General features: G+C 43.6%; 2 protein-coding genes, 1 non-coding gene and 2 pseudogenes across 6 annotated transcripts; 3 read left to right on the top strand and 2 right to left on the bottom strand.

Annotated features, from left to right (window-relative positions):
* Positions 1–11,463: 11,463 nt before the first annotated feature.
* On the bottom strand, positions 11,464–29,259 carry MGME1 (mitochondrial genome maintenance exonuclease 1). 3 transcript variants are annotated; one of them, XM_030310145.2, is made up of 5 exons: positions 29,177–29,259; positions 27,957–28,531; positions 23,499–23,715; positions 12,584–12,716; positions 11,464–12,192 (listed from the first exon to the last, which is right to left on the bottom strand). In XM_030310145.2, exons 2-5 carry the CDS (start codon positions 28,468–28,470, stop codon positions 12,031–12,033), a joined length of 1,026 nt encoding a protein of 341 aa, XP_030166005.1. In that variant the 5' UTR covers positions 28,471–28,531; positions 29,177–29,259; the 3' UTR covers positions 11,464–12,030. The 3 variants fall into 3 exon arrangements, with proteins under 3 accessions (XP_030166005.1, XP_030166006.1, XP_030166007.1); XM_030310146.2 differs by having other exon boundaries at positions 27,957–28,534; positions 29,177–29,257; XM_030310147.1 differs by lacking the exon at positions 29,177–29,259 and adding an exon at positions 28,869–28,966.
* LOC115509803 lies at positions 15,349–22,049 on the bottom strand (annotated as a pseudogene).
* On the top strand, positions 25,718–25,815 carry LOC115511392 (annotated as a pseudogene).
* Positions 29,260–29,281: 22 nt separating the features above from the next.
* On the top strand, positions 29,282–55,220 carry SNX5 (sorting nexin 5). Of its 2 annotated transcripts, XM_030310144.1 has the most exons (14): positions 29,523–29,601; positions 29,844–29,923; positions 41,459–41,563; positions 42,704–42,814; positions 43,601–43,722; positions 44,893–45,016; positions 46,123–46,218; positions 47,413–47,518; positions 47,606–47,681; positions 48,644–48,683; positions 48,773–48,859; positions 50,235–50,394; positions 53,385–53,470; positions 55,025–55,220. In XM_030310144.1, exons 2-14 carry the CDS (start codon positions 29,876–29,878, stop codon positions 55,073–55,075), a joined length of 1,212 nt encoding a protein of 403 aa, XP_030166004.1. In that variant the 5' UTR covers positions 29,523–29,601; positions 29,844–29,875; the 3' UTR covers positions 55,076–55,220. The 2 variants fall into 2 exon arrangements, 1 of the variants encoding a protein (XP_030166004.1); XR_004343385.1 differs by lacking the exon at positions 29,844–29,923 and having other exon boundaries at positions 29,282–29,601; positions 50,235–53,470.
* Positions 35,534–35,770, top strand: LOC115511375. The gene has a single exon (XR_003968036.1). It is a non-coding gene; the product is annotated as a small nucleolar RNA SNORD17 (small nucleolar RNA).
* Positions 55,221–67,443: the final 12,223 nt, after the last annotated feature.

Below are 67,443 nucleotides of genomic sequence, written 5' to 3'. Positions count from 1 at the left end.
CTTCTAGATAAGCATAGTGGGATTATAAAAGTTGTTTTGTTGCCAAATTAATTCAATAGTTCAGTATTTACTGGGCACACCCTCCCCACTGGACCTGTGAGCTAGACACGCCTGATTTATCATTCATACAACAAACATTAGGGGGGCCTGCAGACAGAACAGCCCCAAATCCCGGCCTGTTTCGAGTTTACAGTCTAGAGGGAAAAGATAAATTAGTAAATAGCACGTATGGACTCGGTGCTGAGTGCGTGGAGAAATCATCAGAGGAGGCGCAGGGAGACAGCGAGGGGTGGAGGGTGCAGTTTAAATAGGGTTACCCTGGGAGGTTGGAGTGAGAAGAGGGAGTCTTGACCCGCAGTTGGGACCCGGCAGCGTTACCAGGTGAGCACCGTGTACCTCGGCACATCCCGGGCCTCCCGTCACACTAGAGATAACTCCCAAATCCTTTTCTATGGCCTGCATCGCTGAGGCGGTCTGACGCCTGGCTGCCCCTTGACCTCATGGCTCACTGCTCAGCTCCTGCCGCAGCGGACTGTGCTCTCCTCTCACACCCCAAGCACACTCCTGTCTCAGGGCCTTTGCATGCCCTCGGATCGCGCCATATCACTCCTCCACTTGATGCCGGTCTCTGCTCAGATGTCACACAATCAGTGAGGCCTTCTGGGTGGCTGGCCCCCAGTGAGCCCTGCCTCCCAGGGCCCACTGCCCTGTGCAGTCCCTTGCATGCACACACTGAGTATATGCTGGCCCCGTGACCCACTTGAACCAACAGAATGTCAGGAGTGAGGCTGTGCCAACTCTGGGCCTGAGCCATAAGATGGCCTGGCAGCTTCTCGTTTTGAATTTGGGGAGCCCTGGGCTGCCATGGAAGAAGTCTGGCCACTCTGCTGGAGAGGCCATGTGCAAGGGCCATCTGGACAGGCCACCTGGACAGGGAAAGGGGCCACCTGTCCCGACATTCCAGCAGAGCCCAGCCTCCTTGCTGTCCCGGCCAAGACGCCAGACACATGAGTGAGGCGTCTTGGATATTTCTGCTCAGTGAGGCCTCAGCCGACTGCAGCCCCAGCGAAAACCTGTGGGGAACAGCAGAACCCCCAGCCGGGCCCAGTCAGTCCACAGAATCTCAGGAGATCATAAAATGATGGTTGTTAAAACAACAGTCATCTTGAGGTGCTTTGTCACCCAGCTGTAGATCCTGGGACACTCCCTGACCACTCAAGCTGTAGCACCCTTCTGTTTCCTCTCTTCTGCTTTTGCTTCACCGCATTTCAAGTTTCTGGACACTGATACATACATGCGTTTGTTTATCGCCATCTCTCCCACCGGACTGTAATCTCCATAAGGTGGGGGAATCGTCTTTGTTCTGCTCACTGCTTCCTTCCCGGAGCTCAGGACAGTGCCCAGCTCGTAACAGGCACTCAAGTGTATGAGTAACTCTTGAATGAATGAATAACAATGAATGAACGTGTTGAATGGATATAATAAATAGCCACTCTTCTACGATCAAAATAGCCTTGGTTTTAGAAGGACCCTTTTCTTCTGAGAAGAAAACAGCCAATCCCCAGCTCATAAAGGCACACACTGTTCCATGCGGTACCTCCTGCCACTGACCTTGGGCCTGAAACCTACACGTCTTCTACATGGAATGCTGATTGGAAAAGTAAGCCGAACGTTTACAAATAAACAGCAACTTTAAGCAGATCCAGTTCTGTGTTTGGGGAGCGCCCTGTGTCCCCGAAGAGGGAGCAGGAAGCAGTAGCTGACACTAAGCCAGGCTTAGGAAGGGGCAAAGAGCACCCGGGTGCCAGGAGGAAGAACGTAGGGCCCTTCCCCCGCTCCTCCTGATTCCCAGGGCCCACCTGCACCCCCTTCTCCGTGACAACTCCCCAGGAGTGCCTTCCAGGTGAAGGGGCAGATCTGTGTGTTCCCCATGGTCCGCACAGTTGCTATTTCGGTTCCCCCCTCTCTTCCACCGGCCTGACATTTTCCCAACTGATTCCAAGCCCAGTGCACCATTTTAGCTGACGTGGGTGAGCGTTTCGTGGGGACAGCAGATGGATGGGATGACAAATAGCAGGATGGTGGGGACAGCTGAGAAGTGCTTTTTCCTGTGCCAGAGCTGTTGGCTGTGCACGTGCTCCAACGTAGTCTAGACACTGCGGAAGCAGCAGCATGTGCTAAGGGACAGCGGGCAAGCTGGCTTCCATTTCTTTCTTTGCTGCTAAGCATCCTTAGCTACATCCAATCAACCAACTCACCAACTGTCCCAGAAGCAGACCCCGAGACAGTAGTTATTTGGCCCCAGGGAATGTGACAGGGTGGCGAGGAGGTGAGATAGGGGAGAGAAGAAAGGCAACACGGGGTGTGTCAGTGAGCAAGTGACCTCGACGGGGCTGTCCCACCTGTGGTGTGAGGAGGCGGGGCTGTTCATCCACCAACTCCTGTGTTTCTCCTGTTGGCTGAGGGTGGCTGCAGGGGACTTCCTCCATGGAACCTCAGCCTGCCCTGCCGCTGGACAGAACCTTCAGGCAGCTCTCAGCTTCCTAGGAGACATCTGGCTTAGTTCAGGCTGCTCTAACAACGCACCATAGACTGGGTGGCTTATAAACTACGGAAATTCATTCCTCACAGTTCTGGGGGCTGGAAGTCCAAGATCAGCGTGTCGGCATGGCCAGGTTCTAGTGAACGCCCGCGTCCTGGTTGCAGACTGCCATCGATCTCATATTCTCACATGGTGGGAAGACGGCAAGCTGGCTCTCTGGCTTCTTCCTAGAAGGGCACTAATAATTCCACTCATAGGTCTCCACCCTCGTGACCTAATCACCTCCCGGAGACCCGGCCTCCAGATACCATCACACTGGGATTAAGGCTTCCACGTGTGAATTTGGAGTGACACAAACATTCAGTCCACCGCACCGTCATGTGGAACAGTTAAGTGCCGAGGGTGTACGGGTGGGGCGAGACAGGGTTCGCTCCGCCAACCAGCCCTGTCTGTCGTCTGCCCCAGTCGGGTGCTGTGCTAGCACTGGGGCAGAGGACTTTTTTTTTTAAGTTTTTATTTATGGATTTTGAGAGAGAGAGAGAGAGAGAGAGAGAGAGAATCCCAAGCAGACTCTGCACTGTCTGCGCGGAGCCCCATGCGAGGCTGAAACTCACAAACCATGTGATCATGACCTGAGCCCCGCAGTCAAGAGTTGGATGCTTAGCCAACTGAGCCACCCAGGCGTGGAGCAGAGGGCATATTAAACCAGATCCTTGCTCGTAGACTAGTAGGGGAGATGGTTAGAAAGTAGACGAGGTGAACAGGGGCGCAGAGGCCTGCGTCAAATGCCGCGGGACGCAGATCACCACTGAGGGTACCGGGAACCTTTGCAGAGCAGGGAAGATGAGTGGGGGCTTGAGAGCAGATATGAATGCAGGGTTACATACGTGTAGAACTGCACTCACATGGCGGCTGCCTTCTGTGATGCTGGACACATGGGATTCCTCACTAGCAAACTCTTCCTGGGCGTTCAGCACAGAAAGCTACACGGCGCAGGAGCGGGCGGAGGCCTCTCAGTCCCACATGTTCAGTAACACCTGAGGTGCCAGGCTAGGAGGGAGAGCTGGTTGATGGCCCTGGTGACAAATCAGAGGGTCCTGGAGCTGGAAGGTGGTTGGAGAGGCCACTGGCCCTGTCTCCCCAACTCATGTCCTACAACTGGCTGGGATTTGAAGACCGCGTGGGAGGGGAGCGTGCCAACATCTTGTAAGCTGTCCCAGTGGCTAGTGAGCGACCTCTCCCTTCCTCTATGGCCCGCCTCTTTGTGCACTTCTTTATGCCTAGCCTCGGGGAATATTCTCATAATCTGCCCCATTTATATACTACTTTATAGACTGAGATGCACTGTGATTTACAGGCCCTTGATTAGTTCTTACAGCAACTCAGTGAGGCAGGTATGATGATCCTAACTACGTTCTTCAGTTGAGGAACCCAGGGTCCCCCAAACGTCCCTTTTCTCTCCCTCCTCTTCCTACCCTTCAGAGGTCTCCTGGGCCTTCATGAGGGTGGGAAGCGATTCTCTCCTCCTGTCTCTGGTCTGGCCTCGTGTTTCCTAAATGACTTCAGACCGTTTCTGTACTGCACATTTTATGTGCTACTGTGGAGAGAACACTGGTGAAAGTGTTAGCACGCGGTCAAAGTCTTCTATCCTGCTGGTTATATGGAGAAGAAAACGTCAGGTTTTCTTTGGCAACTTTTTCTTGAAGACCCTCTTCTAACAAAGAGGTAGCGGGCCTCGGATCTGGCCTAAATAAGAACCTCAGTGATCCTCAAACATGGCCAAAATCCTGGCACAAGAGTGAAGTTTAGGAAATACTAGTCCCTAGTAGAGATTATTAAACTTGATCATTATTCGTTATCATAATAAAACAGTTACTATTGAATATCTGTTATATGCCAACAACTTTACATTTGTTATTTTTAAAAATTATTTTTGAGACAGCGGGAGAGAGAGCAGTGCGTGTGCCAGCGTGGGTAAGTGGGGGAGGGGCAGAGACAGAGAATCCCAAGCAGGCTCCGCAGCAGAGCCAGAGGCAGGGCTGGATCTCACGACCATGAGATCATGACCTGAGCTGAAATCAAGTCAAACACTTAGCCCACCGAGCCACCCAGGCACCCCTACATTTGTTATTTCTAATCCTTATAAAAACTTTATGAAGTCGTTGTCTTGCCTATTTACAGATGAGAAAACCAAGGCCCAAAGACTTTGGGTAACTTGCCTGAGTCACACCATCAGCACGGTAGATTGTAAACATGCCCCCAGTTCTTCCCTTCCCTGGATCCACACCCCTTTGCAGTGTGACTTTCTGGCTTTTCTCGTCAAGAAGTGATGAGTGGAGGGGCGCCTGGGTGGCGCAGCCGGTTAAGCGTCCGACATCAGCCAGGTCACGATCTCATGGTCCGTGAGTTCCAGCCCCGCGTCAGGCTCTGGGCTGATGGCTCAGAGCCTGGAGCCTGTTTCCGATTCTGTGTCTCCCTCTCTCTCTGCCCGTCCCCCATTCATGCTCTGTCTCTCTCTGTCCCAAAAATAAATAAACGTTGAAAAAAAAATTTAAACAAAAAAAAAAAAAAAAAGAAGTGATGAGTGGAATTAACGGCCCCCTGCCTCCTGAGAACTGGGGCTTCAGTGAATGTGACCCAGACAGGCTTGAAAAGCACAGTGCACTGGGGCTTGTTCTTTTGCAGCTCCTGGGAACCCCTTCCAGCACTGCCTTCTGAGCGAGCCCAGGCTAGCCCACTGGAGGATGGGAGGTGCAGGGCCAGGCATCTCCGTGGCCCCGGCTGATGTTGAGCTACCCTAGATCGACCTCAGCTCGGTCCCCAGACCAGAAGTGCCAAGCTTGTCCTCGGACTCAGGAGAAATAAGTTTGAAGCCACTAATTTCGGGGTGATTTGTAACTGCAAAGTGAGCTAATGATGCTGTCGGCAAGGGGAAGAGCTAGGATTTCACCTGGTTTGTTCTCTTTCGTCTTTCCCATTCTAGCAAATGACACCCACCTGCTCAAGCCCTGAACCCAGGAGCTACCCTTCATTTATACTTTGTCCTCATCCTGCTCATCCAAATGGCCAGGCAAGGCTCCCAAAGTATATCTCGGATCTGGCTCTTGCCCGGCATTTCCTGCCACCTCTCTTGCCCAAGCCACCATCAGCTCTCTCTCATCCAGACCAGGGGACAGCCAACATTTTCTGTAAAAGCCCAGATAAAAAATACCTCACACTTTGCAGGTCCTACAGCCTTTGTTGCAAATACTTAACTCTGCAGCCACAAACAATATAAAAACAAGTGGGTGTCGCTGTGTTCCAATAACACTTTATTTTTAGACAATGAATTTAGAATTTTTATAATTTTCTTGTGTCACTAAATAGTCTGCTTGTGACTTTTTTCAAACATTTCAACAATTTTTTTTTTTTACATTTTATTTATTTTTGAGAGAGAGACAGACTGACCACAAGTGGAGGAGAGGCAGAGGGAGAGGGAGACACAGAATTCGAAGCAGGCTCCAGGCTCTGAGCTGTCAGCACAGAGCCCAACGGGGCTCGAACTCAAAACCCGTGAGATCGTGACCCGAGCGGAAGTCAGACACTTAACTGACTGAGCTACCCAGGCACCAGTCAAACATTTCAAATGTGAAAACAGTCCTCAGCTCACAGACTGTACAGAAACAGGCAGCAGGCCGGATTCAGTGTCTGCCTGATGCTGAGGCCCCTGCTTTCGACACCACGGCATCTTCTTTTTTGCGGAGTTGGGAAGACTTGAGGGAGGATTGGGTTTAGACCCGAACACTTAGAAAATTAAGATCTGGCTGAACAAAGGGAGGAAGGGAAGTTATTTGAGGCAAAGGCATTCGCAAAATAACAGCTTAGAAATGGGCGTGAGCTGGGAGCACCTGGGTGGCTCAGTTGGTTAAGCGTCCGACTTCGGCTCAGGTCATGATCTGAGTTTGAGTTTGAGCCCTGCGTTGGACTCTGTGCTGACAGCTCAGAGCCTGGAGCCTGCTTCGGATTCTGTCTCTCTCTGCCCCGCCTCTGCTTGCACTCTCTTTCTCTCTGTCTCTCAAAAATGAACAAACGTTAAAAAAAAAAAAATTTTTTTTTTTTAAGGAAATGGGCACGAGCCTGCTGCTAAGGGACAGTCTAGATCAGCCTGAGTGGCTGTTTCTAATCACAGCTGACCTATGCTGCTTGTTGAGACTTTTTCTTTTAATATCCCATTAATTTAGTAACAGTACTTGATTAAATGCCTAAGGTTATATAACCTTTCAGTAACATTGCTTTATTTATACCTTTATCTTTCATGGAACATTTTTGTACAGATCTTTAAAAATGTACCTATGCCTTTGATGATTAACCACTAACATTGTCACACGCTCTTAAATCTTTGTAGGCTATGATTTTAAAAGTCTTCACAGCAGAAGGTCCAAGTGCCTGATTTGGAAGGGCGATAATTGGGACCCTGGTCACCCCTCTGTGGTGGTTTGAGGGAAGGAGGCTGATGCAGGCGCTTACTTGACCACTTGCCCAGGGGGGAGGTTAGGATCGCTCAAGGAAAGCCCGCCCTGCTGGGAGCCACAGTCTCCTGCCAGTTTGTAAATAGCCTCGTTCCTAATTTATCTCACTCCTCTTTTCTGAGCCAGTGACCCAGATTCATTGGGCTGTGAGGCCGCGCGCACGGGGTTGCACAGACAGGTCTCCATGTTGCTGTGCCAGAGAAGATGAGGAGAAAAATCACGAGCTGCTTAAAAGTGGGGAAAGATAACAGAAGAACCCTCACACAGTTGCCTCAATTCCAACTAGACCTGTGGTAGTGATGCAAATGCCTAAATTAACCCCAAGATACAGGTAGGTTCACCGGTACTTGGCTTGTGCCACATAACTGCAGTCTGCTTTTCCCACCACTAGATGGCAACCCCGCTTTAAAGCAAATTTTATTCAAACAATAACGCTGTTCCAAATAAAAAGTAACTATTCTCACCCCATCATGTTGGCACAAAAAAGTCCTAAAACTCTCGGGTTAGTGAATGTGTGGGACAGCAGGGAATTTCAGAAAGCACCGGTGGAAGAGTGAGTTGATAGCACTATTTTGGAGCAATCTGGCAGTAATGTTCATGCTGCGCACATTATGTGACCCAGCCACGACATGCGGAGATTTGATCAATTGATTATGACGATGACGGCTAACGTTTACTTTGTCCCCACTATGTGCCAGGCCCTGCCCTAAGTGCTTACCTCATTTGCTCCTTACAACCCTCCCGTCCCCGCCCACCCCCCCCCCCAAACTTACCAAGGAGGAATCCAGGCACACAAAGGTCAAGCCCCTTGATCGAGGTTACAGAGCTATTAAGCGGCAGAGCCCCAACCTTCGCCCTGCTTCCACTACACTGCACGTGCCTCGTGTGCACCCGGAAACACACACCACACACATATAGGAGGGAATCCACTGCAGCAGTGTCTGTTAGCCTAAACAGTGCGTTAGCGAGACAATAAAGAACGAGGGAATGCTGCAGAGCCGTTAAAGCCATGCACTAGACCTAGAAGCGGTCAACCGGGTACGCATCTCAAAATCAAATGCTGAGATAAAGTAAGCAAAAATCAAAACGAGGAAGCAAAACTGTGTATTATTCATTGAGACCAACAAGGGGAGTAAAACTATAAAAGGACACACTGGAAAGGTGTATACCAAATTTACGATGGTGTTTCAGGGGCAAGGTTAAATGGGATTTGGGGAACAAAAAGACAAGGGCTTTTAAAGTCATCTGTAATGCTCTGTTATTTTCTCTCTAACCTACCTGTCTCTTGAGCAAAGAGGCAAAAGCTCAAAGCCTAGCCTGATCCAGAATATCATTTTTTATGACTGGATCTTTACAAATGCAATCCTCAAGCCTGATAACTGCTGTTGTCAAGCCACCACACAAACCTTTTCCTCCATCAGGGACATCTCCCCAGAGAGCTTTTCTCAAGCTCCCTTCTAGAGTAGAAATCATTTAAGAGGTTCCGAAGGGGAGACTTCCAGCGGCAGCAGCATATGGTTTTTGCTTAAGGTGCAGGACTCTGAGGCTGGAAAGAGGGGAGGGAAGAGGGAGACAGGGAGAGTCAGTTCTAACTTGTACTTAGTGATTAAGACAGCGGTTCTCTTTAGGGCACCAGCTCCAAACAACTTAAGTGTTTATTTAAAAAAATTTTTTTTCTTTAAGTTTATTTTGAGAGTGTGTGTGCATGCAAGCGGGGGAGGGGCAGCGAGGGAGAGAGAGAAGAGAGAGAGAGAGAGAGAGAGAGAGAATGAATCCCAAGCAAGCTCCTTGCGGTCAGTGCAAAGCCCCTCATGGGTCCCATCTCCGGAACCATGAGATCACCACCTGAGCCGAAACCAAGAGTCGGGCGCTCCACCAACTGAGCCACCCAGGCGCCCCTGAAGTGTTTCTTTTAAAGTTCAAACTATTCCCTTGCTTCACTGTTTCTTTTGGGGGGAGTGGAGAGGGGGGCGGAGGGCAGGTTATAATCAAATGTTTAATTGCTCAGGTGGAAAGACACAGTGATTCCAACAAATTACCTCCCTCCAACTCCATTTAAAGCCAGTAGGCAAACTGGTTACCTAGAAACACAATGACTTACAACTAACCCTCTTCCTGTATTTACCAGAGTCAACACATATGAAACCACAGGTCACATGTTGACAAGTTTTCCTAGAACTATAATAGGTTTATAGAGGTTAATGCTCTCAGATTAAACAGGGATAATGGCTCCGAGCAAGAGGCTAGGTCTGGGGGTGGGGACGGGGAGGGCAGAAGGCATAATTTTAGAAAGATTTGAAAATTGGTTTTTAGTGCCAGCATGGACCTTTTGTCAGCAGCTGAGTGCACTAAGAATGTAAATTACGGAGGAGAAGGCTATGTGGGTAGCTTTGAACCTAATGGATTGTCTCAAAGCCGAAGACTGTAATACTGTGTCCTGTACTGTAAGGAAGCCTCCTCACAAAAGCAATTTATACCTCCTTTTAAAAAATATTTTAAGCATCCTCAATCAGAGAATCCCTCATCACAAATCTTGTTTCATTTCACTGGAGTTAAATATGCCATATCACTTAGGGGAACAAGTGGTATCCACAGTTCAGTAACATACATAATTTTTTTTTTTTTTAAGTTTATTTATTTTGAGAGAGAGAGAGAGCATGCGCGGGTAGTGGAGGGGCAGAGAGAGGGGGAGAGAATCCCAAGCAAGGCTCCACTCTGTTAAGTGCGGAGCCTAACGCTGGACTCAAAGTCACAAACGGTGAAATCATGACCTGAGCCAAAATCAAGAGTTGGGTATATAACCGACTGAGCCACCCAGGTGCCCCCATAGATGGTAATTCTTGAAAAATTATCTAGTTAAGAAACGCAGATTTGGCTTTCTCCTCCTATGTGTTAGTGGGGAAAACAACTTTTCATTGACATTTCCCTCTCAAGAGGACTGCGACTTCTTGTAGTGACATCTGAGAAATATTAGGATTGTAGTGAGGAACTGGTGTGTCCCTGGGTCTTTCAGGGAAGCCTGCCCAGGGATCAACCTTCATTGTTCTCATAGAACCGTCTGCCTGGTCAGACTCTGAGTCTTTCATGGAACTCTTCGTGCCATTAGCTCGGGAGATTCTTCATGCCAAGTGACAGGTCCAAGGTGCATTTATAGTAACTCAAGAGAACTGTATTAAAATGAAGTCTTGCTGGGCCCTGGTCTCACAGTGTGGCAAAATCTGTTACAACTTTTAATTATCTCACTTGATTTTTCATTTTGGAAATGACAGGCTACATGAATATCTGCTGCTTGGAAAGAATGCAGAGGTGTATATACGAGTCAGTGAAAGGTCTCCCTCAACCCTCCTCTCTCCTACCTGAACCTTACTTTCCTTGCCAGGTGACCATGGTGGACAGCACCTCCTTCTTGTGTGCACTTACAGAGAACACATACCAAAGCTACTGAGCCAGTAGCAAACATGTGAATTCTGGGTGCGCCCGGGGGACTCAGTCAGTTAAGCGTCCAACCCTTGACTTCGGCTCAGGTCATGATCTTGCAGTTTGTGAGTTCGGGCCCTGGCTCTGCGCTGACAGTGCGGAGCCTGCTTGGGATTCCCTCTCTCCTCTCTCTACCCGTTTCGTGCTCTCTCAAAATAAATAATTAAACCTAAGAAAAAATTGTGATTTCTGAACTTCTAAAACCAAATCTAAACAATTTCCAGGTTTATGAAATTACTCTAGAAACACACAAATCTAAATAAAAAGAAACAGAAACAAAAGCTTCATTGCTTTACTTACATCTTGTATTTTATTTCTTACAATTAACAGCTAAGAAAAAAGTGATTTTGGCACCCTATTATTTTAAGACCACAGCTGTCACTCAAATGCTAACCCATCCCATAAAACAGGGAACCTTCCCCCAAAGCTACACTGGCCATTTATTCAAGTTTCCTGATCCCAGTGACAACTAATAATTTTTATTACTTATCAAACACAGAAAAATTAGATTATTGTTCTCCCTAGCTGAAAAATCTCACAAATGATACTTTTTCTCTGTGCACATGGTTCACTGACTCAAACCAGGATAAAGCTACTAAAATATCTATAGTTACGCATCTCAGACTGGGGTCTGGATACCTGTGGGAGTTATTTAGTGTGTGCTAGGGGGGACTGGCAATGATGCTCCATCTTCCCAGAGAGGAATGCTTATTTGAGGCTAAGGACTCACATATTTATTTTCCAAAAAAGTTAAAAGGAAGCTTTTTTTCCCCAAATGAAATATATAGAAAACTTCAGGGGCGCCTGGGTGGCTCAGTCAGTTGAGCGTCCGACTTTGGCTCAGGTCATGATCTCATGGTTCGTGGGTTTGAGCCCTGTGTCAGGCTCTGTGCTGACAGCTCAGAGCCTGTAACCTGCTTCAGATTCTGTGTCTCCCTCTCTCTGCCCCTTCCCTGCTCATGCTCTGTCTCTGTCTTAAAAATAAATTAAAAAAAAAAAAAAAAAAAAAGAAAACTTCAATATATAAAACCAGTTTTAGGAGGCTGCGCTGGCAGTAGGAGTTGGCTGATGCAAGTTCCCCCCACCCCACACATAGCCTGGGGGCGTGTGGCCCCTTCCCTCCCAGGGTACCCTGAGGGAACTTCTTGCACACCAAGCCCCACCCTCTCCAATCTCAATTCAAAGACTGGGCATCCTCCTTGGGATAACAGAAAGTTTGCTGGGGGAGTCCAAGGGACACCAATGCTGTGTGAGTCCTGCTTGCCCTTTTCCAGATAAGTGACAGACCTCACTTCCTTGTGCTTTTTTTTTATATGCTCAAGTCCAACCTTTAAAATCTAAACTCTTCTGGCTTTTCAATCTTTTTGGCTGTACTACATTTCAACAAATACTTCCACTTGTGTAATGAAGTTCTTAGATCCTGTCACATCTCTACAGTAAACAACAATATATCTTCCCAAACTGTGAGGAACTACTCAATGTTCCCAAACAGTGTCCTGTCCTCTAATCTGGTTTCTGAATATTCTGGTTCTTTTCCTTCTTCGTGTATTCTTCTAGTCGAAGAAGCCACTTGGCCCAGTACTGGGAACAGAGCTCAGTGTCCATGAAATGGGGGTGAGCAGGGGATCCATCCTTGTAGGCAACCACAATTAAGCCACACTGAACCTAGGAAGAAACACAGGGCAGTTCCAGTATTTATACGGTAGGGCCAGAGTTGATGTTCATTTCCGTCTTGCTTCAGGGCAAACTCAGAACAAAACAATCTACAATAATATCTTCTAACGGTTTCGAAGATGGGTTGATGAAAGATTGTTATCAGGATACATAAGAACACAAAGATGACAAATAAGATATCCAAGAATGGACTGTAAACACTAAAGCACTATTAGCAATGACAGAAAGCTCAGGAACTGAGGGAAGTGCTTCTTAAGGTGGTAAAAGGACAAGGAATGGAGTAAACAGTGGGACACAAACAGAATAAAAATCATAAGGAGTTAAATGGCCATACATAAGCATTGACCAAGGCTTTACATAAGCAGAGGTGCAGTGTCCTGACCTGAAAGCTGTAGTTGGCATCATTATTTATGGCACCAACATAGGCCACAACCTGCAGCGGGTTGTCAAACGTATTTCGGATATAAGGTTTTGGTTTCTCCGATGTCTTCCAATCAATCACACACAGCTTGCCCCTAAAGAGAAACCAAAGGAAGTCTTAGTAGGTAACAGTCCAAACTGAGAAACCCTAATAGGTTAAGCCTTTTCTCAGGTATAGTTTATTATCACTCAATGACCTCTCCCCACTTCTCTTTAAAAAAAATTTTTTTTTTTCTTTAATGTTTACTTATTTTGAAAGAGAGAGAGAGGCAGAGGCAGAGTGAGAGGCTCCCAAGCAGGCTCCGCGCTGTCAGCACAGAGCCTGAGGCGGGGCTTGAACTCAGGAACCGTGAGATCATGACCTGAGTGAGTCAAGATCAAGAGTCGGACGCTTAACTGACTGAGCCACCCAGGCACCCCTTTCTCCACTTTTCAAAAAGACAGCTGCCCTGATCTCTACTTCTGAGGATTAGAGAAGTGTGATGTTCTCTTTCCAATGAGCCCTATACTCAGCTCAGTGACAGGCCTGCCAGGGGTGTGATGGGAAGTGCTTCCTGAAGTACCCGGCTGACAACGACAGGCTTCCACAGGCCCATGTGGAAGTGCTAGGGGACTTTTCCACAGTTCTAGTTTCTAAACTTTCTCGAAATTCCTTTGGACCCTCATGGCTTCCTTTTCTTTAACAGTTGACAAGGGAATTGAAACTATGTCTCTATCACTATCTCAGTTGATGAAGCACAACAGATCAGTAGCAAAGTCCCCATCATAAAGGATGAAGCATAGTGCTTCAGAAATCCTCTTGCTCAGAAACCAAAGCTGAGGCTAAAATCTGTTAGCATTTAATAGGCACCAACTATAAGCAGAGATACAGATAAGAAGACCTGGTCCCTGCCCTGAAAGTTTACACACAGGGCAGGGGGTCTTCCTAGTAGGGATATTGGGGGGAAAAAATTCCTGCCAGTTTCTAAAGAAAGTCAAATAACCAGTGCATTCTCCCCATTACCCCTCTCCTGGTAGGATTTTATACTTGCCAAACGCAGAGATCAGAAGGATCACAGGGACAGTAGACTGAGAACTGGTGACTACTTGTTCAATCTTTCATGATTTCAAGTTTTAAAAAGTTTTATTTATTCTGAGAAAGAGAGTGTGTACGAGTGGGGGGGGGGGGATAGAGATAGAATCCCAAGCAGGCTCTACACTATCAGCACAGAGCCCAATGTGGGGCTCGAACTCACAAACTGTGAGATCATAACCTGAGCCAAAACCAAGAGTCAGCTACTTAACCGTCTGAGCCACCCAGGGGCCCTTCATAACTTCAATTTCAAAACCAGCGGTCCAAACGGAGATGTTGTACAAAGTATGCATGTTACATACCTGTGACCATAGCTCTAGAGTTACAACCTATGCAATGTATTTATAAGTCAGCCTAGAGTAGCACTGTCTAAATGAAATAAAATGCAAGCTATGTGTTATTTCAAATTTTCTAGTAGTTACATCAAAAAAGAAAAAAGGAAACAGGTGAAATTTTAATGTTTTATTTAACCCAACATACCCCAAATTTGATCATTTCATTATGTAATACAAAAAAAATTATTAATGGGATACCATACCTTCTTTTTTGTACTAAGTCACTGAAACCTACTTTGCCCATTTACAGCATACCTCAGCTGAGATTGGCCACACTAAGTATTTAAAGGCCGTATGTAGCTAGTGGGTATTCTCTTAGATAGTGCAGGTCTAGAGGTAGTTTTACTATTTCTGTCAAACTTTGTAATATTACAAAACAATTATAATCTATGCAAATGAAGAGAGGGCCCCAGTAACCCCAGAACCTCAGTTCTCAACCTGGAGCAAATCAAAATACCCTAAAATAAAGATTTCTGATATGGACCACTGTCTCTTGCAAAACATACTTCATACTATAACTTGCAGAACTTAATAATGTGGAAAAGATTTTTAGTAGTATAACTCCAAATTAAAACTGAACAAAGACAGTTCATAACAAATGAAAAGATGTTCAGTCTAACCTAAGTGAAATGCAGACTGAAATTATGAGATACAATGTTAATAAATTATATCTAACACTGTGCCATTAAAACTGTGCAGAAATAAGCACACCTTCATCTGGGAAAACTTACAATGCACATACCCTTTAACATAGCAATTTCCTTTTTAGGTATCTGCTGGAGAGAATGGTTTGATACCCTGGGGATAAATGCCTGGGAAAATGTCATAAAAGTGACAAATGCCTGGAAAATTTAAGTATTCATATCCAGGCCTACTTCAGACTAACTGTATATATCATCCACCAGAACAAACCAGCAAATGAACCTGTGCGCCTGCCTAGAGAAACTCTCACAACAGTATACAAGGAGACACGCTCACTGCTGCAGTTCGTGATTGTGAAAAACTAGAAATTACCTGAATTTCCCCAACAGGGAAATGGATGTGGTTCATTAGTAAAAAGGAATACCAAATAAGTTGAAAACAGAGAACAAGATCAAAATAATCATGCTAACAGTTACTGAGTAGATAGTATTCATTTTAAGTACTATACAGAGAATGTCTCATTTAGTCTCTATAACAACTCTGAGGTAGATCCTATCTTTTGTCTTATTTTATTTTTTTCTTAAGTAGGCTCCATGCTGGGTGTGGAGCCCAACACCGGTCTTGAACACACAACCCTGAGATCAAGACCTGAACTGAGATCAAGAGTTGGACGCTAAACCAACTGAGCCACCCAGCGCCTGTCTTATTTTACAGATGAACAAATTGAAGTACAGAGAGCCTAAGTAACTAGCCTAACGTTAAGATGAAAAGCCAGAAATGAAACCCAGCCAGCCTGGCTCTCGACCCTCGTATCTTACCAGCTTTGTGATAAGACATATCCAGAAGCTTCTCTGTATTGTGACTATTACAGACATGTATGCAACAATACACATTGGTGTTTGTATGCAGAGTAGACTGGCAGTGTACCTGTGCATGCATTATACAGTGTTGTGGGTGTGTTAAATAATATAGGAAGTAGCCTAGAAGGACACAGTAGCAAACTTATCACAGTGATTGTCCTTGGCCAGGGGTCTATGAGAGGAGATAAGAGGGTTATAGGTGATGCAAGCTTATTTTATGTTATATTTAAAAAAAATTGGAAGCAGATGTGACGAAGTGTTAACAACTGCTAATTCTGAGTGGTGGAAAATTATTAAAAGAGAAAAGGATGTTGCAGATCATATAAACTCTAATAAGGATCTCTAGAATGTTTTCAGAATGAGAAAAGCAGGGTTTGGCACTGTTAGTAAGTGGGGGTGGGGACCAATGATAGTGCATGCAGTCATAAAAATATCTCAGGATCACAAGAACTTTTAACCAAAGGTTAAAACCAGGATGGGGGTAGAGGATTCTAGGAGGATGGAAGAGTAGGACGCACCAGAAATCTGTAGGCCCACCTTGACAACAATTACAACAGCAGAATCTGTCTGATCCAATTATTGGAAATCCAGAGGCTACTGAAGGCTTGGATGGTAAACTGTGGTTAATTTTGGTCAATTTCAGCTCTTAGCAGCTACCCATCCCCCTCCTCCTCATGAGGCAGGCAGCTGTGCACATGATCCTGGAGCAGGGTGTACAAGGCTCGTGGGAATGGGAGGGGACACAAAGGACCCCTTCTCCGTGTTATCAACACCCACTGCAGTTTCTGTTCACAGAGGTGTAGACAAGAGGAGGGTAGCTATTGTTATTGCAACTCCACCCACTGCTGCAAGCCCCTCTCCTTCCACCTGCCTGACTTCCTGGGGATTTAAAGGGCCAACGCACATTTTTTCCACCCCTTCATTTTTCTTTTTTCCTTTTTGGGAATTAGATGCTAAAGACTACAACATCCAAAAGCAACTGCATATATGCGGAAAATTAAAAAGTGACAGTAACTGTGCATGTCCAGGGAGAGGCACAGGCTCAGAAAAGACCTGAGAAGACCTTAAGTTTATACCTCAGACTGATCCTTAGGAAAGAACCTACAACACCACCCCCAATAAAAACAATGAACAAAATCTGGCAAACCCAGGGGTAGAGGGAGAACCTGATTTCCAGAATTACATACTAGATTCAAATGCCCAGTTTTCAATAAAAAAAGTCACAAAGCATACAAAGAAACAGGAAAGTATGGCCCATTCAAAGAGGAAAAAAAGAAATCAACATAAATTGCCCCTGAAAAAGATGTGATAGCAGATCTAGCCAAAGACCTTTTTGGTCTTAAAGATGCTCAAAAACTTCAATAAAGGTAAATACACGGGCAATTATAAAAGCAAGTATTATTGTAACAATGGTTTGTAACTCCACTTTGTTTTCTACAGTTAAAACAAAAAACTTGAAGCAAGCAGACAAATTTATTCTTCTCAGGTTGGTTGATCATACAAATCTTGATCAAAATTTAATGAAACATCAGATAGCATTGGCTCATCATGTTCTTCCACTCTGCTCAAGTGAGGTGCCCCATACAGATCATTAATTTCAACTTGTGTTTTCCAGGTTGGCTGCTGTATCTATCCTCTGAATGTGAAACATCTTCACTCTTATTTTCTATACACATTCTCATCTCCTTCTCTAATTGTTCTTGAGCTCTCTACAGTTCTCCTGTTCATTTTCTTGCATTTCCAACTCCAGCTGAACTATCAGCTATTGCTGCTGAAACATGAGCTCCTTTTACTTAAGTCTCTCCCCCACTTCAGGCTCCATTGGAGCTAGTTCTCATTCATGCTCCAAGTCGGCCATTTTCTTTTGTCTCAGCTGCTCCATGGTTACATTTTCCTTACACCTGTAAATCCCAATACTACATATTGTATTGGATCCACTAGGCAAATTCTTGCCACTTCTACTGGACCCCGAGTTAGACATGTTCCAAGGTACTTTTGATGGTATGTTGACTCCCTCTCTAACTCTTAACCTTAACCCGCCAACCGCACATATATAAAGACAATTTTGTGATATCAACAACTGAAAGGGTTAGGGACAGAGCTGTCAAAGGAGCATAGTCTGTGTATGCTATTGAAGTTAAATTGGTATAAATTCAAATCAAAGCACTATAACTGGGATGTTAAATGTAATCCCCATGGTAATCAAAAGGAAGATAGCTATAGAATATAATACACAAAAGGAAATGAGAAAGGATTTGAAATGTTTCATTACAAAAAAGGAAATAAAACACAAAAGAAGGCTGTAGCATACAGGAAATGAGACCAAAAAGCTATAATGCATGTAAAAAATAAATAACAAAATGAAAGAAGTTCCTCCTTGTAACTATTTTTTTTTAAATGTTTATCTATTTATTTTTGGAGAGAATCCCAAGTAGGCTCCATGCTATCAGCACAGAGCTAGACGCAGGGCTCGATCTCATGAACTGTGAGATCATGACCTGAGCCGAAAATCAAGAGTCAGATGCTTAACTGCCTGAGCCACCCAGGTGCCCCATTTACATTTGGCAGAATGGATAAAACATATGATTCCACTATATGTTGTCTACAAGAGATTCACAGTATAACCAAAGATACAAATAGGCTGATTGTGAAAAGACAGAAAAAGATATTCCATGCACATAATAACTGAAAAAGAGCAAAGGTGGCTCTAAAACCAGACAAAACAGTCTTTAATAAAAGGTTCAATACATCAAGATATAACAATTATAAACATTTATGCATCTAGTAACAGACTAACAAAATATATGAAGGAAAAACTGAAAAAAGTTGAAGGGAGAAATACATTTCTTTCTTTCTTTCTTTTTTAAGTTTTATTTATTTAAAAAATCTCTATACCGAACATGGGGCTTGAACTCTGACTCTGAGATCAAGAGTCGCATGCTCTTCTGACTGAGCTAGCCAGGTGCCCCAAAAACAGTTCTATAATAATAGTTGGAGACTTCAATATCTATTTTCAATAATGGGTAGAACCAGACAGAAGGTAAGTAAGGAAATAAAGGACTTAAAACAACACAATAAACCAACTAGATTAACAGATATATAGCACTTGCTCCCCAACAACTGAATATGTATCTTTTCAAGCACACAGGAATTTTCCAGGACAAACCATATGTTAGGCCATAAAGAATAAGTCTCAATATATTTAAAAAGATGCCATACAAAGTACCTTCTCTAATCACAAGATGAAGTTAGAAATCAATAACAGAAGTAAAACTTGAAAAAAAGTCACAAATTTGTGGAAATTAACACAATCAGCCAAAGAAAAAAAATCACAGGGGAAATTAGAAGATACTTAGAAATGAATAAAAATGAAAATACAGCATACCAAAACTTAAAGAACACCATTCTTTTAATACTGTAACAGTATTACAGAAGAAGTATATAGCAATAAATACATTAAAAAATAGGAGAATTAAATCAGTATCTTAACCTTACAACTTAAGGAACCAAAAAACGAAAATGTACACCGAAAGCTTATAGAAGGAAATAAGAGATTTAAGATAATTGAAATACAGAATGGAAAAACAATAGAAAAAAAAAAATCACTGAAACTAAACATTGGTTTTTTGAAAAGATGAACAAAATTGACAAACTTTTAGCTAGATGGATTAGAAAAAAAGAAAGACTCAAATTCCATAAATCAGAAATGAAATTGGGGACATTACTACTACTTCAGAAATAAAAAGGAGAAGAGTACTATGAAAAATCATATGCAAACAAGTTGGATGAACGAGATGAAATAAATAAATTCCTAGAAACATAAAACGTACTAGGACTAAGTCACGAAGAAACAGAGTATCTGAATAGCTCTATAATTAGTAAGGAGATTTCATCAGTAATCAAAAATCTACTAGCAAATAAAAGCTCTAGACCTGATGACTTTATGGGTGAATTCCACCAAACATTTACATAACTAATACCAATACCAACAATTTTCCCCAAAAATTGAAAAGTAGGGAACTCTTCTTGACTCATACTTTATGAATCCAGCATTACTGTGATACCAAAGCCAGACAAAGACACTGACTGCAGAACAATAATCCTTATGAGGGGTGCCTGGGTGGCTCAGTTGGTTAAGCATCTGACTTTGGCTCAGGTCATGATCTCGTGGTTCGGTTTGTGAGTTCAAGCCCCACACCAGGCTCTCTGTTGTAGCTTTGGATCCTTGGTCTCCCCAGTCTCTGCCCTTCCCCCACCCTCTCTCTCAAAAATAAATAAATATTACAAAAAAATAATCCTTACGAACACTGATGCAAAAATCCTCAACAAAATACTAGTAAACCGAATTCAGCAACATACTAAAAGGATTATACACAATGACAAAGTGGGCTTTATTCCTGGAATGCAAAAATGATTCAACACAATGAAAATTGGGGCGCCTGGGTGGCGCAGTCGGTTAAGCGTCCGACTTCAGCCAGGTCACGATCTCGCGGTCCCGGAGTTCGAGCCCCGCGTCAGGCTCTGGGCTGATGGCTCAGAGCCTGGAGCCTGTTTCCGATTCTGTGTCTCCCTCTCTCTCTGCCCCTCCCCCGTTCATGCTCTGTCTCTCTGTCCCAAAAATAAATTAAAAAAAAAAAAAAAAAAAAAAAAAAACCACAATGAAAATTAACCAGCGTAATATACCTTAACAGAATGAGGAAAACTACATAATTACCTTAATTGATGAAGAAAAAGCATTTGACAAAATTAAATATCCTTTAATGAAAAAAATACTCAACAAGCTAGGGATAGAAAAAAACTACCTCAACATAGTAAAGGCCATATATGAAAAACCCACAGTAAACATCATACTCAATGGTAAAAGACTGGAAAGTTTTCCTCTAAGATCAGGAACAATGCACGGCTGTCTACATTCACCATTTCTATTTAACAGCATCTGGATATTCAAGCCAAAGCAAGTAGGCAAGACAAAGAAATAAAAAGCATCCAAACTGATGGGGCGCCTGGGTGGCTCAGTCGGCTGAGCGTCCGACTTCGGCTCAGGTCATGATCTCATGGCTCGTGGGTTCGAGCCCCATGTCGGACTCTGTGCTGACAGCTTGGAGCCTGGAGCCTAGAGCCTGCTTCGGATTCTGTGTCTCCCTCTGTCTCTGCCCCTCCCCCACTCGTGCCACGTCTCTCTCAAAATAAATCAACCTTAAAAATCTTAAAAAAAAAAAAAAAAGCATCCAAACTGGAAAGGAAGTAAAATTATCTCTGTTTGCAGTTGACATGATCTTTTATATTAAAAATTCTAGGAGCGCCTGGATGGCTAAGTTGGCTACGCATCCGCTTCTTGATTTTGGCTCAGGATGTGATCTTGCAGCTGTGGGATGGAGCCCCATGTCAGGCTCCGCACTGAGGGTGAGGCCTGCTTGGGATTCTCACTCTCTCTCTCTCTCTCTCTCTGCCCCTCCCCTGCTCATGCATGCACTCTCTCTCTCTCTCTCTCTCTCAAAATAAATAAAAATAAGCTTAAACAAAAAAACTCTATGAAGAATTGACACAAAAACTGGTAGGACTATATAAATAAATTCAGCAAAGTAGCAGATACAAAGCCAACACAGAAAAGTCAGGAGCATTTCTATACGTAAACAATGAACAATCTGGAAAGAAAATTACAAAACAATTCCATTTATAATAACATCAAAATGTATAAAATACTTGAGAATTAGCCCAGGAGACTAAAGACTTCTACAATGAAAACTACAAATCATTGCTGAAAGAAATTAAAGGCATAAATGGTAACATACACCATGTTCATGGATTAGAAGATTTGATATCGTTCAGATGTTCATACTACCCAACGTGATACACAAATTTAATATAATCTCTATAAAAATCTCAACAACAATTTTTGCACAAATAGAAAAACCCATCCTAAAATCCATATGGAATCTCAAGGGACTCTGAACAGCCAAAACAACCTTGAAAAAGAAAACTGGAGGACCCATACTTGATTTCAAAACTTACTACAAAGCTATAATAACTAAAATAGTGTGGTGCTGGTATAAAGACAGATATATATACCAATAGAAATGAGTAGACAGCCCAGAAATAAACCCTCACCACACACAGTCACATGATTTTGGACAATGGTATCAAGTTTATTCAATGCGGAAACGGCAGTCTTTTCAACAAATGGCCCTGAAGAGTGTGGCTATCCACATGCAAAAGAATGAAGTTGGACTCCTACCTAACCCCATATACAAAAATTAACTCAAAATGGATCCATGAACTAAAGGTAAGACTTAAAACTACATAAAACCCTTAGAAGAAAACACAAGGCCCAAGTTTAATGACACTGGATTTGGCAATGATTTAATGGATGTGACACCAAAGGCACAGGCAACAAAAGAAAAAATACAGGAAAATTTTTTAAAAATTGTGCATCAAAGGATAAAGATAAGTCAGTCACAAAAAGACAAATACTTTGATTCTACCTACATAAGGTACTTGACAGTAGTCAATCAAATTCATAGAGACTGAAAGTAGAATGGTGGTTGCCAGAGGCTGGAAATAGAGGAGATTACAATGATTACTTTAACGGGCCCAGGATTTCAGTTTTATAAGATGAAACGTCCTGGAGATGGGTGGTATTGATGGTTGTACAACATTATGAATGTATGTAATAATACTCAACGTATACTTAAAAATGGTGAATTTTATGGTAAATGTTATGTTATATATACTTTACCACATTAAAGACCTTTTTTAAAAGAAAAAGTGGGGATGGGAGATTTACTTTTAATAGCTTGGATTAACCAAATGCATATATTACCTATTAAAAAGTGTTTTTAAAATTTCTGAAAACTTAATTTTCAGAAACGTTCAATGTTCATATTCTTAACGTTGATGCTTTTCACTTAAAGAGCAGAAAACAAACGTCAGCACTGTGTACAGCGCGGTTAAGCGTTTGGCGTCATGAACTTCTTATAGGCCTTGGGTAGAACTGATCGAACGGCGGCCTTGGTTAATCTAAACGGCAGCTAAAAATAGCTTATTAAATTTCTAGGCACATAGGCCTCCTCACAGATACAAAGCAACTATGGCACAAAACTGTTTGGTTGCCTAAACAGTTTCCAGACTTAATGAATGCTCTGTCAATTTTTTTTTAATTCAAATTTTAACTAGAATTCCAAGAGTTATACTCACAGGTTTTTCCCTATCCTTGTGTATTGCATCCTTTTTTTGGAATAGGGATATCTGCAGGTTATATCTCCCGTTGGAATATGGAGTAAGTGGGAAAAACAGTAACAGAGCAGCAATTTAAAAACCACAGGAAGCTTTAGGAAGCTCAGAGTTCCTATCTATGTCAAACACTGCCTGGAAGCCAGGAAAAGAGTTAATTTTCAGGGCCAATAGATAAAGGTGCTATTTTTAGGGGAATGGGGAAACAGAATGCAGGAATCAAATTGGATGTTGCAGCTGGTAGTTTGCTTGGGCTTAGGGGAGGCGGAACATGCTGGATATTGAAAACTTATACCTTTTCTCCAGCAAATACTTTGATTTTGGAACACAGATTTACAAGAATTAGGAGGCTCTTCCTCCTATATCTGTCCTTACTTCCTACCCCATACCCAATTCTTTTTTTTTTTTTTAATTTTTAATTTTATTAGAGAGAGAGACAGAGGGAGAGAATCTCAAGCAGGCTCTGTGCAAAGCATGGAGCCTAACACAGGACTTGATCTCATGACCCTGAAATCATGACCTGAGCTGAAATCAAGAGTTGGATATTCAACTGACTTAGCCACCCAGGCGCCCCCTGCCCCCAGTTCTTTTACGTATCATATAGGTTTTGACTTCACAAGACTACACCTTGGAGCAGGAATTCAGAGGAAGAAACAGTATTTGATAGGCATCATCAGTTCCACCCTGTGTTAATTTATCTCCACACTTCGATGGAAAAAAAAAAAATCTAATACTTACTGATACTCAGCCACACAGTCCAGCAGACCTACATACTTTAAGGTCTCATGTTGAACAGCACTTTCAAGAGCTCGCACTCCACTGACATCTTTCAGAATATGCTGGACACTTTCGACATATCCAGATTCAAGATTCTCATCTCTCTCTTTCAAGTCTCCTTGGGGTGAAAGTATGCTTTCCAAGGCTTTATGGAACCGTTTCCCTTGTAAAAATATGTCTGAAAAGAAAATCAGGGGAAAAAGAAAAACAAATAAGAACAAAGCTAGTACTAAAAGACAAATGCCTTAAACCTTGTGAACAGTAAAATTAGAAATTACATAAAGTACCTTTAAAGTGACAATCCCTAAAACACACATTTCAGCCTCTTGTGAAACCTGAGAATCGCACTTTGAAAACCAAAGGGACTGAAATAGCTTGAACAATAAAATTCATTAAAATAAAGAATTTCTAGGATTAGGCCAAAGCTACAATTGAAGATCTGGGGGCAATAGGACCACACCTAGTTTAGGGTACTGTGAATTTAAGTATCCATTAGTGTAACTTAACTGGTTGTGATAAGTAATTATTGGAAATTTAAGGAACTTTGCTTCTGTTCACAATTCTTTTTACAATCAACACTTAATGAATACAGGTGGGGGAATCCTTTTACTAAGGCTTAATGAATGGCAAGGAATGAAAATCAAGGCATATACAAATTAAAAACAACAAATTGGATGTTTTGGAACTTGGGGGTGAGGAGAAGAAATATGTAACACTCTTCTGCATTTTTTTTTAGGGCAAGAAGAGCCTAATTTTTTCCTGAATTTTTTTTCCTCATATGCTTAAAAAAATTTGACCTATAGTTGCCATACGTTATATTCATTTCAGGCATACAACATAATGACTTGATATCTGCATATCCTCATACACTTTCAAGAAAAGAAAACCAAACATATTTAACAAACCCAAGAAGTTCTGTGTATTCACTTGACTCTTGATACGGGAAGGAGACAAAGAAAAGGCATTGTGCTAAGCAGTGGCCTTGGCACTTTCAAAATATTATTTAACTTTCAAACACAACAGCCCAGCAAGAGAAGAATCATTACTCCCAGTTAATGAATGAAGCCTACATAGTGCTGTTCATTTGCCCCAAAGCAAAAAGGTGGACTAGCAGCTTGGCACCAGAGTGCATGTTCAATTCCAGTCTGTTATACAGCACAGTGAAGAAGGCAAAATCAGGGACCATCATTTAGATGCGCACAGGAACAGAGTAAGAAATATACATGCTTGGAGACACCCATAGAAAATGAGGAAAACAATCTCATCCACTAACGTAATAGTAAAACCATATTACATTTGTCAACTATTGTTTTAGCAGGATTTTGAAAGGTCAGTTTTACCACTGACAAAAAAAATGGAATCACTTCTGGGGAATTACTTGGAGAGTTAAATGAAATTCAACTGAGAAACTGAGTTATTACACTCCAAATGTACTTGGCTCAATTGGACTTACTAGCATATGAAAGGCCTACAAGAAATTTAAGGCAGATGGAATTAAAACCTAGGTAAGAGTATTCATCTATACATTAGCTTAATGAAAAACACAAACATGTTAAAAACAGGAAGAAAAAAATCCTACTTTATCAACTGCCAAGCAAATAAACTCATTCGCCACTGCAGACTTAACCCCTGGCTGGGTTCTTCACATAGAAGAGGCAACGAACATCAGAAGCTAGATTACATCCCTTAGATTATAAGGCTCAGAAGTCAGCCAGTCAGAGAAAATTAATATGTAATTTCACTTATACATGGAACTTAAGAAACAGAACAGATAAACATAGGGAAAAGGAAAGAAAAATAAAAGAGAAAGGCAAATCATAACAGACTTTTTTTTTTTTTTAATTTATTTTGAGAAGGAGAGAGAGCAAATGAGCACGAGCAGAGCAGGGGCAGAAAGAGAATCACAAGCAGGCTCTGCACCTGCAGCTCAGAGCCCAAGTTGGTGCTCGATCTCACCAACCATGAGATATGACCTGAGCTGAAATCAGGAGTTGGACACTTAACCAACTGAGCCACCCAGGTGCCCTGAGACTCTTAAATAGAGAACAAACTGAGGGTTGCTGGAGGGGTGTTGGGCTAAATGGGTGATGGGCATTGAGCAGCACACTTGTTGAGATGAGCACTTGGTGTTATACCTAAGCGATGAATCACTAAATTCTACTCCTGAAATCATTATTATAATCGCTTCTTGGCCTTCTGGCTAAGATCAAGTGTAGTATCTGAAATCATTATTATACACTATATGTTAACTTGGATTTAAATAAAATTAAAAATTTTTTAAAAAGAAAAAAGATTGTAAGGCTCAGAACATTAAATATGATTGAATTTGTCAAAGTAAAATTTAAAAGGCATACATTTACTGCAGAAAGCATCAAGTCAGAGTAATCATTCAGTAAATTAAAGGAATGAAAGAAAAAAAATCCATGAGTCTCCAAGATTCTGACTGATAGGACCGGCAGGATTAAAAACTCACTGTAGCAAAAAAAAATGAAGAAACCCATCTTTTCCACTATGATCAACACATATAAATCAAAGTCAAACTTTGTTATCCTTGGCAATCTTCAAAAGGTAAATTGATGCTTGAGAAACTGACCAAATGTTTGACAGAATGCCAGCTCTGGGCACTTCTCTATGCTCTAGCCTTTGGGAAGACCAGGTGGAAAGGAATTTATCAATACACTACTTAAAAACTGCCTCTCCTGACGCATTAATCAATTTAGCGGGTTAGGATATGCTCTTTTTCTTTCTTTTCTTCCTTTCTTTTTTATTGGTTGAGAGGATCAGGACACTAATCTTCATGTGATTGCCCCCTTGAGAAAACAAAAAAAAAGCAATCCCCCCCCTTTTGTTGTTGTTGTTTATTTTTTTGAGAGACAGAGTGCGAGCGGGGGAGGGGCAGAGAGAGAGGGAGACATAGAACCTGAAGCAGGCTCCAGCTCTGAGCTGTCAGCACAGGGCCCGAACCCACAAACCGCAAGATCATGACCTGAGCTGAAGTCGGATGCTTAACTAACTGAGCCACCCAAATGCCCTGATTCTGTTTCTTAAAACTGATCCTGAGTTAACTGAGAAACACATCCGAGTAATAATCTAGATCAACAAAGTTGATTATATGTAAAACCACCATAGTTTTCTCTCTGCTTTGGGATGGTGGAGCTCGTTCACATTCCCAACAGAAATTCCTTTCCTTTATCAAGGAGGCCCCAGAGCACTTTTTTACTCTGCCAAGGGCTACAAGTTCTAGGTTCCCACAAGTCCTAGCAGGTTTCTGCGTTTACTTTTCTGATTCAGTAATTCCAGGATTCCCACAGCTATGACATTCCAGATTTAAGGAAAATGAAAAACAACTTCCCATGTGGAAACAACGTCAATTCTAAATTCTTGTGGTACAAATAAAAAACTTAAGATGCCATTAAAAGATGTTTTTATGTTGCTTGTTTAGAAAACAATAGTTTAGATGTTACTTATTATCTAAAGGCAGGTGGCCCTTGCATAGATTCTTGGCCCCACACAGCTGAGGAATGTTCTAAGAGATTAGGACCTTGACCATTTTGCCATATGCAGGTACAACCTATATAAATACTTAACAGATGTGACCACATGTTTAATGTGATACCCACACACAGTTTTTTCTAAGGTGCCTAAAAACAAGTGCATTACTCCTAAAATTAAAAATGGAAGTGCTCTGTACCACCTACTAGGGGTACACATAACTGCTCTGGGAAGCATGGGCTAAGGAATGATCGATGTAAAACATAGCTCTAACAAAAAAAACAACTATATAATCTTGATGGGGACCAGAGAGTTCACCTGTGCCAATGGTCTTTCGTCTCACCTTGCTTTTGAATGGAACCTGTTTTCAAGGAAACTATTCTCCTCACTTGTCTAAGAAGTTAACAAGTTAGGAGTTGAATGCTAAAGTTTACTTATTTTCAATTACCAATCAAGAGCATCTATTATCTCAATTTGCCGAGATCTAAACAACAAATTTTGTGTTCCAGCTTATTGCCAGTCTTTAAACTTACATGTCAAAGAGGAAAAGTAGAGCAAGGGGGTATTTCCTAGATTCTGAATAGCATGCCTAGCAAAGTAGAATTGTTATCAGGTGACTGATTCCTTAATTAGAGAAAACAGGCAACTCCAATACTCAAGTTTGTAGCTTATAAAACAATTTTCTACATAATTTGGTCAAATACTTGATCCCTGTGCTTCAGTTTCATCTGTGAAATGGGAATACTAGTATCTATGCCTCACAGGGCTGTCATGATTGAGCTAATATAGAGTGCTATTTAATGCTAATTATCATTTTAAAGTAGCGCCTCACTAGTTCAGATCAAAAAATACCCTCATTCTTTTGATCCAGTGCTCTATTTTCTAGAAAACATAGTAACCATACAGAATCAGGATTTAGAAAATTACTTGAAGAATATTCTGCAAAGCCATCTTCTCCCAATTCCAGAATCATCCGCTGTTTCCACCTCTCCAAGTAGAAAATCTGTTCTGATGTCATGGTCTGTTGAAGGACCTTGGTCACACTTGGAATCGTGTTTCTTTGCAAAGGGATTCTCAAAGGAATTGTAGGAGTACTTGTTGCATTTGGTTTCATGCTTTTCTCTGGATTGAAGAGAGGACACCAGTTTCCTGGAACTTTTGCCGCCTCATCTTGCTTTGGGGGCTTACACTTACTCACAGGTCCATACAGTAAATTATCCTCCTCGAACAATGATTCTGGAGTCTGAGCAAGGCCTCTGGATGACAAGACAGACTGTACTAAATCAGAATACCTTCCTTGGTCCACTTCTTCATAAGGGTTCACTTTTTTCTTCCGGCTACAGGAATAAGAGGAAGTGGAGAAATCCACACGGGTCGTTGGTTCTACAGAAAACCCCTTTGAACTTCTGAACTGCCGGCAGATGGTCTGAAACGCCTTCATCTTTAGATGCTTTTTCACTTCCCTCTAGTCTACTTGTAAAGGGCCTTTTATTTTTGCACTCCTACTAAAAATAAAAGTGGCATTAGATACCAAACGTATTAAATATTTAAACCGCCAAAATGAAAGCCGCATTAGCATAAGGCATATCAAATTGTATTCCATTAAGCTTTTTCGACGTGTTTGGACAAAGCTATTTCCAAAGAAAGACTCTCTTTGCCAGGAAGGACAGTACTTGTTAAATGTGAAATGCTACAGCTTGGGGCAAGACGTCCCCGATATTCAATCATAAGAAACGGGACGCCTAGAAAGGGAGGTGTGTGTGAGACACACAAAAGCAACGCTCCAGCCCGTCCTACAGCGGCCACCATGGTCACGGTTAACCACTGATCCCTACATACCAGGCTCTCTGCTAGGTATTCCGGGCGGAGACTTCTCATTTAAGCCCTTACACGCTTCAAGGTGGGTACTACTGCGACACCGTTTTACAGACGTGGAAACTGAGCTTCTGAAGGGTCCCACCAGGTCCGAGCGGGTAAGCGGTGGTCAGCGGGGCCCACCAACGTGATCCCCAGAAGGCGGCCTCCGCCTCCGCCCTACGTGTGGAACCACGGGGTGGGGACTGGACGGCTGCGGCCCCTCGTGTGGAAATCGAATTTAAGGAAGAGAAGGCTTAAATAGAAGCCCAGCTCACGCCACCGGTATGTACCTCTGAAGCCACCACACTTCGCTGAACTTCCAAAGCGCCGACAACCACTCGGGACCCGTACTTTCCTCGATCCCGCGCTTGGATCTCGAGTTTGGCTCCGCCCAAGGGGCGGTGGTCCCGGCATGCACTGCGAAGCTCCTACTCCCACAGCTAACCCCTCCTTCACTGCCATAGACACTCCCGCGATCCGTGGGGAATCCCTCCTCTCAGGCGTTAGCGCGGGCTCCTCCAAATCGCGCCCTTACGCTCTCACGATATCTTGTTACGTCACGGATGGTCGCCATCTTGGACTCTGGCTGAGTAATAAATTCTCCCGCACGAGAGCGCGGGCTTTCTTGACACGCGCTTTGCTGGGAGAGCGTCTGCTTCTCCGCGTCCTTCTCGTGGCCCTGCGGTCGGTGGTTTCCGCGTGGCCCGGAGCGAGGGTAGGCCCCGAGTAGCTTTTTTGCCCGGCTCCAAGATGGACGGCAGCGGGGACGGGGGAGGCCGTTCTGGGGGAGCACGTGGCGCGCCGCTGGCCTTTCCCGGGGCTGCTGGGATGGTGGAGGAGTCCGGAGGCCTCCTGCCGCCGTCGGTCAGGGAGGCTGGCGGAGGCGGGGCCGCGGCCGCCCCTGAGAGGCGCCCCCGAGGCGGCGGCGGCGGCCCAGTCTCTTCTTTCCTCGCACAGCCAGGCGGCCCCCGCTCGAGTCCCGCGTCGCCATGGCCGCGGTTCCCGAGTTGCTGCAGCAGGAGGAGGACCGCAGCAAGGTGAGGCCCTCCTCGCTCTCATGCTCCAGGACGGGAGGCCCCGCCGACCTCCCGGACCCCCACATTCCTTTCCCTTTCCCCCGGGGACTGCTCGTGCCGCCGTGTCTCCCCGCGAAAAGCCCTCCACGCGGGGGTACTCGCCGGTCCCCGCGCGCCCTCTGCTTCGTCCCCTTTAAGGGCTGTGCCGGCGCTCGTTGCGGACCCGAGGCGACAACCAGAGTCTAGAGATCGGTGTCGGTAGCACGAGCCCGGGTGGCGGGTACCGAGAGCGCGCGGCGAGTCCCCGGAGCTTCTCTCTGGAGACTCGGGAATGTGCTCTCGTGTGGAAGGTTGTGAAAACTCTTAACAGAGACTGAACAGTGAAGGTGAAATCCACCTGACATGCCGCAAATGGCATAATTTGGTGCCGTTGCCTTCAAACTGACCCCTCTCCCCCGCCCCCCTCACTTTGGGAAAGGTCTCTTTGGCCCAAATACTGGGGAAATTCCGTCAAGTCCAATCTGACGCTTGTTCCTCACAACTTTGTAAACGCCAAATGCGTCACTGCGGGAATTCTGTAATTTTTAGTAGGCGCTCTCCAATACTTACTGAACTTGGTTTTTTACTTTTAAAAATCTTGCGCGTTTATGTAAACCGTCCCCATGCCCCCTAAATGTTGAGGTCTGAAGGGTAACTGTTGCAGTAAATTCAGGGTATTATGGCCAAGTAAAGATTTAGAGGCCAGTCTCTGCTTATTACTGGCATTTACACTTAAGATAGTTTGGCAATTTGTAGAGGTGGGTGCGAGCCGCGACGTTGTGTGCAGATGAATCATCACCAGGAAAGTTTTTCTGACCGAAAACGAAAAAAAAGAATACAAGGCGCTTTCAAATGTAGGTGACCTGGAAGGCACCTTAGAGTTACACATACTTAATTAAGTCAAAGATATCCTTTGATCCACAGCACGTTTGGAGACACTTTCATGTAGTCAGTAGCGAAGTTAACACAGCTAGCTGGATTCTTCCAACAAAGTTCTTGTTGTCGTGTGTATTTAGTTTTTTCTTCTTCTTCTTTTTTTTTAATGTGTACATATTTTAGTGTTTATTTTTGAGACCGGGGGGCAGAGGATCTGAGGTGGACTCCAGGCTGACAGCGGAGAGCCCCTAGGGGGTCTGGGACTCAAAGGTGAGATCATGACCCTAGCCACCCAGGTGCCCCTCACTGCTCTGTTAGTTATTGAAATGCAGCTTTGTGCGTGACAGTAGAGTCTTGATTGGGGTAGTTTTTTTTTGAAATTTGAAATAAGTAAACTTATCTTTCTTTCTTTCTTTTTTTTTTTTTTTTTTTTTTTTTTTAACTAAGAGGTAAGTGGGAACTTGAGACCATGATTCTTTGTAAAATACACCGGTAGTTTTGTCTATAGAAGTTTAGGTGTTGAATAGGAATTTTGACAGCAATTTGACTTTATTTCTATCACCTGATACCTCACCTCTTCTTCCAAAATCTGTTTTATTACAACATTTTAAAAGGAGTTAACTCCTTCAACTATCTTCCTGTTACCACACTAGATTGTAGCTGGCTTTTAAAATAATTTTCCCACCACGCTGATGCTCCGGCACAATTGGAAGTTTATAAAGGCTGTTTCCTGCCTGTTGGTTTTAGTGGGTGCAGGCGAGGATTATACGGAATTTTCCTGATTTTTGTTTTTTTTTAATTACAGAAATTGGGAAATAATAAAGCTTAGTAAAATGCTACTCTAAAACTCAGCTTTATTTTGCTTTTATCTGTGATGCTTAGCCCCGTGCTGTGGATCAAGTCTAGGTGGTTTTCACTGTTGAGCAAAACGGAGTTTCGGACAAGTGTAAAAAAAGCCCAAACAGGAAGTCAAATCTTAGGCAAACTATCCTCTTGCCATAATACAGCCTTGTTAGTCAATTGAAATTTTTTACATTTAAAACAAATTTTTTTTAATGTTTGTTTATTTTTGAGAGAGAGAGAGCATGAGCAGGGGAGGGGCAGAGAGGGAGGGAGACACAGAATCTGAAGCAGGCTCCAGGCTGAGTTGTCAGCACAGAGCCCAATGTGGGGCTCAAACTCAACGAGCTGTGAGATCATGACCTGAGCCGAAGTCGCCGCTTAACGGACTGAGCCATCCAGGTGCCCCTGAAATATTTTACATTTTTAAACTGAAAATGTTCTAAGTTTAAATATTCTGATTATTTTGGGATTTACATGAGGATAAGGGTTCATGGGGTTTAGGTCCACTAGTTAAGTAGGGAACATAAATGATTCTTGAGGGTTTGTTGTTTTTTTTTTTTTTTTTTTTTTTTGATTCTTGAGGGTTTTGAATGCTTGTACAGCAAGTGCTCTTTTTGGCTTCTTCAGCAAAACTAAAAGGAGTATTGGTTTGTATTTGGTAGCCTGATATTTCCGTTTAGTTACATCCGTTCGTTAGCTGAAGGTTTTGGGATTTGTCTCCTTTCCCCGAAAGTAGTTTAGGAGAAGAGATACATGATTAATTTTGTTTTTTTAACTAGTCCTCAACTGATAGTAAAGATTATATCTTGGTCTTTAAATTCAGGAAAGTAGGTTTTTCCCAAGTTTACTTCCTGAAAAAGTCAACTAAAGGATTAACACCATTAGGCCTTCTCTTCATGATAAACTAGTAATGAGCTTCCCTGTCCCCCAGAGTTCCCTGGTGTCTGGAGTTTTCTGTGATGGGTAGAGGAAAATAATTGGAGATTATGCGGAACCTTTTTTCTGCAACAATGATAGTTAACCTTGGCCTTTAGTCATTCTGTCCTTTCTAGGTTCTCTGAGGCCTCCCTTTGCCAAAAAGTCATTAAAATAGCTGGGCAGCATGTTTGAGTTTCTACTCAGGTTCAGTGTGTATCTTTCTAAGGGTCCTCATTGATCTTGGATTTTTTTTTTTTTTTTAATGATTCTTAAATTGCTACTGGACTGAAGCTTAACACAAAAGCTTTGCAAGAGCTAGGTGATACCCCTCCCCACCTACTGCTGTTACAACTTGGTCTTTCACTAGTTGGTTATATGGACTTTGGGTGGATGGTGTCTCCTCAGAGCCAGTCATTAATATTTGAGGTACTGCTCTGGTTTGCAGCGAGTTTTTCTTTAAACTGGTGTGGAAGTTGTAGGGATGCTACTCTCCTCCAGCTTGGATGGAAGAATGACCTACAATTTGTGTTAGTATAGGAACAGTCTTGAACTTTTAACAATACTATAGCAAGTCCAAATTTAGTAATTTTTGTGGACTGGAGTTTATACTAAATGACTTCATTTTTCTTTTAATTTTCTAAGCTTGGGAAGCATGACTTATCAGAGCTGCCCACACCTTAGTTCTGGATCAGTAACTTGCACACAGTGTCTTAGGATCCTCATTTGTGAATGCCACTTTAGTAGGTCATAATCTCACTTTTTTTTTCTTTTTTTTTTTTTCTTTTTTTGTGCTATGGGAAGAAATGGCCAAGGGAGAATTTTCTAGATTCTGAGGTTAAATTTTCGTTTGGTGAGACTTAGATTATGTCTAATATAGAGCTTTAGTTTAAGGTGGGATTTCTCAACCTGAGTACTATGGACATTTTGGTCTTGGTAAGTTTTTGTTGTGGTATGTACATAGTAAATGTGTGTTTAGCAATATCCCTGGCCTCTACTAGGTGACCACTCCCTTCTCTCCAGTATCGAGAGTAAAATTACACATTGCCAAATGTCCCTTGACTGAGAATCACTTGTTAATTCTTCTCTCTAAAATGGTGTGATATGAGTGGATTAGGTCGTGTTAGAGGCTAAATACTTAGTAAGCCTATTTCAAATCTTGTCAGATCTAGGACTGATAAATTCTAAGGCCACAATATGCTATATAAAATATAAGCGTTGTTGACCATTTTTGAAATTAACTTTCCCCCCAGTATTGAGGAACCAAAGATGGTTAAAGGTGGTTTTCTTCAGCAGCTTCTGGACAATTGAAGGTTACAAAGGGGCACATAAGTGTTTACCATGATGGAGTTCAGTGCCACTTTGGACAGTGGAAACCTGAGGCTCTGATGACAGCACTTGCAGGACATTTTGGGCTGGGATCGATTGAGTTACTTTTTTTTAATTTTTGAGAGAGAGAGACAGAATGAATGGGGGAGGGGCACAGAGCATTCCAGGCAGGCTTCTCCTGACACAGTGCAGAGCCCAACACTGGGCTCAAACTCACGACTGTGAGGTCATGACCTGAGCCGAAATCAAGAGCTGGAGGATTAACCGACTGAGCCATGCAGGTACTCCGGTTATTGAGTTACTCTTAAGAGTATCTTTCTCCTAAAAGAGGGATGTGGAAATCATCAGCTGTTTCACATCCCAAATGCAAGCCATAAATACACAGAGGGGAGTGTGTAAGTTGTAGTTGAAGGCACAAAGGAATGACTGAACTACCTTTGCTTTAGAAGTTGGGTCTTTGGCTTGACTCCCTCCCACTTCTCCTTTAACAAATTTGTTGTGATATTTTAAGGTACTACTTGTGGTCTGGAGAGGAAGGGTAATTTTCTCAAGATAGTTGCTTATGGTAACCTGTGGTATGCGTTTTCTGCCTGAAGAGTTTACGATTTATGTCTCTTGGTGGGTCAGACCCATAAGTTTTCATTCTGGTCAGTGTGAATCATGAAAAGTACAAATGTAGGTGTTACCACTTGCAAAGCTTTTATTTGGCTTTTCCATGGAGGGCAGTACAAAGCTTGAACATTGGTGCTGATGGGTCCCAGGGAACTGGTGAGTTATAAAAGTGAAGAATTGAAATCTTTGTATCAGAATGATCTGGGGAAACATGTCCTACTTCTGACACAAAGCAGAAGAAATCCCACCATGAAGCAGGCGACCTCTTTGTATGCTTTTTGTGTCTCAAATTTAGATGACACAAGCTTAACCTCAGACAGTTCTATCCATGTTGCTGAACCATCTGCATTGGTGGTGAAGATAAATTTTTTTATTCTTAAACCTATTTCTATTTCATCTTGGGTTGATCATAAAGTAAGATCATAAGGATAAGGTGGTAAATGTTTCTGAATACTCTCATCAACATGAGTAATGTGTAACATGTCAGGTTTCGGAGGGCTGTGGACATAGTAGACTAGGGAACTGCTGGGAGGAGTCTTGGTGGGGATGCAGAGGATTTGAGCTTTGAATTTGTTGGAGCTACTTCCTCTGTAGCATTGGTGTTTTGCTTCCCAGCAAAAGATCTGTACAGATCTCAACTCATTTGTTTGTGAACTCCTTTGAAAAAATAATCCAGGTATCTGGCAAGTAGATGGATTTTTTTTAAGTTCTTTTTTTTAATGCTTGTTTATTTTGAGAGAGTGAGAATGAATGGGGGTGGGGCAGAGAGAGAGGGAGACAGAATCCCAAGCAGGCTCTGCAGTTGTCAGCCCAGACCCTGACCTATGGCTTGAGCTCACAAAGCCGTGAGATCATGACCTGAGCCGAAAGCAAGAGTCACACTTAACTGACTGAGCTATCCTGGTGCACCAGTAGATGGATTTCTTGAAATGAAGGTATTTAAGCTGATAGGTAATACAACTTAATCTCTTTCTGGTTCCTTGTTGGGATTTGACTAGTTCATAGGCTTGCAGCTCTGTGAAGTGATGATTCAGTTTATCCATTCGCTGAGTGCGCTGCACTGACCTTCTTCCAAGCCTCGGTTCCTGTTCTAGGAACTCGGAGCTATGTAGCCTCTAAATGCCCTGCAGTCTGCAGTGTTCTACTGTGGACAGCTTGTGTGTTGGTAGACTACCGGTAAGAATGGTTGGTGTCAGCAGGGGTGGGGCCCTCTGGGTCCCATCTCACCAAGATGAGTGGTGGAAATCTGATCACTTGCTGCAGCCCTTTATCTAGTTTTTAAAGCATGTAACTAACTTCCATAGCTATTATCTATGTTGGTAGCCTGAGATTTTCCAGAAGTCTTTGGTTCCATTGTCTTTGAGGATTAAGATATAATATTGGCAGGCCTGAATTATAGGAAGGGGAGATCCAATTGGTGTGAGGGAGGAAGGAGGCAGGAGATGAAGACAAAGATCTATAAAAGCAGAGCTCCTACGTTGCTTATAGTCCATTGAATTGTTTTTTATGCACCAGTGCTATGATGAAAAGATGGGCTTGAATGCAGATAATAAACAGGTTTTGGTTACCTTTCAGGATGGAAGAAAACTAACAATTGGAATAGCAATACTTGAACCATAAAGAGGGTTTTGGAGGAGGATATGGCATTAGAATTTCTCTAATAGAGCACTTCCTAATGAATTGGAACCATAATACAGTATGTTTCTTAAATATATATTTTTTAATGTTTTTATTTATTTTTGAGACAGAGACAGAGCATGAGCAGGGGAGGGGAGGGACAGAGAGAGAGAGGGAGACATAGAATCTGAAGCAGGCTCCAGGCTCTGAGCTGTCAGTACAGAGCCCGACACGGGGCTCGAACTCATGGAGTGTGAGATCATGACCTGCCCTGAAGATGGATGCTTAACCGACTGAGCCACCCAGGTGCCCCGAGTATGTTTCATAAGTATCATGTGAGTCTTGCTTTCAGAACTAATGTAGATCTAGAGTGTGTCTGCAGCTGAGCATTTTTGGATTTATTTCCTCACAAATAAGTATTGGCTATGTAAGGTATCCTTACCTTTCTAGCTGAAATAGCCTGTTTCTTGGTTCTTGTGATCAGAATGAAAATCTGATTTACAAGGCAGGCTTCTTGCCTCCCGTTTTGGCTCCATGCTGTTGACACCATTCATGGATGACTTGTCATATTGGCCCTCTCCCTGACACGGGTCTTAGTTCTGTAGGCAGTGGGAAGGATAAAGCAAAATCCTTAGGAAAAAGGAACAGTTTGAAGGGAAGACATACTGATGTCGCATGTGCTAGCGTATTCAATTCCTTACTATGTACAGAATAAGATTTATTTTTATTTCCAAGGTTTTATTTAAATTTTTTAATACTGGTTTCAGGAGTAGAATTTAGTGATTTATCACATATAACACCCAGTGCTCATCACAAGTGCCCTCCTTAATACCTATCACCCATGTAGCCCATTCTCTGCTGCAAAGCTAGTTAGATTTAATGGTTATTCAGCTAGTCCCCATTCTAGCAGAGCACAGTTACTGTGGAGATAATTTCTTTTTGTTGTGTCTTGTCGTTTTGGCTGCATGGTGCTAGTTTAAACTGGAGTCTGTAGTCCCCATAACATTGATATTTTCTGTATTTCTATTCTCCCTGTGGATTCTGAATTTCAGAATCTACCCTTCTGTGTTGTCCAGTCACATAGGTACCCTTTGCCATCTGTAAGCCATTAAACCATTTGAAGAAGGAGCTTTGCACTTGGTGCTGTTTGTACCAGAGTGAGTCATAAATGAAATTTGGACCAAAAGTGGTTTTTAGCAGCTCAGAGCTCTGCAGAATTGTCCTGTAACCAGTGTCAGGTGCCCCAACTGTGAAGGTGATGATCAGGTGAGGAAATGCACAGGGATTCTTTATCAGTTTTTCTCCTTTTCAGGTTCTCTTACCACAAAATTTACATTCAGAAACTTAAATTCCATTGTTTGAGACTAGGCAAGGTTTTTATTTTATTTTTTTTAAGCTTATTTGAGAGAGCACGCAAGCAGGGGAAGGCCAGAGAAAAAGGGAGAGAGAATCCTAAGCACAGTGCAGAGCCTGATATAGGGCTTAATCTCACAAACTGTAATATGACAATCATGTGAGCTGAAATCAAGAGTTGGAACCTTAACTGACTGAGCCACTGGGTGTCCTGAGAGTAGATACCTTTTAATTTAAAAAAAAATTCTTTTTAATGTTTGTTTTTGAAAGAGAGAGAGAGAGAGACAATGCAAGTGGGGGAGGGGCAGAGAGAGAGAGAGACCTCAGGGACACAAAAATCCGAAGCAGGCTCCAGGCTCTTAGCTGTCAGCACAGAGCCTGACATGGAGTTTGATCCCATTGACCTCGAGATCATGACCCAAGCTAAGATTGGACACTTAACTGACTGAGCCACCCAGGTGCCCCAGAGAAGATACCTTCTAAATTCACTTCTCAGGAGATACCTGAGGGAACCGGGAAACAGAAAAATTACATGCCTGCTCTCAGATAGTTCTGCAGTTTGCCTCCTTGCTGATTTAAACAGCCATTTTAGGCATTTTGATATCTGTGGCCCAAGTCAAAGACTGACATGTTGGCCTGCAGTGCTAAATAGTACTCTGAATTCTTACTTGGGATAGAGGTGGGTGAATGGGCGAAAGTATATGAAGGGATGCCATCCACTCCTTATACCCTCCATGCTGGTGATTTATTTAGCACGTACTGTGGCATCAAGCTGTGGAGAGTTAGTTTTGTTGACTAAGGAGAAGAAAGAATGCTGACCTTTTAATCACACTTGTGCTTCCGGAGTCAGGATACAGTGCTGACTTAAAAGCTTTGAACATTTCACAACTTTTTACTCCTTGTTGATTTATCTTCGGTATCTGGAGGGTTATATGCTTCAATACAAGAAAGTTGATTTAACTTGTGAATGAGAACTCTTGAGTTGGTGATGGATGACCTGAATGCTTAGAATTTTGCCGGTATCCCTTTTTCGACAACTCTTTAATGCACAAATACAGACTTACTGTGCTATCTGGGCTGTTTTTGTTTGGTTTTTGATGGTTAAGACTATCATGTCAGGTGGTTGGATTTTTGTTTGAATCCCTTCCTGGGGCAGTGTATCCAGGCAAAAATGATTTCTTGCTGGAGAAGCTTGGGTCCTTGATATCCTGCTATGGTGGAAAGTCTTTTGAAACCTTTAGGGGTTTTTGCTATTTCTCTGTGTCCTCACTGCAAAAAAATGAAATTTGTATGCTGACAAGAAAGGAAGGCGGTAACATAATAGTCTGGAGTTTTACCTCTGTGTGGTTGAGAGTATAGGAAGACAGGTGAAACCAGAGTAACTTTTAAAAAAAAATGTTTGTTTTTGAGAGAGAGAGACATAGACACAGAATCTGAAGCAGGCTCCAGGCTCTGAACTGTCAGCACAGAGTCTGAGTGTGACTGGAACTCATAGCCATGAGATCATGGCCTGAGTGGAAGTTGGAAGCCTGATCAACCTAGCCACCCAGGCACCCTGAAACCAAAGTAATTGTTCTGTGGAACAAAAAGCAGTTGGGAAAGTCCATTGTAGCTTTGACTATAGTGCTTAAATGAATTCCATTTACTAGATTACATTCCCCTGGGGTCCTTCAATCCTAATTCACAACGTAGTCTGTATGCAGTTTGTAGGCTCGTAGAGTTTGCTTGGCTTGTAGGGAGCTAAAATGGAATTGTCGGCATGTTAAAAAAAAAAATGGCTGGAAACCAGGATTTGTGACTTCTTCAGGAACTGGAATCTTAGGCACCGTAGCAGTTGTTTAAATGCACCTTAGACCTGTTCCAAGGGCTACTCTACCTTTCTAGCAGTATTTCTGGACTCTTTTATACCTGGCCTATTTTATCTCCTAAACTGCCCGACACAAACATAAGATAGGATGGCCAGTATTCTCTGCAATCAAATTCAGTGTGTGTTTTGAGATCTTTTTCAACATATTTGCCCAGTGGTAAGTTAACAGAAGGAAGGAAGCTTTTATCAGAAATATGTCAGAGTTGTGATAAAATGAAGTGTCCCTGACCTTGGGGCTTTATCTTTGTTTGCAGAGATCTCATAAATGGACATGTGAAAATTAAGCCAAACAAGCAAATATTTCATAGGAGTCATCAAGAATTCATTTTGAAGAAGTGTTGAGGTTGAGATGTCAGGGACTGTTAAAGTATACTGTGATTTTATTAATATTTGATGTTTGAATTATTTCTTTAAAAAAAATTTTTTTTTCAACGTTTATTTATTTTTTGGGACAGAGAGAGACAGAGCATGAACGGGGGAGGGGCAGAGAGAGAGGGGGAGACACAGAATCGGAAACAGGCTCCAGGCTCTGAGCCATCAGCCCAGAGCCCGACGCGGGGCTCGAACTCACGGACCGCGAGATCGTGACCTGGTTGAAGTCGGACGCTTAACCGACTGCGCCACCCAGGCGCCCCAGATGTTTGAATTATTTCTTAGAGGAGAGCCACTGTTCCAGGGCTACTGGTTTTTGCAATTTAAAATTTTTCTTCGTTGCAGTGCTTAACGGGAAAGGGCGAGTACTGGCAGCTTTTAAGATAGAAAAGAGAAAGAAATAATCCATGCGTTTTTTTTGTGTGTGTGAATCCATTTTTTGGTGTCTTTATAGGCCTGGTTGAACCAGATTTTCTAGTTTCAGAAGTCAAACCTTGGTCTTGAACTTTTTATTTTGAGGCAAAGAATCCACCAGGACATACATACCTTTGTATTCCCTGTTCTCTCATCCTCTTGATGCCAGTCTTCACTTGGCATTCTCCAGGTGCAGTAATCTAGAGTGTTGTGACATGTTATTTCAGCACTAGTTTCCTAGTTGGGTGGAAGAGGGATGAGCTGCTTATGCTGGTGCACTGTCAGGCCATGTTTGTGTCAAGTCTTCAGATTGACCATCAGCTTGTCTGCTTTAAAAATTAGGAAATTCATTATATTTTAAGTTTAGTAGGAAAGCATTTTAGCCACTTTTTCACAACAGTGAAGTTCTTCCAGTTTTCTCCCCCCAAATTCTTAAACTGGCAAAAATGTGTTTTGGGGTATTATTTTCCTCTGAATTACCAACTCACAGAATCAGTTACTTTGGCTTCCAGGGCAGTGTTTTCACATTTGTCCCTCGTGTAACCACAGTGGGATTTTATAATTCACCTCTTGTGTCTAGATTTCTCACCTCTTTGAAACAATCCCTGAATATAAATTGGTTCACTCTTGAGCTGGATTTTTCTGTCTACTCAGGAATCTCATACCACTTTACTGTTGTTCTCTGTGTCTTCTCTTTTCTTAGTTTCTAATTTCTTTCAGTTCTGTGTACTATCGGGTTAATGCCTTTTGAATGTTATTTGTAGTTTGGGCATTTATGTGAGAAGTTCAAGCTTTCATTCTATCTAGTTCAAGACTTCTTACTAGTACAGTTGAAGTGTTTGGTTAAATGTATTTTTCACATAGACCTAAAATCATGTAGTTGCTTTGTTCAGATTACATAAATATTTTGGACCTACCTATCTGCAGGTTTCCCCACAATTTCAAATAAACTTAAGAGATATCTCAGCTGACTTTGTCATAAATGATCTTTTTTTTTTTAATTTTTTTTTAATGTTTATTTATTTTTGAGACAGAGAGAGACAGAGCATGACCGGGGTAGGGGCAGAGAGAGAGGGAGACACAGAATCTGAAGCAGGCTCCAGGCTCTGAGCTGTCAGCACAGAGCCCGACGTGGGGCTGGAACCCACAGACCTCGAGATCATGACCTGAGCCGAAGTCGGACGCTCAACCGACTGAGCCACCCAGGCGCCCCAATGATCTTGTATAGAACACCTTTTAATTACTAGCTTCCATTTTTAGAAGGATACTTTTTAACACTACAGTGAAATTGAGACTAATAGCCAAAAAATGTATTTCAGCTGAGATCTGTATCTGTGGACCTGAATGTTGATCCCTCGCTTCAGATTGACATACCTGATGCACTCAGTGAGAGAGATAAGGTCAAATTTACAGTGCACACCAAGGTAAGTGACAGAATGACTTCAGTAATCAAAGCAATGTTAGGTTACAGCCTTGTGATTCACAGTGATGAAGAGACCTCCTCAACTGAAATGGTTGCTTTTTTGCCTTTTTTTTTTTTTTTTTTTGGCAGTGTAGAACTACTGCTGAGTGAGTACATCCCTCATCTTGCTTGTAGTGAGCATCAGATAAATGCTCTTGGTTCAGCATTTTCCACTATGGTGGAGCCCTTGGGCTGTGGATATTGCTGATATTGTATATACTCTGCTCCATGAGGAAGCCGAACCAGACAAAGTGATACAGGTGGAGCTGCCTACTAAACAGAGCACATCTTCCACCTTTGTTTTTAATTAGCATGCATGAGAAGTGCTTGCTTTCTCCGTATTTACTAAATTATTGGCCTTTGCCCCTCCTGTTTCTTGTGATTCAGAACAATTTCCAGAGTTTTAGTTTGACAAAGGCAATATGCTAATCTGAAAAACATGGAAAGTAATTGTAATTTTGCAGAATCCATCCTTTCTGGAACATGTTCAGCCTCCTTTCTCCTTCCATACAAGTTAAAATGTATTGAATGCTTGTCTTATGCCAGGCATTGTTGAAAAGGGTTTATTTACCTTTATTTTATTCATATTTATTTAATTTATGGATTTAATTTTCTCTTTACAACAACTTTATGATGGCATCCTATTATCCCTATTTTACAGATGAGGAAACTGAGCCACATGTTTAAAGAAAGTAAATGGCTGAGGCACAATTTGAATTAGGCAGTTTGATGCTAGATACAGGCCACCTCCGGCATACAGACCTGCTGTCTGTATGTAGGGTCCTCTCCCATGTGGTTTTCTTTTAATACCTTGGTGGCTTGATTAGCATGCCTCACTCAGGAGGCAGTGTGACACCTATGTGATTATATCTGCCTAAGTTGACCTCAGGTGGAGTTTTGTGAAAAGAATTCCTTACAGAATATGTTGAATCTTAGCTATGATTTTAGTGGGAAGGTCACGTGTTGCTGCTTTTGTTCTTTACTGAGTCTCACTGAGATGTTTTATTACGCAGAATTTTCCCATAGCGCAGCCCAGGAGATCCAAACCACTTTATCAAAAAGTGGTAGTTACCAATTAACTTCTTACTCTGCTCTTTTACAGACAACGCTGCCCACGTTTCAGAGCCCAGAGTTTTCTGTTACAAGGCAACATGAAGACTTTGTGTGGCTACATGATACTCTTATTGAAACTGCAGACTATGCTGGGCTTATCGTAAGTGCATTTTAGAAAATCAAACAAGTCAGTTTCTTCTACCTTATTGTTCATTTTGTTTAAAGAGACTTTTACCCACTTTTTATAAGGGGTTGTGAAAACTGATTTCATCTACCAACTAGAGCAGGTGTTATTGGTAAAGGCGAAAAACATGAGAATGGTGTTTTAGCTGTGAGGTGAAGCGTAGTTTTATGACCTGTATAAGAGAAGAGGCCAAACGGTTTCATGATTTGAATCTTCCCTATCTTTGGGTTTGGGGTTTCTCTGGTACTTTCAGCCATCAAGAATTGATTTCTAGGAAAACCTCAGTAGTGCTGATGGCGTACATTCAGTAGATTTCTCAAAAGTGTTGTAGTCTGCTCAAGGAGTGAGGGAAGCCGTTGTCTTTGTGTTAACAAAAGTAGTATTGAAGCCTGTGTTTGAGAATATTCTCTTCACTCAAAATTAGAGTTGTTTCCTTTAATATCTAGAGACTAATTTTGATGGTGCTTCATCAACTTCATTTTAGTGCTGATTATAGTATTTACATTTTAAACTTAAATGGAAGCAGGCTGATATTATACCCTATCAGTCGTCCATCATAGGTAACCTGAACAAATGCTTGCAGTCTGAGTGCCCAGGTGTGGGTAGGAGATTTCTTTTTTATATGGCCAAAAGGAATCAGGTTAAAAGAAAAACAGAGATTGACCTGTCAGCCCCACTGGGATGGCTGCCTTCTGTGCATAGGCACTGAGTAGAACACCACCGGGACAAGAATACTCTCAAGTTAATCTGTTTCCCCTACAGATTCCGCCTGCTCCTACAAAGCCTGACTTCGATGGCCCTCGAGAAAAGATGCAGAAACTGGGAGAGGGTGAAGGGTCTATGACCAAAGAAGAATTTGCTAAGATGAAGCAAGAGCTGGAAGCGTAAGTGGATTTTCTTGACAGGACGGTGTCTTTTGAGAAAAAAGTGGTGATGTGTACAGAAATCAGGAGAACCTGGCAGCTTTTCCAAAGTATGGCAGTTAATTAGTGGCCCAATGCTGTCTTGTAGAACTACATTTTGCAGTTTGTACTTTAACTTTGATTCTCTGGGGGCCACTGACACTGGATGGACCCAGTTGTTTCCCCCCATGTAGACCATACTCAGAATGCTGGTCTGGCATAGTGAAGTAAACCTTTGTCTTTATAGATAAAGACTCTCAGGCTGCTGATAATGTACAAAGCCTTACTCCCTGTAGTTTGGTTACTGGAGTTATAACTGAAACTAGATTGCGGTGATGGCTCTTTCAAGGCAGCACTCTGAATAGTAATCATATTGATGGTTTGAAAGAAGTCCAGGTTCACAGGAAGCATATTTTAACTTGGTTATAATTTATTTCAAACAAAAATGGATTCTTTATTCTCTATCACTGTTGGGGGTTTGCATTAAAGTTTCTTATGAAATTATTGTACTTCTCTCTTGACTCCCTCCCCCTTCCATAATCAGTGTGGTGCCCGTTTCAACAGCTCTCTTCTGTGCCTTGCCCTACGCATGTCGCTACTCTCTAGGGCCAGTGCTCATACGCCTCCAGGTACTAAGTCATTCCCTGCACATGGCTTGAGTGTCTATCATGGGCTGTTCTGAGCATAAAGCACTGAATGCAGCCAACTGAAGTCCTACCATTGAGAAGTTTAGAGTGATCTTGAATACCTAGATTGAGATGAAGTCACTTTATAATGTCTAATAATTCTAAGGCTTAGTAGATAGACTTCAGGCTATGTACTTGGCTACAGGATTAAAGGGTTTTCATTATTTTACAGAAACCATGTTCTGTGGCTGCTAAATACTAGCACTGATTGCATGTAGGTTTGGACTTTTTGTAGACTTGCTCAACTCTGGTTATACTTTACTTTTGCTCTTTTTTGGGTTCGTTCCACAGATTCCCAATTGGCAAATGCCGTATTACCTAATTAGATATAAAGTTATACCAAAATGTTTTGGTCCAGTTCAGGTGTTTCACTTAGTGGTATGAAGCAGAACAGTGATAACCAGGACCAGTATTGGTCGTTGAGTCGAGTGGTGCCAGTTGAATTCCTTGTGTGCTTCTCTTCCAGTGAGTATCTTGCAGTCTTTAAGAAGACTGTGTCCTCTCATGAAGTCTTTCTGCAGCGGCTCTCCTCTCACCCTGTTCTCAGTAAAGATCGCAACTTCCATGTGTTCCTGGAATATGATCAGGATGTAAGGCATTTTTGTTCCATTTCCATGATCCAGTGAAAACACACATGACCATATTTTTAAAAATACGCTTGAAGGGCCCCTGTCAGGCTCAGCTGGTATATAACATGCGACTCTTGATCTCGGTGTCATGAGTTTGAGCCCCATGTTGGGTGTAGAGATTGCTTTCAAAAAAATAAAGACATGCTTGATATATTTTCTGAAAAATTGACTTTTAAAGTACTGAATTTTTTAATGGCATAATGGAATCCTTTTTTAGATGCTGTTTCCCTCTGCCCCATAGATCCATTGTGTAAGACATTTTTAAAGATGCTACTTAAAGATTTTTACTTTTTATCCCCCAGTTAATTTTGGGATTATTAAGAGGAATTTTGATTCACATTTTTTTTCTCCTTGGCTACCTGTTTGTCGGAAGGAGTCATATGCTTTGCCCTTTTTTTCCAGTGTTATGTTTTTTATTACTTAATATGCGTGAAGCAAGCCCTGACTTAAAAATTTCCTCAGCATTTTTTTTTTTTTTTTTAAGTTTATTTTGAGAGAGGACAAGCCGTGGTGGGGGTGGAGGGCAAAGAGAGAGAAGGAGAGAGAATCCCAAGCAGGCACTGGTGCTGTCAATGCAGACCTGACACAGGGCTCAGTCTTGTGAACTGTGAGATCATGAATTGAGCTGATCCCAAGAATCAGATGCCTGACTGAGCCACCTAGGCATCACACTTCAGCATCTTCTAACCAGTGAGTTTCAATAATTTAAGGATTTAGAGGCCACAAAGACATGCCTTGGCTAGTTCAGTCATAGAGCATACAACTCTTGATCTTTGGGTCATGAGTTCAAGGCCCAGGTTGGGTGCAGAGCCTACTTTAAAAAAAAATAAAGGCCAAGACTTAGTGCTAAGTAGCTTCCCAAAATAACTTTAGGTCATGCTTTTAGAATTATTGCTTGTTATTTAGGTTTGGCTGTTTATTCGATATTTTAGATCTAGTGGTAAGATGGAAGTATCTTCTGTGTGTGTCTGTGTTAGTTAACAGTACCACTTAGAATGTATTTAGGGTTTTTTAAAGATTTAGAAAAATGTGTGTGCCATAAACTGTTCTTTTGGATTCCCCCCCAGCTAAGTGTCAGGCGGAAAAATACCAAAGAGATGTTTGGTGGCTTTTTCAAAAGTGTGGTGAAAAGTGCTGATGAAGTCCTTTTTTCTGGAGTTAAAGTAAGTGGCTTTTAGCTGTTGTAGAAAATTCTGACTTCGTGTGAATAGGTGACCTTTTATTTCTTCAGAAGAGCTATTTGTGAAACAAATGGTATTAACTTCACAGAAATGTAAATAGTTTTTTCAAATTTTGGTTATTTTTTATCTACTCATTGAATTTTCACTTATTCTCTTAAAATACCCTGTTCTCTCAAGGAGATAAGAACCTTCACACACTTAATTCTTCCATTTTCTCCTTTTCTGTAAACAAAGCAGTTGTTCAATTATTTTTAGAAAGAAAATAAGCTACAGGATTAGTATTTCATGCTATTCTCCAGAACGACAGTGTCCACTTTGGTAGTCTCAGCCACATGCAGCACTTGAGCACTTAGCATGTAGTTACTTAGTATAATTAAAGAACCAGATTTTTAATTTTACCTATGTGTTGGGTTTTAAGAATTTCATAAGAAGAAAAGAATATAAAGTATTAAAAGTAGTTTCACTTCTTTTTTTTTTTTTTTTTTAATGTGGCTACTAGAGATTTTTTTAAATAGCACATGTGGTTCACATACTTCTGTTGGACAGAGCTGTTCTAAAAGACCAAATTGACATACAAGTCTCCCATTTACCCTGGTGATAATTAATCTCTGACTCCTCAACCCCCTTCCACTGATGGTTACCATCCACTGAGTTACCATCTCGTGTCTGACTTTTACCACTTTTGTTGAGGGCTTGAGCAGGGAGCCCAGAGTACAGGTGCTGGGTGGAGGGCGTTGTCAAAAATTTGTAACTCTAGGACTTCATCCTTGCCGTGTTTTAAGGTGTGTCGGGCTGTCCTATACCCACACATTGCTGGATGTTTGGCATCCCTGGCTGGTATGCACCAGATTTACCCCCCATATACAGAGATGTGGCTGGGTTACAGTGTAGGCAAGAACCACTTCTCTACCAGGATTGCTGGATCTTAGTGCCAGAGTTTTCCTGGGCATTGTTGAATGACTCTTCAAAGTGGTTTTCTCTGTTGACATTTCTTGCCAGCACTTGGGTTTTGCCAATCTTGGGTATGAAATGCTGTTTTGTCAGTTTGGATTTCCCTGATCCATAGAGGTTAAAGTTCTTATGGATGAACTTATGTCCTTAATGTTTCTTTTGATACAAAATGCATTCATATTCTTAAGAGTTTTGCTTCTTAAATATCTTCTTTTCCTCTTTTAGGAGGTAGATGACTTCTTTGAGCAAGAAAAGAATTTCCTCATTAACTATTATAATAGGATCAAGGATTCATGTGCAAAAGCTGACAAAATGACCCGATCTCATAAAAGTAAATACCATTTACCCACTAGCCACCTTAGCTTTGCTCAGTGTGCCAGCTTTGTTCATATAAAAAGAGCTGTCCTTATTTCTGCAGATGTTGCAGATGACTATATCCACACTGCAGCCTGCCTGCATAGCCTGGCTTTAGAAGAGCCCACGGTCATCAAAAAGTAAGTTTTTCTTGGAAAAGCATTTTCCCTTTCCGTTAGTCAAAAACTCCTGGGTGGTATAATGAATAATGACTATAATAATTTCACTTCTGCTTTTGGGTGCCAGCTCATCAAGAGTAGATGATCGTCTCCAGCACTCAAATCTTATCTACCCTATGAATGTAGACAGATTTAAAGTGTTTGTTGGGGACTTGGGGCACCTCTATACCAAACATGGTAGCTGTTGTCAAAGCCTTTATTTTTGTCAAACTGTCTCCATTTTTTAATTGATTTGCTTTAATTTTGGAGTTGTCTCTGAATGAAGTTTGCTTGTATGTTCTGTGGCAAATGGTGCTTTGTCTGGTAATGCCCTGGACTTAACATTTGTTTTGGTTAAGGTGGTCCTAAGGGTAATGCAATGACCCCAGTCAGATTTTTGAGGTTTTTTATATGAACTTTTCACAGTTTCTCCATCCTGAGCATTTCTGGTGTGAGGTTGTATTCTACTTAACACCTAGGGCTTGGTATAACAAGTATAACATTTCTAATTCGAAGGTGGAAGTCAGGCTAATAGCAGAACCCAGGTGAAATAGTAGCTTTTTGTTTTGTTTTAAATAGTATATTTATGGCTTTGGGATACCCATGGTGGTGGCTCTTTAGAACCTGCCCTTGGTTAACACAGCTTTGGCATTGGTTAAAGACTATCTTGGGACATGGTTTCTGCATGGCAAGGTGGCTGAAGGGGCGGCAAGAGAGGCCGATACCCATGAGTGTGGCACTGTCCGTGTGTGCTCAGTTCTGTAACCGTCCTCACTACTAGATTGCGCCAGTTGGTGATGAAAGTGCTACTTTGATAAACTGATTGTAAAGCACTAAAGGCTAGGACTCCTGCATTTACTCATTCATGTCTTAAGAGTATTGATAAGGTCCTGTTTCATACACGATTTTAAGACCTTCTGCCAAAATCATGTGTATATTTTCAGGTACCTTTTGAAGGTTGCTGAGCTATTTGAAAAACTTAGGGTAAGGATTTTTATATTGGTCTTCATAATATTTTATAATCTGTAGATGTCTGCTTAGGTGATGGTGACTTTTACTTTTTTTTTTAATAGAAAGTAGAGAGTCGAGTCTCCTCAGATGAAGATTTAAAGCTGACGGAACTTCTCCGATACTACATGCTCAACATAGAGGCTGCTAAGGTAAGTAAGACAGGAGTTCCTGCATTGGAGTAATTCGGGACCACCTTGCCAAACTGAGAGACATTTGAATTACCATTAATTGAGTTCATTCAGGAATAGCAAGGGATTTGCAGTTTGGGGAAACACATGCTATAGCAAGGTACAGGCAAGTCTGTTCAGTGTTTGGGCTGGGCTTGTATTTAGGAGAGTGAAAAAGGGATGTCCAGCCAGAGTCCAAGCAGTAATCCTTTGGCTTGTATCACTTAAGAGCAGTAGGGGTGATGCTGAGTTGATCAGATAGTAATTTGGGGGATCGTAGGATATTGGATATGGGTGTAACTGAACACACACCAAAAGGGCTATTTCTGAAGGAGAAAAGGTTTTGGGGTTTGTGAGTGTTTATTGAATTGCAGTTACTGAGTCATAAACCATTACTTACCAAAAGGCAAGACTAAGTGGTAAGCAGAATGACCATTGGGAACGAAACATGGATTCACTGGGCATAACACTAAAAAATATTTAAATTACTCCTGCTGAATCAGGCAATGTAAAATTGGGGAAAATAATCATTAGGAAGTAGGAATTCATTATTTCCCTTATAGTCATTTTATTTTATTTTATTCATTTGTCTTTTGGCATGTTTCCTGAGTCTTCTATTTGGATATATATATATATATATATATATATATATATATATATATGTATATTTTTTTTTTTTTTACATTAGGTTGTATCTCATTTTCTATTTTAATGGACTTAAGAGCTGATGATAAACACAGATTTTTTGAGTGAACACAAGAACACATAATTGTATGTTGAATCTCACATATCTATCAGATTTCAAATACGGAGGTAACTTGTACTTTGCCATAGGTTGCAAATAGTCTTTATTTCAAATGAGAGCCTGGGGTTAGACTCCTCAAGGCAGGACTTGTGGGGCAGGGTTAGAGGAAGGTTCTTCCTGCCTCACTGCCTAGTTGTGTTCTAGCAGTATTACTGGATGCACCCAGTAGTGCCTGCCTGTGTTTCAGTAGAAGGTGGTTAATTTTCTGAACTTGCTTTCCGTGACTGAATCAACTAAAAGAAAATCCTTTAGTTTTCACTGTTGGGTTTTTTTTCTCGATCCATATAAAGAATTCCAAAACCTCTCGACAATGCCATAAGAATTACTGTTCCCAGCCTAATCTTGAGATTAAAGAAAACATAAAAACATGGGAGGGGAAGGTAGAAGTGGATTAGATTGTTGCCATCTGACATTTCAGACAGTGCACTGACATCCACGGTACTTGGGCTGGTTTTTAGAGTGGTTCAGGTACTTAGTCTTCCTGTTGTGTTCTCTGGTGATTTTTCAGGATAAGTTTAACTACCATGTCCTTTCTGTTAATTTTCTTCTCAGGATCTCTTATACAGACGCACCAAAGCCCTCACCGACTATGAGAACTCAAACAAAGCATTGGATAAGGCCAGGTTGAAAAGCAAAGATGTCAAGTTGGCTGAGGCACACCAGCAAGAATGCTGCCAGAAATTTGAACAGCTCTCTGAATCTGCAAAAGAAGGTGGAGCAGGGCTATTCTTTACTTTTTGCTTTTTATTTGGAAATAATTTCAAGCTCACAGAGAAAAGTTGCACAGAAAGTAAAAAGAACACCCATATATTTTTTACTTGGAGTCACCTAGCTGTCTAGTTTGCCCCTTCTGCTTCGTCTCTTGCACGTGCACCCATGCTGCCACGTTTGTGTTTATAAATACATGTGGGGTGGTCTTTTCTTTTTTAGCCATTTGAGATTAAGTTGTATGTATTATGGTCCTTTTATCCCTAAGCTTTGTTGAGTATTTGTCTTACACTTACCCACTTTGGTAAACTTTAATACAACACACTCCAACCTGCTCTCTCTATTCTCATCTTATTGTTGGCCCTAATAATGGCTTCCCGTCTGGGGTTGCCATTAGGTTACCATTGCTCTTGTGTCTCCTCTAATTTGGAAGGAACCCTTCTCAGGCCCCCACCCCTTCACCTTTTTTTAAAATGACATTTGCCTTTTTGGAGACCATAGTCTCTACAAACAGTGTTCTTCATTTTCAGATGGTCTATTTCTGCAACGAATAGTTGCTAGTTATGCATTTCCAACAGAATATTCTGTGAGTAATGTGTCTTTTGGGTGTCACATCTGAGGGCATGTTCTGTTCGTTTTCTCCTCATTTGTGGTGTTAATTTCTTTGCTGTATAGTTAATACCCACGTCACTAATCAACTGTGTGAGGAGACCATTTAAAAACCCTGCAGATAGTTTCTCCCTAAATTTAGACTGTGTTGAGTCTTGCCTGAGCCAGCTCCTACTGTGCTGGTTGCAGAAAGACGATTCCCTGCTCCCCAGTTCTAGTGTTCTCTTCCCAAGCCTTTGGCATCATCATCATCCATTAAGCACAAGCCTTCCCTTCTTTTGCACATTTCCTTTCTTGTCATTGTTAGTCATGGGTTTCTATTTTTGAAAATAGTTTTTAAATTCATTATTGTAGTGCATTATTTTGGCGCTCAATTTGTCCAGACTTAGAGGGAAGCACCTTTAAGTTGGCATGTCCTATATCTTCTCTAGCCCTAGAAATCACCATTTCTTCCAGAAGTGTAGGTTCTGTTTAGTTACAGAATTGTGACAAGATTAGGGTGTTGAGTGTGCTCATTTCTCCTGGGGTGTCTCTCTAGGCCCTTCAGGAGACAGAGCCAGGAAATGGAGTGGTGTGTAACTCTCTCCAGGAGTCATGGTAGCGATACAGTTCCAGTCCACAGCCGCAGGGTTCTTTTTTGCCTTATCTCATTCCAGAGTAGGGGGGATTATGGCTTAACTTTATTGGGAGATAGTGTTCCATTTCCACAGAACAGGAGTGTAAATTGTAGTCTTTTCCTTATTAGGCACGGGGTGGAGGGATGGGGTGGTCTAACCTGCAGTTCTCAGGAGCCATGGAACATGCTAGAGCAAAAGTCAAGAATGTGTTTTCCTGAATGTAATTATAGTGGTAACTGTACTTGATTCACTCCCAGACCTTGGCTTTCTGTGACAAATCCCTAGCTCATTTTAAGACTGTTTTCTCAGAATTCCCCCTCCCCGCAAACCTTTGGTTCCAAAATCCAGGCATATCTGAAAACATCCTGATACTAGCAATAAGCAATAGAGTTCTTGTCCTTTGTTTTGTCTTGGCTTATGTTTTCAGTACTATAACTTAGCTGTAAGGGACAGAGCTTCTCTGTACAGAAATCTTGCAAAAGCCATGCCGATATGCTCATGTGGCCATCTTTTGGATTCTTTTGAGGGAACCTTCTTGCTGCCATGGTAAAATAAATTCTTGTCCTTTGTTTAATTAGCTAATTTTAGGTTTTTGAGAACAAACTTCAAAACTATGGAGTTGAAATCTTAGATTATTATGTAGGTCAAAGTTTGGTAGCTCTGACAACTTTAGAGAGGATTAAGGAAAAACTACAAAACTTTAAAGTGCTGCCAATTTAGGCCTGTCCTGATTGCCTAAGGTTTGTCCATGTGTTGTTGGATTTTTATCCTCTTTATTCAAAAGTGTAAGCCTGGGTGTACTGTATTTAAAAGTACAGTGTTCTATAGGATACTGTAATGAATGGATCTTAACCTGTTTACCTCTGATCCGAGTTCTTTCTAAACTTCATAGCTGAACTGATGAGTTAGTTGAATGAGCATGGTACAAGTGATAGTGTGGGCAGGCATCATGGGTGGTCTGACAGGTTAGTGTTGAGTCCTGGTCCTGGGTGCAGGCCTAGAGTCGGGAGGTGAGTTTATCTGGACATCCAGAAAGACCTGTTTACTATATCCAAGGTAGTGTTACTAACTTATCATTGTAAGTGTTCTTGCAAGTTTTTACTTTTTCATGTGGCTGCTTTCGTATTTCTTTTGGTTAGTGCTGCACAGACCTGATACAGGAGGGTATGTTTGCTCCTGAGGACTAGAGCACCAGCTTGATCTGGGAGATTTGAGCAAAGGAGTGGTGGTTCTCATGGAAAGAATCTGAGGGAGGAAGTACTTACTTTTGGCTTACCCTGATTTCTAATAGGGCAATAGTCCTGAACAGTATTTGGCAATAGAAAGAATAGATGTAAAGGTGGCCTGTTGTACAGATCACATCCACAGAGAAGCTGTCTGAACATGAGTGGTCATTTGAAAGTTTGAAAATAATCGTTTAAAATAGTCATTGGCGCAGGTATGTATGACTCACGACCTCTCCCGGCCCTCTTTCCACAAGCACTGGGAGTTAGAGGTTTGGGGCAAGACTGACCATTTCAGAGATTCTCCTAAGTAGTCCGTGGCATTATCTGGATTTTGATGTTCAGTGATTGAGTGCGGTGTTCATTTTAAAGGCAGTGGCAGGCACGTTACTACGTTGTCCATAAAATGTCAGGTGTGTGTCCCAATCACTGAGGTAATAAAAATGTGAGAAAATGCGTGTATCAAAGCTTTGAAGATTGTAAGAATGATATTTGGAAGTTAAAGATGAAAATTGTTCAGCTTTTGTCGGTAAACTCTCTTGCAGAACTAATCAACTTCAAACGAAAGAGAGTGGCAGCATTTAGAAAGAATCTAATTGAAATGTCTGAACTGGAAATAAAGCATGCCAGGGTAAGTGTTTTCCTTCACATTAAGCCAGAAGCTTTTTAGGGTTCAAGTTCTTTCCCAGTTCACTGTTCCAGTGTCATCAGGCAGATGGGGTTTGCTTTGTGTGTGTGTTTTTAATATTTATTTTTAAGCAAGCGTGCATGAGCAGGGGAGGGTCAGAGGGGAGCGGGGCAAGGGCAGGCTCCACCCTGACAGCAGCGAGCCCATGTGGGCTTGAACTCATAAACTGCAAGATCATGACCTGAGCTGAAGTTGGAAGTTCAATTGACTTGAGCCACCCAGGCGCCCCTGCGTGTGGTTTTAATCTGTAATGTAGGTGGGAGTTGTTGGAATATTTTTTTCTGCTTGCAAGCCAAAGTTCTATAACTTATTGATGAAATACTGCTTTTGAGAAGAGCATATACTTGTCTTCTGATACTAATTTCTTTTTTGTTTAGGAAGGAAAAACTTCCTTGAATATTTAATGTCTAGCTTAATTTAATACAGAAAAAATGGAGAACAGTGATCCTCAATGTTAGATACACATTAGAGTCTACTTAAGGAGCTTTTAAAGACATTTTGGTGCACAGACCAATTCACTCAGTTTCTGGGCATGGCTTTTTCGGTGGTTCGTGGATACAGTTGAGTTTGAGCACCAGAAATGCTGTAAGGCCCAAGACAACAGGGTCAGCAGAGAGCCACTGGAGAAGGGGGAGCAGTCACTGGCCAGTCGTCATTGGTTAAGCAGGAAGACCTTGAACAAATTCAAATATTTTGAATTTCTTAGACTGTAACATTTACTTCTTAAGTCCAAGTCCTGTTGTGTATGAACTTTTAAATTGGGGTTTTAGAGTGTCATGTATACATAAGTCATAACTGTAACATTCCAGACCTTTTTAAAGTTTATTTATTTGAGAGAGAGAATGTAAGGGATGGGTGGAGGGGAGGTGGAGGGGAGGTGGAGGGAGGGAATCCCAAGCAGGCTCCATGCTGTCAGTCCAGAGTCTGATGCAGGGCTCAATCTCCCAAACTGTGAGATTGTGACCTGAGCCGAGATCAGGAGCCGGATGTTCAACCAACTGAGCCACCCAGGTGCCCCTCATTTCTTTTAAAATGAGAACTTTTCTAAAGCAATTTGTGCTAGGTCCTATATGAATATTTATCATTTATAATCTCACTCATGAAAATTTGTAGCAACTTTTTATCTGGTCTTTCCAAGGCCTTCAACTTCAAAGAACAACTCGTAGATAGCATTTAGGTTAAGTCACAGTAAGCAGAATTGGTGTGAGTGCATTGAGAGCAAGCCTCGGGTGGGGGAGGTGCTGGATGGCCACCACTACCTTCAGTGGTGAGCCTCTCCAGGCTGCAGTCCCAGACCCTCAGAGGGGAGGAACTTGACAGCATGAAATTGGTGTGCAGGTTGTAATTTAATAAAGAATAGGACCAACCCGGTTTGGCAGGCTTCAAATCTCTTGTGAAAAGCTTTAAGTTGGTGGGTTTGAGTTTACTTCTTACAGATATGTGGGAGGTCTGGAATGTAAAACGATTCATTGGTCTACCTTGACTTCTTTCTTCCAGAACAATGTTTCCCTCCTGCAGAGCTGCATTGACTTGTTTAAGAACAACTGATCTGCCTTTTCTCTGAATGAAGGACACAAATGTGAAGCCAGCGTCACTTGCACTTAAATCATTACCACAGAAGATTTATTACCTTTGACTTTAGTTTAAAATTATGTGAATAAATATTTTGATTTCTAAAAATCTTAACACTTAACCATGTTGGTTTAAAAATACTTCTATTGCATGCTACTTGGACGTAACTAATCCTTTCCTTATGCATTTAATACCTCAAAGTGGGCAGAATCTAAATGCTGGGTTCTCCTGTAAATTTGTCTTTAGTTCTTAAAGAGTGCAGGAAACATGTGCCTTCTGGAAACAAGTATAAGCAGTTGCCTGGCACATGTTGTCTCACTGTTTCATGTGCCCATGTCCCTACAATTTAGAGTAGGTGCCAATTACAGCAAATAAGTCAGCTGCTTGTTACAGGTAACAGACATTCCATTCCTTAATTAAGGTGATTTTTTTTCTCCCTTCTTATGGTTCTTCAGTCACCTTAAGTGATTGCACTGTAACAGGAGCAAGATCTCATTTGTCTTTATATACCATTTGCAGCTTCATTTTTTGGTAGTTTGGTAAATATTTGAGGGGAGAGAAGTATCTTAAGGTTATAAAAAACAAATAATACGGCCTATTTTAGAAGATGGCCATTCTACATTAAGAAAGATGTGAATCCCTTCCCTGACAATAGGGTGTGTGTGTGTGTGTGTGTGTGTATGTGTGTGTGTGTGTGTGTGTGTGGACTTTTTATAAAGTGTATAATAAAATAATAAATCATGTTACCACATGGAGTGTTTTTGTGGAAAACAAGGCCCAAGTTGCCCCAGGACTGCAGTTGGTGCTCGCTCTTGATGGTGGTGAGGGCTTCAAGGTCTCTGTCCACATCTTCCTGGCCTCTGTTCTAATATTCATGTCTCTTGAGACTATTAATGGCCAGTTTTTTGGAAGGTCCTCAGATCTGCTCATGGTTTGATTCAGGTTTGCATTTTTTGACCGGCTCAGAAAAGATGTGTCTATCCTATATTTGGTGATGACCGAGCACTTAAGGTAGTGCCTGCCATGTTCCCCTGTGAAGTTTCACATCTTAACCTTTGTAGTTAACTATTGGGAAGAGACTTGGAGACTGTGAGAGGTTTACCCACCATGTTTATTCTCTGTTCTTTAATTAGTTGTAACTGGTATGAGGGAACACCATTGGGAGCATTTTTCTTTCATTGGCATCGGAAGTGTCACCTCCCCATCTGCCACTTTAAAATTAGCCAGGTACCTAAGTTTACTAAACGGGCCAGACGGTACCTTCTTCAATTACATTTGGGAAGCATGGTGCACAAAATGAATAAAGTAGTACGACTCTGATTTGGGTTCCTGAGCATATTTGTCTCCCACTTACCTGTCACTCCCATACTGTTCAGAGTAGCACCATGTGTGGTTTGGGTGGGTGACTTAGTGGCCCTGGGTCACACGGGTGTAAGGAGCCCACCATGCTTCAAAGCTTGGGTGGGGGGAGGAGCTTGTTGCACTTTGGGTTGGTGTCTGGGTGGTAAATAAGCAGCCAGTACATGGGTTTTGAGTCCTGGCCCCACATGCTGAGTGTAGCAATTCTTTAGGTACCCCTCAAAATTTTTTTACCAGTGATTTCAAGTACAGTTCTGGGCACAATTCCGGGTGTGCATCTGAATTACCTTGGTTTCAAGGATAATCTTGGAGTCCCAATTGGGTCTGATGGTGTTCACAAAACCATGCAGTTGTGAGTAGATGAGGTGTTTCTAGTCCTTTCCCTCTACCATCTGTCAGAGCAATCACTGCCTTTGTGCCATCTCGTGCTTGGTGTTCCTGAAGAACCAGGTGGACTGGTGGGAGAGGCAACCCATCCTCGCCCAACATGAAGGCAAGGCAGTGCCGGATGCTGGCGTGTCCCACACATTACAGAGCCTGTGCTGATTGGGGTGCAGATCCCCAATCAAAGGGAAGGCAGCTTCCATGTGGGAGGAAAGTCAAGTGGGAAACCAACTGTGGAGGAAACTTCAAGAGTGAAGGGGGGCTTAGAACATTTCTAAATGTTGTAAAGCCAGCAGGTGAACTTGGGTCACTTCAGAATGATTTGTGGGGATGTCTGTTGTAAAGCTTCAGTGGGTGACTGATACTGGGGATGTTGCATTGTAGCATACACAGCCGCAGTTCAGTGATGCATCCTCCTACCAGAAGATGGGATGCAGGTTGGTGAGGAAAGGCCACCCTGGGTATGTAAAGTTTCAGTCACTTCCCTCCCCATATGTTCACTTGTCCCAACCCTGTTTTTCCAGCTGTCTGCATTTGCTTTCCCCATCTTTTGGGGTTGTGAGGTCCATTTGAGATAATGCCCAGACCCGGCCCTGAGAGGGGTGGATTTTCACTGGGAAGTTCCTTGCACCATCAGCCTCCTTGCACCATCAGCCTTCCGCCTGTAGGCGGCAGAGGCTCCTAGGGCAGCCACACGCCCTCTTCGGGGCCTCTTCCCATGCAAGGGAGGGGGAAAGCCTGGGGCTCCTGCAGAGTTGCTCAAAGGATCATCGTGTAGCAGGAAGAGAAAAGTCATGGGATTAGAGATTTTGAGTTTCTCCGGATGGTGTGTTCCCGGGCCAGCCGTCCTTTCCAGGATTCATGTGGGCCTCTGATCCCTGGTGACCCAAGGCTGACTCTGTGGCTGAGGCTGCTCCTCCTGTTCTGGGAACTCGCCTTCTGGGACTAGTGTCAAACAGCTGTGAGGTAATGGGGGATTCAGAGCTGGCCAAGAGACACGCCTGGAAGGACGGCAGGGGGGACCCTTTCCCTCCCCATCCCCTCAACATGTGGCTCCCCTTGCCCGGATGGGCAGAGTAAAGATTCCTTACTGGAGGCTTGGTTTGTCGCCATTTAAAGGCATTTACTTTTTGCTTTAAATCCTTATTTATAGCTATAAGAGCAATTCATACTTAGAATCCAAACAATACAAACGTATTAACTAGGAAGTAAAGGTCCTCTATTTTATTGCATCCTATAAAAGTCAGTCCTGAGGAGTGCCTGGGTGGCTCAGAAAAGCATGCATCTCTTGATCTCAGGGAGTTTGAGCCCCACGTTGGGTGTAGAGATTACTAAAAACTAATAAAAACTTGTTAAATATGCTTCTGATATTTTCTATCCATATGTATAGGGTAGCTTACAGAAAACAATTTAGAGATGCCAGAGTTGGGGTCGTTTCTGCTGTAGAGTATCTCTCCCTTTGAAATGGTCACCATGGTCCCCTCCCCCCTCACCTGAACATCTCTTTGGCATCTTGTCTTTTCCCTTCCATCAGCTGACTACTGTACCACCCCCAGCTACCCCCACCCCCGCCCGCTTCCAGCCCCGCCTTCCTTCAAAGCCTTCACTACTTAGACTGTGAGTAACATATGTGACCATTTTAGGAGGATTTTAATTTTAACTGGGTCTTAACTTTTATGCTTTACAAAACTCCTTTAAAGCTTGTTAAACTGTGGGACCTGTAATACTCAAAACACTTAGGAAAAGGAGACCCATAATCCCAGCCCACGGCCATTTTTATTTCTGATGGTTGCCTTCCAACCCTTACATTAATTCATCGGTGCACCCTCAGTCATGGGGATTTTTAGCCTCAGTCGGAGGGGAGAGGTCTGAGCGGTCCAAGGTGTGGGATTCCCATTGAACTTTGCCGCAGGGATTGCGTGGTGGAAGGCTGCTTATGTTTCAGGAACTGTTTGTTACTGGCCTTATTTTTTTAGCTGCCATGTTGCAGATCTCCCCTGTCACTTTATAGAGTTTTTGCAGATGGAATGGAAGTTGTCCTTTCTTTACCATGGCCTCTCTACACCTCAAAGCCACAGAAGGAAATTTTCACACCCCCGATGAACCTAATATGAGGCAAGATTCCAGAATAGCAAGTCGAAACTGCTGCTGGGGGCGTTAGGCTAGTACCAATCATTCCTGATTCCGGCCTGATACACATGGTAATTCTTGGCATGGTTGGTGGAAGTCGCAACTCCCCATTGCCCTGTCCTGCCAGTAAGGGAGGTTTCTGCAAAGCAGTTTGCTCAGTGTGGAAACTTGGAGCCAGAGTCAGCCTTGGCGATTCCAGCTGGCTCCAGCTGTGGCTCCCAGGGCCTCTGCTCCTTGGAGCTGCTGATTGTATCACAGGAGCCCATAATTCGGTCGTGCTGGGAGGCAGGTGGCTGAGCATGTGTTTGGGGGCAGAAAAAGGGGCAGGGCGGGGAGGAAGAATACAGGAAAAGGATCCTCAGCGGGGGCAGAGGAGACGGAGCCAGGGAGCGTGAGCTAATAGGCAATGGATAAAGCCCCATTCCTTCCTTCCTTCCTTCCTTCCGTGAAGCTGATCTTGGCCTGCTTAGCAAATGCCCCAGAAGACAGGAAACCCAGTCTGGGCGGTCGCGAGGGAAATACTGGAAACGCCTGCTGTGTCCGTAGGGCTTGCACAGGGTGTTTTTCTAAGGTCTGGTTTGTGTCTGCAGTGCTTTTGACCCTTTTTTGCTGTTAAAGTGCTTGTCCCACTAGGAAGGGTGGGGGACAGGGAGCTGGCTGGATGAGACAGAGTTGGAGACAGGAGATGGAGATGGCATGTGGTGGTCTCCAAGTGTCCTTGCAGGGAAGGCAGAGGGGTGTGGGGGCTGGAGGCTGGGACAGTCCCACAGAGCCTGCCAGCCTAGCCAGGTCCTGGATGAGCTCCCACTCCTACCTTCACCCCTAACACTTTATTTTAAAACCTAAGTCCGATTATGACCCTTTCCTACGTTCCATGACTCCCCATTTGATGCAACATAAAAGCCCAAGTCCTTCCAATGACTATGTTTGCTGCCCCCACCCCGAGGAGGTGTCTTCCAAAGCTGTCCAAGACAATATTTCCAATTCCATGCATTCTTTTGTAATGTGACCTTGCCGCTTCCCTGTCACAGAAATCGAATCTCCCCACACCACTCCGTTGAATCTGAGCTGGCTTCAATTACACATTTGTAAGTCATACAATGGGACAGAAGTGATGTGTGGAGGTAACTTTCCAGTATAGACCAGAGGAGGCGATGATCCTTGCTCACTTGGGGCCTCTCTCTCTGTGTGTCTTTATCTCTCAATTCAGCTGCTGTCTGGGGAGAAACCCAGCCTCATTTGGGAGACACCACGGGTCCCAGCTAAGCCCATCCTTTCAATCATCCCAGCCCAAGAATCAGACAAGTCTCTGGAAGAAGTCTCTAGATTGGCAGAGTCCCAATAAAACTTTGTGTTGATGGAAGTGTTCTATGTACATGCTCTCCACTATAGTGGCCATTAGCCACATGTCAGCTACGGTTTAGAGAGAACACGAACACACTGTTAAATTTGAATTTGAGTTAAACAGTAAATACTTCTTTGGTATGAGTATGTCTCATGCACTATTTGGGTTACACTTACATTAAGAACAGTTTTCATTGTTTACCTGAATCCAAATTTACTGGACATCCTGCATTTTTATTGGCTAGGTCTGGCACCTGGAATGTGGCTAGGGCAACTGAGGAAGCAACTTTTAAGTTTTGTTTAATTTAAATTTTAATTTGAGTAGCCACATGTGCTTGGTGGCTATTGCATTGGACAGAGCATGCTAGAGGATTCCAGATCCAGTCATTCTTGTCACCTCAAGACAGTCAGGTCTCCCCGGCTGAAGCCCCAGACATTGTGTAACGGAGACAAGCCATTTGCACTAAATCTTGTCCTGAAGCATGAGATGGTGGTTGTTTCAAGCATGAAATTCGTGGTGGGTTTTGCTCTCAGCAATAGCATCGGAAACTCCCCTGACCTCTCTGACCTCCCCTCCGTAGACCCCTCCCTCATTCCACTCTAGAGAACCCCAGGCAAACTTCTGCCACGGGCCGTTTGCTTCACCTCCTCCCTGTGCTGGAATGTTCTCCCCCTATATGCCCTTGGCTCATTCCCTCACTTGCTTCCAATCTTTGCTCAAAGCTTACTTTTCAATAAGGCCTTCCCTGACTGCCTTATTTAATCCCTGATTCACTTTACCTTACCATATATAAAAATTTTTCACAAGCCTCTTCATCTTGACGCTGTGTACATAGAGCTTATTTTCCATCTATTTCTGTTCAACTGTAAGATCAGGAGGGTAGGCTGGGCTCTTCCCCCTTAAGGTTTTCTGATGTGCCCCAGATGCCGAGAAGAGTGCCTTTTCATACAGTGGGTACTAAGTAGATATTTGTGGGATGAGTGAATGAATGTTAAGTGGATGACAGGGTGCCATCTTTCCAAATGCACCTCAAGTATGGCTATGCTGTTCACCGTCCCTAGATTCCCTGTTTGTTAAGAGTATTCATTTGGGGCACCTGGGGGGGGGGGCTCAGTCAGTTAAGCAGCCAACTCTTGATATTGGCTCAGGAAGTCATCTTGTGGTGGTGGGATCAAGGCCTGCATTGGGCTCTGTGCTGAGCGTGGAAGCTGCTTAAGATTCTTTCTCCCTCTCCTTCTGCCCCTCTCCCGCACATGCATGCCCCCCCTTTCTAAACAAATAAAATGTTCTCTAAAAAAGAGTATTCATTCAACAAACACTCCAAGCCAGGTACTGTCCTGGGACCTGGGGGTTCAGAGGTGCCCATGACAGGTGAGGGCCCTGTCCTCAAGTAGTCTTTCCATTAAGAGGGTGAGGGTCTGGGAAAATGACCCTCAAATTGCCGTTTAATTTGGTGTTGGTGACACGAACACAGGAGTTGTAGCCGCTTTCACAGGCATGGTCTTGTCTCAAGCTGTCGCCGTGGAAGATTAAAAAAAAAAAAAATTTCTTTTTTAACGTTTATTCATTTTTGAGAGACAGAGAGAGACAGAGCATGAGCGGAGAAGGGGCAGAGAAAGAGGGAGACACAAAATCTGAAACAGGCTCCAGGCTCCGAGCTGTGAGCATGGAGCCCGATGTAGGGCTTGAACTCATGAACTGCGAGCCCATGACCTGAGCTGAAGTCGGATGCTCAGCCGACTGAGCCACCCAGACGCCCCTGTGGAAGATTTTTTACAATGCTGGTGCCTGGGCCCACCTCCATAGATTCTGATTTCAATGTTACGGGGTACAGCCCAAATGTTGGCAGTTTACAAAATTTACCTGGTTGTTCTGAAGTACAGGCAGGATTAGAGCCACTTGCATGTGTGAATCCTGGTTATTGTCTGTGAGCCAGTCCCATTTTACAGATGAGGAAAATGAGGCTCAGAGGCTCTGCCAGATGCCAGAGGTAGGGTGAGAGATGGTGCCTCTGGGGGTCCCTTTGTCCTCCCCCTACAGTGAGGGGACAGTGGCCAGAAGGCAGAGGCCTGGGGCTAGGGCCTCCTGGGCTTTGGAGGGACCTCTGTCCCACAGGAGGCAGATAACCACCTCCCCCAGGGCCTGTCCTCCCTCCATCCGGGCCTCTCCCTGTAGCTAATCAGGCTAATGAGAAGCTCTCTGGTCCCGCCCACTCCCCCATCTGTAATTTGCTTACCGTCCTTCCCTCTAATTGTATCACCTCCTCAGCAGTTTCCCAGGACCTGGGGTCTCCGTTTCCAGTGGGAGGCCCTCCCCTGACTTAATGAAAGGGGCTACTTTCCTGCAGCTGGCAGACTGTCCTCTGGGGGTGGGGGTGGGGGTGGGGGGGGTGTGTGGGAAAATCTGGTGGCAAACGTTTTAGAGTAGAAGGCAACAACCCGCTCCATCCACCAGTGTCACTCGGAGTACTTTTTCAGACACTTTTTGGAAACTTCACAAAATATGTAAAGGGAGCCACAGGGCTCGCCACCAGGGGAGGAGGGGCTGGGACATCTGGGTGCCCAATGTGTGGCTCCGGGTAGGTCGGGTCGTAGCCTTTCCAGTGTGACTGCTTTGTGCTGGGGTTTAACTAACTCCCCTTTTGCTCCCTTTCCTCTCGGTCTTGTTTCCCCCACCAGCCCCTGGCTCCTGCGGGAGAGGATTTAGTGACATTTTGGAACCATCCAGGCCTGGCATGGGTTGGTTTCTGCCTCACTTCCCTGCGGTGGTGATGGTGGGCAAACTCCTGAAGCTCACTCCTTTCCACGTTCGTGAAGTGGGACATCTTGACTCTGAGCACAAGAAGCGGGTCTGTTTGGTGAAGTTTTTGGCTCTCCTGCCTGTACCTTAGGGGGCATTTGGAATATCAGTCCCGGGGCGCCTGGGTGGCTCAGTTGGTTAAGTGACCGACTCTTGATTTTGGCCCAGGTCATGATCTCATGGTTCATGAGTTTGAGCCTGTGTATAGGTTCCTGCGCTGACAGTGCGGATCCTGCTGGGATTCTCTGTCTTTCCCTCTCTCTCTGCCCCTCCCTGCTTGTGCTCTCACTCTTAAAATAAATAAATAAATATTAAAAAAAAAAAAAAAAGAATATCAGTTCCATCTGTGATGAGGATAATTCAGGCCAGTTTGAGGGGCTGTGAGACCAAAGGAGGGAGTCCACACCAAGCCTTAGAAGCCCAGTGCTCGACACAAAGTTAAGTGCTTAATAAATGCGGCTGTTGTCACGACTGGTCCCTGCCCGTCTTCTGACTGCGGGCTGTGCATGTAGACTCGGAGTCAGTGCTGTTTATACCATGGGTTTGGAGCTGTTTTCTTGGAGGCTAATTCTAGGAGTTCCGTCTCTACCGAAGAAGAGTTCCCAGAGTATAAGCGGAGGCCACAAGTCGAGACCTTCTATGGCTGGGTAGGCAGCTCCTGCGGCAGCCAGGACCCTGCTCTGCTTTTGCACAGGTGCCTTTGTGGGCCAAGTCTCTTGGCCAGGGGGGCTTGGATGATGCATGACCCAGTTGGAAGGCAGAGGGTCCCCCGCAGGAGTTCCCCAGGCCAAGCCTCGGCCTTCTCTGCTGAAAGAGCCACTAGGGAGCCATTCTTTGGTATACACCCTGGGTTATCAGTTTTCCCCATGGCCCTGGCCACCGAGGCCACCTGCAGCTGTTCCTGCACATGCAGCCTGCCCTACCTCAGGCCCCGGCTCTCTGTCCCAGTGTATGCCTGCCTGCAGCGGCCAGGAGCCACCCTCACCTGGTGAGAGGCAGGAGCTGGTGGGTCGTCACCCCTTGGTGGGATGAACTGGAGGTGGATTCCACACTGTCCCTACTCAAGACTTGGTTTCACCTTCACACCCCCTCCCAGGACTTCCCAGGGCTACTTCCCAGGCAAGGTGCCCAACCCCCACTCTCTGTCCACTCTTAAAGGAGCCCAGACTAAGACGAATGTTACCAGCAAACTCCAGAGACTTGCGCTTATGACCGGCATTTTCCCTGAGGCGCCCACGGGGGAGTGAGGGAGGTTGAGGTACAGGTAGGAGCAGCCTGGAGGCTGTAGGGGAGCCCCGTCCTTTCCCCTCTTAGTCTCTCAAGCTCAGAGTGGAGAGGCCCCGCCAAGACCTGTTAGCCTGTTTTTTTCCTTTTCCTTTGTCCACTTTGCATTAAACAACGTTGAAGTCCATTTAATCAGGTGCTGGGGTGGTGGGTGGCTTCTTACTGAGGGGCAGGCTTCTGTCTGCACAGGAGGGCCAGGCCAGGCCCCAGAGCAGGCAGGGAGGAGGAGAGAGGTCTAAAGGTCTGAGGGAGCTCCAGGCAAGATGATGGAGGGAAAGAGGGACCAAGCAGGTAAGTGCTGAGGTCCCTTTTTACACTCCAAAGGGATTATTCAAATGCAAGGACCTCCGTGATTCAGGGGAGCAAGGATCCGGAGCAAGGCAGGCAGATGCGGGAATGCCCAGAATTAATCCACCGGGTGGTGGCCCATGCCCAGCCAAATAGGAATCACGAGGCTGTGAGATGAACCCATTTGTTTGTCCCAGAAGCAGGTGAGCCCCTACTACATGCTGGGCACCAGTGATAGCAGTGGAGAAAATAGACAGTATCCTTCCTCTCACAGAGCTTACACTCTACTGTGAGAGTTGGGGCAAGAGAGACAATAAACAGGGGCGCCTGGGTGGCTCAGTCAGTTGAGTGTCCAACTTGGGCTCAGGTCATGATCTCACCGTTTGTGAGTTCAAGTCTCGCATCGGGCTCTGTGCTGACAGCTCAGAGCCTGGAGCCTGCTTTGGATTCTCTGTCTCCCTTTCTCTCTCCCCTTTGCCCACTCACACACACACTCTCTCTCTCTCTCTCTCTCTCTCTCTCTCTCTCGAAAATAAATAAACATTAAGAAAAGAGAGAGAGAGAGACAGTAAACAAATAAGCCAATACATCAAGAAGTGAGGTATCTGTCAGGGAGGGAGAATGGGAGTGGAGCTGTTATTTTTTATTTAATTTTCAATTTTTTAAATCTTTATTATTTATTTTTGAGAGAGAGACAGCATGTGAGCAGGCGAGGAGCAGAGAGAGAGGGAGACACAGAATCAGGCTCCGAGCTGTCAGCACAGAGCCTGACGTGGGGCTCGAACCCACGAACCATGAGATCATGACCTGAGCTGAAGTCGGATGCTTAACCGACTGAGCCGTCCAGGCGCCCCGGAGCTGTTATTTTATATAGACCTGCCCGTATGACCTCACTGAGCAGAGACCTGGGGGCAGTGACATACACAGACACGTGGATATTTGGGGGGAGAGGATTCCAGGCTGAGGAAAGAGCAAGGGCAAAGGTCAGGAAGTAGGGACATTTCTAGTGTGCATATCAGTTAGCTATTGCTACATAACAAACTACCCCAGTGCTTAAAATAGCACTGTTGACTTTGAATGGCTGGGCCCTGCTGGGCGGTTTTGGTTCCCTCGGTTGTCCGAGGCCAGCTGCCAGGTTGGCTGGAGCTGGGGGTTTTAAATGGCCCAAACCGGGATGGCTCACCTCTGCTCCGTGTGACCCTTGTCCCCCTGCAGGCTAGAACTGGCTTGTGCTCTCGGCCACCCAGCTGGGCAAGCTCCCAAGAACTTCCACTTGCTCTTGCTTTTGGGGGGTTGCCCAAGAAAAGAGTGCCCACGAGTGGGTCCACTCTCTAGGAGGGTCAGAGAATTTGGAGATATTTACCAAATTATAAATATTCAGAACAGGCTTATGGGATAATGACTAACTGTCAGTTCTATTGGGGGGGGGGACAAATTTAGATGGATCTTAGAGTGAAGGTTGGTAATGGGGAGCCATTGAGGGTTGAAGCAGGAGAGGGGTCCATGTATGACAAACTGCAGGTGGCCAGGGTTGGGCAGGCAGCTGGCACAGGAGGGGTCTGGAATTTGAGGCAGAGGAAGTAGGGATGCAGGGCCAGGGATACACTGATGGTTGGGGTAGCTGATGGACGATGTGAGAGCCGTGAGCAAACCCTTTAAGGGCCGTCAGGCGAACAAAAGGAGAGGTTGTTCTGGGCAGTACCAAAAGGCAGAAGCAGGTGTAAAAGAGACAGAGAGACAGGACTGGACTTGATTGTGAAGAGTTTGATAATCAGCGTGGCCCTCAAGATAGATGAACCCCTGGGTGGGGGAAAGGGAGGAGGGGGGAGGTGGGCTTGGCCGACACATGCTGGGCTTTGCCTACCAGCTGCCTTCCCGCCTTTGGGTTACACACCTGCCACCCCGAGTAAACCTCTTCACCCCAGATTTTCCCATGGGGCCCTCCAGAGAGATTGCTGATGACCTTGCCTCTGCATCCGTGTCCACGTGCCAGGCACCGTGCTGCAAGGGCATCCAAAGGTCAGTGGCTTGTCATACTCCAGTGCGGCCAGCGCCAGGAGAGAGGGAAGCCCAGGGGCTGGACTGGAGGCTGGGGGGTCAGGGAAGCCTTCCTTTAGGAAGGGGCTGAGACTTCCATGACTCAAGAGTGGTTATCTGGGCAATTTGGGTGGGAGGGAGGGGCAAACGTTCCCAGCCAAGGCGACAAAAAGGTAGCTCCGTTCTGTGGGGCTGTGGAGAGAGGAAGTGGAAGCCAGGATGCTGGGGCTCTCCTCCCTGCCTGCCCCTCCCTCCCCGTGTGGCCGAAGAAAGTTGCACCCCGCCTCTGGGCCTCATCTTACCTTTCTGTCAAATGGGTCTAATGGGCCTCACAGCTAAATGGGCATCAGAATCACGAAGGAAGGTGCTAAAAATGCACGTTCCTGGGCTGAGTATCCCTGAGTGCCTCAAGGGGTGGATGTCAAGTGGATGTAGCCCAGGAATGTGCATGTTTTCCTAGCACCCCAGAGGCCTCCGATGAGAGTCCTGCACCTTCACTTTGAGAAGCTCCTCCCGACTCACTGAGATTGCCAGCAGGCCCTTTGGACCCTGCTGAAGCAGGACTGCTGTTTACCCAGGACTCCCAGCCCTGGCACTCGTGATAGATTCCAGGTGGCCCCTTTGGGCTACACCTTTGCCAAACACAAGCTGCTGAGTCCCTGGCATGGCCACCAACCCGGAGGCCTGATTCAAAGTCCCCCAGGGTCTTGGAGCATCA

This window comes from Lynx canadensis, chromosome A3, assembly GCF_007474595.2.
Source record: "Lynx canadensis isolate LIC74 chromosome A3, mLynCan4.pri.v2, whole genome shotgun sequence".
In the NCBI taxonomy this organism is placed as follows: domain Eukaryota; kingdom Metazoa; phylum Chordata; class Mammalia; order Carnivora; family Felidae; genus Lynx; species Lynx canadensis.
This window is presented reverse-complemented; position numbering and strand designations above follow the sequence as displayed.

Bases quoted from the DNA above. Each gene is read 5' to 3' on its own strand.
- MGME1 (XM_030310145.2), bottom strand. From the start codon at position 28,470: ATGAAGGCGTTTCAGACCATCTGCCGGCAGTTCAGAAGTTCAAAGGGG. The intron at 12,717-23,498 runs GTAAGTATTAGA...GTTTCTCTTTAG, and splicing joins GACTGTGTGGCTGAGTATCA to GGGCAAGCTGTGTGTGATTG. The intron at 12,193-12,583 runs GTCAGGACACTG...GTTTCTTCCTAG, and splicing joins ATGCCAACTACAGCTTTCAG to GTTCAGTGTGGCTTAATTGT.
- SNX5 (XM_030310144.1), top strand. From the start codon at position 29,876: ATGGCCGCGGTTCCCGAGTTGCTGCAGCAGGAGGAGGACCGCAGCAAG. The intron at 41,564-42,703 runs GTAAGTGACAGA...GCTCTTTTACAG, and splicing joins AATTTACAGTGCACACCAAG to ACAACGCTGCCCACGTTTCA. The intron at 42,815-43,600 runs GTAAGTGCATTT...TTTCCCCTACAG, and splicing joins CAGACTATGCTGGGCTTATC to ATTCCGCCTGCTCCTACAAA.